We start from the raw sequence: 72,089 nt of genomic DNA on the forward strand, positions 1-72,089 counted from the left end.
TGCGCCGTAAAACATAAGGTCATTGTCAAAATTGCTGTGCTTTGTCATCTGGTAAATGCTAACTTTAAGTTGACCTTGATTTTATTATACTGTACTGTACATAGAGAGGCAGTTTCTTCAGTTTAGTCTATCTCTTGTTTGGTATGTGCAGGCTTATGAGCACAGCTTGTACAGACATCTCTTTCTCTTTCTCCATTTGTCTCTCTCTGTCACACCTACACACAAATGATGGCAGTAAAATTCTATCTACTTTCTGCCAGCTAACCTGTTGCCCTCTGTTTTGCACTTCTGAAGGGCAAAAATAATGATTTCTGATTTGGTATGCATTTTCCCCTCTCTCCCATGCGCAATCTCTACTTGTGGAGAGAGAGAAGAGGATTTGAGGCTTATTAGAAATCTTCGCTGTGCTCTACTGGTACTGTAGATTTTATGAAAAGAACAGAGAGAAGGTGAAATAGACGGGACACTGGAAAAACAAGTTGATATGTTCAAACAAACACCATGGTAATACATATCTGGTGAATAATTACATCTGCACCACTAAAGTGTTTCTCCTTTGTTGTGTACAAAGAATGGGGTTTTCAGGAAACAATTGCTATCGAATTTCAATTGTCGTTAAGTTTGCATGCCTTCCTTGACAACACTGAAAGAATGCCATTATATGAGACATTTGATATTTACGTTCATGCATTTGGTCAGTGAATGCAATGTATTCACGCTGTATTCAAGGTGAACATTTATATCAGTTTACATTTATTCCTAATATAGGCCCTGAATAAAATTGTGAAATAAAATGTCCATATGTGACCCTGGACAACAAAACCAGTCTTAAGTGTCAATTTTTCGAAATTAAGATTCTGAAAGATGAATAATAAGCTTTCCATTAATGTATGGTTTGTTAGGATAGGACAATATTTGGCCGAGATACAACTATTTGAATATCTGGAATCTGAGGGTGCAATAAAATCAAAATATTGAGAAAATCGTCTTTAAAATTGCCCAAATGAAGTTCTTAGCAATGCATATTACTAATCAAAAATTAAGTGTTAATATATTTACGGTAGGGAATTTACTAAATATGTTCATGGAACATGATCATTATTTAACATCCTAATGACTTTTGGCATAAAAAAAATCTATTATTTTGACACATACAATGTATTTTTGCCTATTGTTACAAATATACCTGTGCAACTTAAGACTGGTTTTGTGGTCCAGGGTCACATACTGTATATGAGTTGGTAACCATGATTTTACCAAGATGTTTTCTTTATTAAATTGTTTCCCTTGCTCCCAAGCTTTGTTTTACTCTGTCTCTGGGTACTAGTTTCCATTCTGATAACAAACAAACTTGTGTTACAGCTCATCTTACCAAATTGAAAATCTCAATTACGGACATATGAACAAAATCCCACAGTGGCAATCTGTTACTGTTCAGCCTGAACAAGTTTATCACTGCTATTTGTGTACTTGATGGCAATATGGCAATGAAATATTGAGTTGCCTTGTCTTGTCATCTTGATGGCTTTTGTGTTTAGTTTTTTTCTGCACAGAGATTAATTGATTAATTGTCGCTGGCTGACAACAGCGTTTATGAGAGGGAAGGCCGGAGAAGTGGGATGTCAGAATTTCAGGTACACAATCTCTCACTTTACCTTCTTCCTCATTGCTTTTTTTTCTCTTCTGCTTGCAGGTTCTTCTTAAAAAGACTTATAGCAGAGGTTCTTGAGACTGACACAATGATCAGCCACAACATTAAAACCACTGAATAACATTAATTATTTTGTTACAATGGCACCTGTCAATAGGTGGGATATATTAGGCAGAAAGTGAACAGTCAGTTTGTGAATTTTTTATGTTGGAAGCAAGATTAATGGGCAACCGAAAATATCTGAGTGACTTTAACTAGGGCCAAGTAGTGTAAGTCTTGTAGGTTGTTCCCGGTAAGCAGTGGTTAGTACCTACCAAAAATGGTTCAAGGAAGGACAACTGGTGAATTGGCGTCAAGGTCTTGGGCGCGTAAGGCTAACTGATGCACTTGGGGAGTGAAGGCTAGCCCGACTGGTCCAGTAACACAGAAGATCTACTGTAGCTTAAACTGAATCAGTGCATCGCAGTTTGCTGCATATGGGACAACATAGCCCACATTGCACGTTGTCTACTCCCAAAAGTGCCAACAATGGGCACGTGAGCATCAGAACTGGACCATGGCGCAAAAGAAGAAGGTTGCCTGGTCTGATTAATCACATTTTCTTTTAGATCAGGTAGACTGCTGTGTGCTTGTGCATTGTTTACCTGGGGAAGAGATGGCAGCAGATGCACAATGGGAAGAAGACAGGTCTGCAGAGGTAGTGTTATGATCTGGCCAATATTCTGCTGGAAAACCTAGGGGTCTGGCATTCATGTGAATGTTACTTTTACACGTACCAACTACCTAACGATTATTACAGACCACTACACCCCTTCATGGCAATGGTGTTTCCTGATAGCAGTGGCCTCTTTCTGTAGGATAATGCAACCTACCACACTGCAAAAACGGTTTAGGAATGGTTTGATGAGAATGGTTTAACAAGATGATGCTTTGGTCTGCGAATTCCCCATTCCTCTGTGTGATTGAGCATCTATGGGATTTTCTGGAAAAAACCAAGTTTACAACTGTTCAGTCAATCAAAAAAAAAATTTGAACCAAAAAAAAAAACAGAAGGGAAAAACAGAATTAATTGCTAGCACATTAATTAACCTTTCCCTGGTAAGCAGATTCAGGGTTTACCTGAAATACTGTAAACGCTTGGCTGTGGACCCATCTCTCAAAGACACAGCCAGTTTCTAGGGACAGAGGGCTGAACAACAACTTGGTGACCTCCAACATTTGCCTCCATCTCAGTCAAACATGTTGCTTCTGGGGGTTCCATACAGTATTCTCCTTCCACTGACCACGGTGAGGTGAAAGGGTCATACAAACCCGCTGAGAAAATCTAGGATTTCTAATGGCCACATGGATTGACAAATTTCCTCAAAAAAACAAAACAAACCTGCATGTTATACAACAGTTTTATGAAAACAACCACTTGAATAACCATTTGCGCCGTAAAACATAAGGTCATTGTCAAAATTGCTGTGCTTTGTCATCTGGTAAATGCTAACTTTAAGTTGACCTTGATTTTATTATACTGTACTGTACATAGAGAGGCAGTTTCTTCAGTTTAGTCTATCTCTTGTTTGGTATGTGCAGGCTTATGAGCACAGCTTGTACAGACATCTCTTTCTCTTTCTCCATTTGTCTCTCTCTGTCACACCTACACACAAATGATGGCAGTAAAATTCTATCTACTTTCTGCCAGCTAACCTGTTGCCCTCTGTTTTGCACTTCTGAAGGGCAAAAATAATGATTTCTGATTTGGTATGCATTTTCCCCTCTCTCCCATGCGCAATCTCTACTTGTGGAGAGAGAGAAGAGGATTTGAGGCTTATTAGAAATCTTCGCTGTGCTCTACTGGTACTGTAGATTTTATGAAAAGAACAGAGAGAAGGTGAAATAGACGGGGCACTGGAAAAACAAGTTGATATGTTCAAACAAACACCATGGTAATACATATCTGGTGAATAATTACATCTGCACCACTAAAGTGTTTCTCCTTTGTTGTGTACAAAGAATGGGGTTTTCAGGAAACAATTGCTATCGAATTTCAATTGTCGTTAAGTTTGCATGCCTTCCTTGACAACACTGAAAGAATGCCATTATATGAGACATTTGATATTTACGTTCATGCATTTGGTCAGTGAATGCAATGTATTCACGCTGTATTCAAGGTGAACATTTATATCAGTTTACATTTATTCCTAATATAGGCCCTGAATAAAATTGTGAAATAAAATGTCCATATGTGACCCTGGACAACAAAACCAGTCTTAAGTGTCAATTTTTCGAAATTAAGATTCTGAAAGATGAATAATAAGCTTTCCATTAATGTATGGTTTGTTAGGATAGGACAATATTTGGCCGAGATACAACTATTTGAATATCTGGAATCTGAGGGTGCAATAAAATCAAAATATTGAGAAAATCGTCTTTAAAATTGCCCAAATGAAGTTCTTAGCAATGCATATTACTAATCAAAAATTAAGTGTTAATATATTTACGGTAGGGAATTTACTAAATATGTTCATGGAACATGATCATTATTTAACATCCTAATGACTTTTGGCATAAAAAAAATCTATTATTTTGACACATACAATGTATTTTTGCCTATTGTTACAAATATACCTGTGCAACTTAAGACTGGTTTTGTGGTCCAGGGTCACATACTGTATATGAGTTGGTAACCATGATTTTACCAAGATGTTTTCTTTATTAAATTGTTTCCCTTGCTCCCAAGCTTTGTTTTACTCTGTCTCTGGGTACTAGTTTCCATTCTGATAACAAACAAACTTGTGTTACAGCTCATCTTACCAAATTGAAAATCTCAATTACGGACATATGAACAAAATCCCACAGTGGCAATCTGTTACTGTTCAGCCTGAACAAGTTTATCACTGCTATTTGTGTACTTGATGGCAATGAAAGTCTGGAATATTGAGTTGCCTTGTCTTGTCATCTTGATGGCTTTTGTGTTTAGTTTTTTTCTGCACAGAGATTAATTGTCCCTGTGTCGCTGGCTGACAACAGCGTTTATGAGAGGGAAGGCTGGAGAAGTGGGATGTCAGAATTTCAGGTACACAATCTCTCACTTTACCTTCTTCCTCATTGCTTTTTTTTCTCTTCTGCTTGCAGGTTCTTCTTAAAAAGACTTATAGCAGAGGTTCTTGAGACTGACACAATGATCAGCCACAACATTAAAACCACTGAATAACATTAATTATTTTGTTACAATGGCACCTGTCAATAGGTGGGATATATTAGGCAGAAAGTGAACAGTCAGTTTGTGAATTTTTTATGTTGGAAGCAAGATTAATGGGCAACCGAAAATATCTGAGTGACTTTAACTAGGGCCAAGTAGTGTAAGTCTTGTAGGTTGTTCCCGGTAAGCAGTGGTTAGTACCTACCAAAAATGGTTCAAGGAAGGACAACTGGTGAATTGGCGTCAAGGTCTTGGGTGCGTAAGGCTAACTGATGCACTTGGGGAGTGAAGGCTAGCCCGACTGGTCCAGTAACACAGAAGATCTACTGTAGCTTAAACTGAATCAGTGCATCGCAGTTTGCTGCATATGGGACAACATAGCCCACATTGCACGTTGTCTACTCCCAAAAGTGCCAACAATGGGCACGTGAGCATCAGAACTGGACCATGGCGCAAAAGAAGAAGGTTGCCTGGTCTGATTAATCACATTTTCTTTTAGATCAGGTAGACTGCTGTGTGCTTGTGCATTGTTTACCTGGGGAAGAGATGGCAGCAGATGCACAATGGGAAGAAGACAGGTCTGCAGAGGTAGTGTTATGATCTGGCCAATATTCTGCTGGAAAACCTAGGGGTCTGGCATTCATGTGAATGTTACTTTTACACGTACCAACTACCTAACGATTATTACAGACCACTACACCCCTTCATGGCAATGGTGTTTCCTGATAGCAGTGGCCTCTTTCTGTAGGATAATGCAACCTACCACACTGCAAAAACGGTTTAGGAATGGTTTGATGAGAATGGTTTAACAAGATGATGCTTTGGTCTGCGAATTCCCCATTCCTCTGTGTGATTGAGCATCTATGGGATTTTCTGGAAAAAAAAATTTGCAGGACTTAATAGATCTGCTGCTAATGTCTTGGTGCCACATGCCACAAGACATGTTCAGATAGGGTTGGGCCGATAGATGTTGCCATCGTCCATCGCCGATGGCTGACAGACATCACGATGTTAAGCTGACATCGTGATTTTTTTGCAGGACTTAATAGATCTGCTGCTAATGTCTTGGTGCCACATGCCACAAGACATGTTCAGATAGGGTTGGGCCGATAGCTGACAGACATCACGATGTTAAGCTGACATCGTGATCCCCACCCCCACCACCTCTACCGCAATCCGCTGCATCCCAGTTCCGTGTTCGGAAAGGAAATGAAGTGTAAGACGGAAACCCTAAAGGGAATACATTGCCTACGAGATAAATAGCCGCTATTGAAACCGCTTTGGATTGCGCTCTCATTTCACTTTCACTTTCACAATTCGCTATCACAAGGACTCTATACTATGGAGCGGCAGTACTTACCACACATTTGACAAGATTAGATGTTTGTCATTGGTGCTCAGGATCTGCAAATCATTCACCATCATCCTATCAGACATTTATCCTTACTCTGTGTAAAGTTATGTGGTAAGTGAACTTTCATGGACAGTACTTTAATGCAACATGCTACCGCTAGCAAGCGGCTAACCTTTTAGTGGCTCAGTAGAACGCGTTACTTGTTTCACGCTTCGGGCCCCACCACCCCCCACCACTCTCCCTCTTTTAACCGTTGCCGTCTGGCCCTAGAGAGCGGAGATTCACCAGATGGATGCTCGGCAGCACCGTTCTGAAGCCGCGCTGTTGATCTTGACAAGTGTGCCGGCTCGCTTCCCAGGCTTGCGCTTCTTAAAGCGCTTGAACAGTGCCGCTGCTCCGCCAACTACAATGTCCAGCAAAACATCAGAATAGTCGAAAACCAGTAGAAGATTGCATGGTGTGTTCTGCCGAATGTTCAGCAGTTCATCCTTGGTGAAAACTAACAAAAACAGTAAAACAACTGGAGAGCTAAGCACCGTGGCGGCCATCTGTGGCGCCATCTTGATACTACCCAATCGCCAATTGCCAAATCCACTAATTATTTGATCCTCAACAGCACTTGTATCATTGATGGAATGATTAAACACAATTGTGTGACCGATGTTGTGTACAGCCAGCCAATCAGATCGAATCTCCATAGAGGACGTGATTTCCAGTTTGCAGGTACATCCACACATACTCGTACACTTCCCTAATCACTTCCCATCAGGGGAATCCCCGTCATTTTGAAGGGTGTTCCACTTCATGATGTGTACAAGGGAAGTTTATATGTACAGACCCTCGACCCCTCGATTTTAACTGAGGGAGAGAGTCTATGTTCACTTCAGGTAGCTCCATACAGTACCACAATGCAACACAATTATGACATCACAGCAAATCGTGCATAATTCACGTGTACCCCACACAACTCTAGTGTTGAGACTTAACCACATATACAGTATATATATATATATATATATATATATATATATATTTAACAGTTATAGTTTATTGTATTTATATTTGTGTATATGTATATATTTTATTTTTAAATTTTGTGAATACACCATGAAATAAGCAATTGCCAGGACTTGTTTCTGTTTTAAGCTCAAATGCATGCCTTTTTCTTTTTCTTTCACAGTCGCTGTTTATTGTGTGAAAGTCCCTCTTTCTTGCTACCTAGCAACCTTGTAGAATCACCCATCTGCAGTACTTTTCATGTGGAGGTCAAAGTGGTGCATGACTTCTCTGTTGATAAGTGCACTGAAACCCTAACTCGACACATGAAACGTTCTAGGCTAATGAACTATATTACTTTTCAAAATGATTATTATTTTTACTGTTAACATAATAATATTGAAAATTGGTGTTTTTAGCATATTACAGTTGTTGTATTTTTTTCTAAAACAAATAAGCAAGTTGATGTTGTTATTCTTTAACGCATGGCCTTGCCTGTTGCTTTCCTTTATTATATAACAGTATCTCTTCCTACCCATATAGAAATCATCTGTTATGTGGGCAGTTTTGTGGACTGCTTTGGAAAGTAACACATATATCAGGGTCCTTAGAGAGGTTATTATGGTAAAATCCCATAGCTGTCACATTTACCTGACACACTCACACACAAAAAAAGGGACCAGATGCATTAGGTGCTGTGTGCATCTTTGTGCTGTCTCTCTGGACTGTAATGTGAAAAGATTAGTGAGTTCTCTGATGATTTCCTAATCATCTTCCACATTTTTGGCTGTCTGGCTGGACACCTCAGGCCCTGGACAACTTGCCTCCACAGAGTTAACCTTGAAAGAATCCTTGACGTTCCATTAGACCAGGACGAGCCTCATGGTAGAAGTCAACCATGGTCATCAATCTTGTGTCCCTGGTCAAAAACAAAGTCAGGTTATTTTTCACACACACGTTCCGTTAATCAAATGCGCCTACTCATGATTTTTCTAATCTGACAATGTGAAAGCCTCATTTTGCATGTTGACAAGGCTTTTTTTTCTGCCTTTTTCACAATGTTCAATTCAATTTGTCCAGTAGTTTATTCAATTTTAGTTTGGGTTGTAGGTTAGTTTAATTTTAATAAGCTTGCAGACTGGAATTTTGTTTTTTGTGACCAATTATAAAGGGTCCTATAATCCCCTTTTAAGAAGTCTTGATTTGGTTTTGTGGTGTACCAGAATAGGCTTTCATGTCTGATTGTTAAAAAAAATCTTTATTTTTCAGATATTTGAAATGATTGCAGCATCTCGAATGCCAGAATACTGATCCAAGTAATTAGTAATTCCTTCTGAAGAATTTGGTAATACTTGAGTCATTACTAGTGGGTTACCATGACCGTCACTTTGGAAATGAATTATTCATTAAGAATTTAGAATGAATTATTAATTATCATACATTATTCATATTAATTATGAACCTGTTTACAGTAGTTATTAGTGATTCTTGGGGAGGTATGGAAAAAATAGTAGTTCCTGATTAACTAATAGTGAACTACCACATTAGATTAAGCACTATTGCTTACTAATTCATTAATCAGAGTTTCTTGTTTATTACTAGAGTGCTAATATTGTGTTACACATGTGTTCTTGTGTAGTTATTCATTAATGACGGAACAGTATTCTAAAGTGTTACCCTTCCCTGTTAATGTATTATCTACCAGAGGAAACCAAGGGAGCAACTCAAAATTTATGAAAGTCATCAGGAAAACTAGCTCGAAAATCTCAAATTTATTGGAAAGCGATCATGTTCTTGTGCCAAATGTATCCCTCCTTCAGGCTAATAAAAGAACTAGAACAGGGGATAAGAATAAGAATACAATTCCTTAAACCATTACATTTTGACCAAGTTTACCTGGCATAAGCATCACAGCTACACTGTATTAACAATAAAAAGTGTGCATACTTTTATATATATTTTTTTTTTTGGAGTGCTTGTGTGCAGAACCTACTGGTACAAATGTTAGGGTGCTGTGGGTGGTTATTTTGGTATCTAAGGTGTTCAGAATAGTTTTTAGCACATTTGTGTGGGTGTTGGCGGTTGCTATAGGGCAGCGGTGGCGAACTCCGGTCCTGGAGAGTTCAGCTCCAACCCTAATTAAAACTCACCTGCCATATTTTTTTGGAGTGCTTGTGTGCAGAACCTACTGGTACAAATGTTAGGGTGCTGTGGGTGGTTATTTTGGTATCTAAGGTGTTCAGAATAGTTTTTAGCACATTTGTGTGGGTGTTGGCGGTTGCTATAGGGCAGCGGTGGCGAACTCCGGTCCTGGAGAGCCGCAGCCCTGCAGAGTTCAGCTCCAACCCTAATTAAAACTCACCTGCCTGTAGCTTTCTAGTAACCTTTCAGACCTTGATTAGCTTTTACAGGTGTGTTTGATTAGGGTTGAAGCAAAACTCTGCAGGGCTGCGGCTCTCCAGGACTGACGTTCGCCACCCCTGCTATAGGGCATTGTTATATGGTTACGACTGTTCTTTCAAACTTGTAACCCCAAGTGTGAGTCATAGTATTAGTTAAGGTTGCCTTAGCAAACGTGACTAATAATGTTTATGTGAGGTAGGGGACAAGTTAGAAAAGTTTTCATTCAAAGCTCTTTGCTTCCTCCTTGTGGTGCAAAAATCCTTTGTTCATAAAACAAATGGCAGTGTTTGACACTTTAAGTCATAGTTTATTTGTTTATATTTTATTATTTTGTAATGCAAGGATGATTTTAGAATAATGTGGTACATGGTCTTAATTCTGATATGCTGGTCCTGTTTCTGTCACTTATCCTCAAGGGGGCAGAATGAGGATGGGGATGTGAAATGTGTGCGTCTAGTTGTTTGTGTTTTACGCTGTATATACAGTGACATCTTGTGGAGGCCTGCTTAAGTCTGAAGGATTAAGGCAGGGTGGTTCAGAGTTTTATTGTAGCCTTTCCAAATGTATTTGTGCACTGCCCTATGTGGACAACTGCTCCACAACTCTTACCACGCTGATTTGTTGGTCAGGCTGGTCTGCTGGTTTTAGAAGCGGTTTCTGTGCTTGTCAGCTGGTTAGGCTGGTAAACCAGCTTAAACCAACTAAAAACCACCTTTGACCATAAATGCTCAATTTAGTTGTGTAATTTCATATTTAGGAAACATTTTTTTACACAATTTGTATGCTTTGGGCTTTTGCCCATTTTTTATTATTTTTTTTGGGTAGAACTTCTGCAGATAGGATGCATCTAATTTGATATTCATTGTAAATGGCTATATTACTTGCTTGAAATGATTTTTACTAGGCTGTTAAATGAGCAGTTGAGATTTCCTGGACATAATTCAAGCAAAAAAAATAAAATAATAATAATAAAACAAAATAAGTAAGTAAATAAATAAATAAATTAATTAATTAATACAAATAAAATAAATAAATAACAAATTTATAATAAGAAAAAATCACAATAATAGATTGATAACATATTTTATAAGAATTGAACTTATCAAACACTCTCATTGAACTAAATTAGTAATTTAATGTGATTTTTATTTTTATTTTATTTTTTCTTAATACAGTAGATTTCATCTGTCTCAATCTCCTGGTAAAATTGTTTTGTTTTATTTTATTTTATTTTTTATCTATCTATCTATCTATCTATCTATCTGTCTATCTATCTATCTATCTATCTATCTATCTATCTATCTATCTATCTATCGGTTATTGTTATTTTTTATTATTATTGATTATTTGTATTGTATTTATTTTATTTTAATTATTATTATTTTATTTTTTTTCTTGAATTATGTCCAGTTAAGACAATGCACAGACTTTCACAAGCCTTGACCTGGACTTCCTAATGTGCATCTCCAAATCACAAACTCCAGAACATAAATCTAAATGTAAATGTTGAGAATTAATGTGATGTGCAGAAAATCGTTGAAACTCCTCTTCAGAAAATGCTAAAATACCTTGGAATACCATGCCATTTAGTGTAAGAACATGTAAGACCTTTATAAATACATTCTTTGAATCAGTTAATCAATGCATACAATTGTACATAGTGTGCTCTAAAAGTACAGTGTGCTCTAAACAGAGCTATTTTATCATTATCTGTGCTCATATGAAAGGCAAGCATATTTGCTTGTGCATACAACTATAACACTGACGATGCACGTCAATCATTTAAATAAATCCCACTGATGTGACCCAGGTATTTTACTCTATTTGCCACATTTAATAGTTGCTCTCCCAACTATTAAATGTGGAAATTTCTGCTTAAGGTCTTTAGTTTTATCCAACATGACCACACTCTTTTTAGGGTTAAATGTAATATCCTACTGCATACCATACTGTAGTTTGAACAAACTCAAATCAGTTGTTGTAAACCCGCACTATAAGGATACATACATCAGATGGTATATCCCACCATGCATCCAGTCTTACATTCTTTTAACTTTATTTGAGTGATCATCCATATATTCAAATGAACACAATACTCCACCTTGCTGAACCCCACTGGTCATATGGAACGGTACAGATTTGTATAATATAGGGAGCTAAAAAGTCAAAATTCCAGCATTCCACCATCTAAACTGCCACATAATATCAGACAAGTTATTATAACCTCAAGTTCTGCTGTGTATGTTACAGTAAATTATTTTTGCACATGTTAACACTGTGTCTGGAGATATTGTTAGAGGGAACTAATAAGATATTTTAATGGCATGGTAATACAAGGATAGAAAATAGAGGGAAAATGGATATTATACTATTACAATTATTTTGTTACTGGTACATAATGGCCAAAGCTCATGCGCTCAAAATGTTCAGAAATGTCAAAAAAAGATGTTACGCTCAGTCTGAAATTAGAGCTATGATGTAAGCTCATTCATTCAAATGGGTTTAACAGCCGCTCCTTCTTTACATTAACAGAATCCGTTCCACTTGGTCAGCACTGTCGTGTGAAACTGAACACCAGTCATGAAATGCATTACTCACATAATCTCTTGGCTTTCATTCAGTCTTTCTGAATAGACCACAGTTTGCTGTTCTCAGAGCAGACACACTTGGCTCCCACAGGCTGGCAGTGGGTGGAATCAAGCCTGCTGCAGACAGACTGCAACAGGGTTAATATGTTGTCTGTTTCTCACACTTTTGTCTATTTCATGTATTTAGACCTACCTAGCAGTGTTGTTTTGGATATAGAAAGATGTGTAAATTCTACTTGCTCGTTCACAGTTCACCCTGAGAAAACCAAAGCTCTTATTACACTTGTAAGAAGCAATGCCTTCTTACTTTCCACCATCCAATGTGGTTTTACAATATGCAGCGTTGTTCAGTTCAGAAGTATGAAAAGCTTCAGAAAGAAAATTAAATCTGCAAACCAACTCCTTAACAAAGGTTCATTATCATTAGTGGTGTTTGCTAAGGCAAACTTCATTATTACGATTGCTCATATTTAGTGTTAGAGACTTGCTGTTAACTCTTAGTACAAAACTTCTACTGCACACTTTGTGCTGTAGACATGAATGATGCATCAAATTGTGTGGAATATTGTGGAGAGTTGTTATATTAATTGTCTAAGCATTCTGATAAATGGTTGATGAGAAAACAAATAAATCCATTTGACAGAGCAGCTATATAGAACATCATAGACTTCCAGGAGGGCTCTTTTGACTTGGGACAGGAAGCAATTACCTAGCAATGCATTTGCAATCCCTTATCAACCACCCATAACTCCATAGCAATTACCTAGAAACCAGACTGGACACATAAGCAACGGGCTTTGCAAATGCCGGGAAACGTATTTCCGCATTATGATTTAAATGTTCTCAGTATGCCAAAATAAACCTTCACTGCACCTTCATTCAGCTCCATATGATCGTGTTCTTCTCCTACTGATATTAGCTCATTTGTAAAGCTAAATTTAAGTTTGGCCTATCAGTGGAAATTCTATCGAAATAGTTTTCTCAAATAATTATATTCATCTGAATTTCTGTATCTAATTTCATATACCTCCTTAGACTGAAGTTTGTTAGGCCTTGGACTCAAATTCGTAAATATGACCCATATAGCACAACCATATCTAGGAAATTAATGTTTAAGTTAAATTGATTCAATCATTCTATGCATCCTAGTTGGCCTGATCTGCTCAGGTCCTCTTTGGCTAATTTAAAACACTGGTATAAATTGAAAAGAAGTGCTTCTTCGACATCAACCTCTACCTGTACCTGTACTGAACACTACCTGTCAGTCATTTGGAAGGTCAGCTTCATTACCCAGCAGTAATGACAATCATTTCTCATAAAACATCCAGCAATTTCCAGGAACCTTCTATCCAACTCGATGTGGTAAATATGTAAAGAAATGCTTTTAAGTAATAATTCCAGAGCTGAGGGTAGAGAACAGCTTGATCCATTAAACATCACTTAGTGTGCTTAGTGCTGAGTTTGGTGGAGGAAATGCCACTTGCACAAGGTAATGACATCATGGAATGTGAACAGGGCTGGTCTGATAGAGTAGAAGAAATTAGAGAGCTGCCAAGAATTTGCTCCGGAAGAGTCAGAGTCCACTGCTTATATGTTCACTAGGAAAAACAGCCCGCCCATCATCAGAAGCAGCCATTAGTCCCAATAGCACAGTGTTTGGCAGGAGCAATAGAACTGGGAAAGGAATAAATGAAGGAGAGCGAGCTGTTTAAAACCCTGGGTAAGAAACAACAAATCCAGTGCTTAAGAATATCTCTGTGAAGTTTGAAGTTGTTGGGTTTTTTTTATTGGTTTTCAGGGAAAAGGAGGTTTTAAGAAGCAACTTCAGAAAGAGACGGTGCTTCAGAACAGCCAAACGGATTCAGTTGCTTTGTCTCCATTCTCTTTGTCTGTTCTGAAGTGGCAACCTATTGTTGTTTAGTCTGACTGCTTTTCTCCAGCTCATTTTCCTCCCCATGTGGCTGCTTTCCTGGAATACCTTGCCGGTTGCCATTAGCTATCGTGTTCTTCAAAATCCAAAAAGAGCAGAGGACCAGCCCAGTGCATCTGTTCTTACTGTAATGATGGGGCTAAAATAAGATGCTTACAACTAGACTGACAGAGAGTTGGAGGGGACAAAGAGTAAGAATACAGGATGGCATGGCTATTGTGGTAAAGGCCTTTGTTGTTAAATCGGGCATAATGCAATATGGTTCACGCTATGCATTAATCACAAGACTGCACATTTATACAAAGAGATAGTGAGAACAGAAAGTGAAAGGCACAGAGACCAAAAGTAAATGAGATTTGCCACAAGACATAACCTCAGTCTTCTGTTCAGGATCCAGTTGCAGCGGTTTCTAGAGGCACGCAAGCAAGTCTTGAAAGAGACACCGGTGGAAAAGGTGTCATCTAGGACCAGTGTATTTTAATGTTTAGTGAGGCTCTTTGGAGATTCTGGTGTCAAAGTCACTGGGATACAGCTTAGCCAGATTTCATCCCCAGGTCTTTGTGGTCACAGAGTCGAGCTGTACTACTCCATTTCCGTAGGGGGAAAAGGAAGGGTGATGGGTTCAGGGAGACAGCTCCAAATGTACTCTTCTTTCCTAAACTCTGCTTCTTCATGCAGCTGGGAACTTGACGAAGTGCTAAAAGCAAATGAAATAAGCACTGGGTCAAAAGAAGCATGCAATTACCGTATTCAACCAGAGATGCACGACATTTGCAGAACTGGGCTAAGTATTGGCACATGGTTGGCTTTAATTTAATGGGTTATTCGCTGTCATGGATAGTCAGCTTTGATTTAAACCACAGCAGCAGAAAAACTCAATATGTCTGTGTCTGTGGATACTCTCTCTCTCTCTCTAACTGAGACAATTCATCTCCCTTTCTAATCATGGAGACCCATGATTAGCATCCCAAATTTAGGGTCGACTCAATGTTAGGTTTGTACAAAATCTGATATGCCTGGAGGTTGTAATGTAATTGCACTTCCACGAGGTTTTCTTGGCTAGATCTAACCATTTGATGATATACTCTATCATTTGAGTCTGTATGTTGCTTTTTAATTACTGATGCCGAATATTTGATTAATTCCAACAATTATTCCAACAGTTCCTTAACTTTCCTTTGAAGTATTTTCTATTTCTTCTTGCCAGAGAAGTCAACAGCATTTACTGAATTTGGAGGGAGCTGATTCATGTAAGACATTTATCTTAAGCCAAGCAAACATTACAAGACTGAAGCTTTTCGCCCATTCATGTCTTTAGTCTGCAACAAAAAGCCCCGGGTTGTACCCAACTCTCAGCACGTGCCCATCCCAGACGGTCTTCTAGTCTAGTGTAAGCACTTCTTGTGACTAGTCACAGATGCTACAACAGATTTCAGACTGTTTTGAAATTTGCCTGACTATTCTGGTGTGAGCACTGTCCCAAATACAGAGGACAAGCATTGAGCAACAACCAGTGAAACTGCGAGACAAATCTGAGAGGAAGGTGAGACAGGAACAGGAGCCAAAAAAGACCTCATCATACAGCTGCCCATATCTCCTTATACCCCCCCCCCCCCCCTTTATTCTTCTCAAATAAGTGCAAACATAATCACAAGCCCTTGTCATGTGTATTTGTGTGAGAACCAATTTCAGAATAATATCTACAGCTGGGGAGGACAGTGGTTCCAAAAAAGGCTCTTTTCCCATGACATCAAGTGACTTCCGTTTTGACTCAGGAAGTGTACTATCTGTTTGTTTTCGCCAGTATAGTGGAATGCTAGCACCACTAGCACGGAGTTCACCCAGTTTCTTGGACATCTGCCTCAAATCTGACTAGAGAATGACTACAGCCACCTACTCTGTAAGTTACAACTTAAGTTCAAACAAGATGAAGTTCAGCATAAGCCTACTATTTAAATACCAATAAAGTGAGGTCTATAGAGGGGGGGGGGGGGGGGTGGAGTCCCAGATCGAGGGAGATTATCAGTGGTCTTGTGTGTCTTCCATTTTCTAATAATTGCTCCCACAGTTGATTTCTTCACACCAAGCTGCTTACCTATTGCAGATTCAGTCTTCCCAGCCTGGTGCAGGTCTACAATTTTGTTTCTGGTGTCCTTTGACAGCTCTTTGGTCTTGGCCATGGTGGAGTTTGGAGTGTGACTGTTTGAGGTTGTGGACAGGTGTCTTTTATACTGATAACAAGTTCAAACAGATGCCATTAATACAGGTAACGAGTGGAGGACAGAGGAGCCTCTTAAAGAAGAAGTTACAGGTCTGTGAGAGCCAGAAATCTTGCTTGTTTGTAGGTGACCAAATACTTATTTTACCGAGGAATTTACCAATTAATTCTTTAAAAATCCTACAATGTGATTTTCTGGATTTTTTTTTTCTCATTTTGTCTCTCATAGTTGAGGTATACCTATGATGAAAATTACAGGCCTCTCTCATCTTTTTAAGAGGGAGAACTTGCACAATTGGTGGCTGACTAAATACTTTTTTGCCCCACTGTATTTGTATCAGTTTTATTTTCATAAAGATTGCAGCACGTCATCATTATTTTACAACTCTGACAACAATTCAATGATGTCAAAAAGTATTAAGTTGCTTCAGTTGCTGCTAGCTATACTTTCCCAACTATCAGGCAGTTACAGAATGTTGAATTGTAAATATTATTATTCTAAACTTTACCTTTCATATTTCAATTTGTTGCTGAGTATTCCTTTATTTCTTCATACACTGCTTTGCAGAAGGCATGAAGTTAACTGGTATGATTGTGAAAATTCAGGGCCTATTTATTGTTCACAACCCTGCTCCTGCAGGTACACCAATAATACACATTGTGGATGCCTTCCTTGCCTAAACCAACTATTTTAAGTCTTGGAATCTCTACTAATAAGCTAGTGAATTTAAGCATGTGTGTTTTGATTAGGAAGAGTTTGAAAATGTGTACTGTTGGTGTGCCTCCAGGAACAGGGTTGGGAATCACTGCTGTACTTGATGCCCTTAATTCATGTGAAGTGCACATCAACAAAACACTAAACAAGAAACTGTCTTTAAATGCGCACAGGACAACGTCTTTCAGTCTTATAATGTGTGCCTTGGTTTTATACCACAAAAGAGGGTCAGTTTATGCAATGTTTGGGAATTTTGAGAAGATAGATATAAAGATATAAAGAAGTGTAATTGTCTGATGTATAGTTTGTGAGAATGTGTGTGTTGTATGCTTGATGTGTATGTGTGAAGAGTACTCATTTCCGACGTCTCGAGAGAGACAGCTTCCGGGTGGGCAGCAATAATCAGCAATAAACACTGAGCAGACAGCCGTGACACAAGACATCAACACAAACACAAGATGACAGCACTGCAAACAAACATGACAGGGATGTGCCCCACACATGCAGATTTTTCCCACTGTTATGCGCAATCTATAATGATTTATAAGAACGAGCATAAGTTGAACAGATTTACTGCCTTTGAATATATTTCTCAGACTCACAAGTTTGACATACCTCAAAGAACCTTCATACACCTGTTTGAACACAGCTGTCTTGATTTAAAAATCTGTTTTGCTTCTCCCACGGGCTGTTTGTTCAATTACAGAGGACTAGATTTTTGTTTTGTCTGGTCATTTGTAGTTGCTTGCACACATGTCGTCCAATTGATAGACAAAGTCCAAATCGGGCAGTAAGGAGCGCCAAGGTTCACTTTGTGGAGTTACAGCCCTATTGACTCAGGCAGTCAGATTTGATGGAGGAGTGTTTCGGTTCGCTGCTCAAGCTTGAAAAACACATTAAATCCACCCTGAAGTCTTCCTCTTCCTCATCATCTGACAGCGCAGAAAGAGAAACACTATTGTGAAAAACAGATTTCATTGGGTCCATTCATCCTGTAAAACCACATGAAGTATGTGTCTATGTCAGAACAGACTGTTTGACACACAAACTTGACTGATTTTCTATGTACTCAGTGTCTGGCCATGGTTGGCACAGCATGCTGACAGATTGGACCTGTAGGCATCGTACTTTTATGATTGCGCACACAAAAAGGCATGTGATCTCTTCCAATTTCCAGAAACACCCCAGTGTCAACATCATAAACCCTTAGCTCTCAAATAAGAACTCTTGCCAACGACCCTTTTACCCTCAACTAGACTCATAAATTCACTCGAGACAGAGGGTAGGTATTAAAATAAATAAATAACTAAGACAGCCTTGGAGACAGTGCCATGCACCCTTGCTCATGAAACGATTTGTGGGTAAAGATCTCCTTTTGTGTCTTTCCATAAGTTGAAGGATAAATGTCTGGGAGTGTTCTAGTTTTTAGATTGTTTTTCCAGAGTGTTGCGGTGTAATTTGTCTAAATGGGCTTTGCCCTGCATTTAAAACAATCCGGTTGAGGATCTCATGGCTGGAAAGTAAATAAGCTGATGCACTCACAAGCATACAATCAGCCCTAATTACTGTTTAGGAGAAAGGATATACCACTCACCTGAAAAAGTAGTAATGGTTCTGGGCGTTAGCGCCAAATGACTAGTCTTAACTATGAGGGCAGTAGGCATTTTTAACACAAATTTTGCACACTGTGGTGTCTGTGTTTAGCTCTATGGCTGTGAGTGGTCTGAAATGGACCTACAGGGCCCTAGTGGCAGCTGCCTACATTCACTGCCCACTAAATAAAATAAAAAAAAAAATACAAAAATGAGCTGACTTGTATGGGGTGTTGGTTGTGTTGCCCAGAGGCTGAACGTCCTTTAAACCATCTGGAAGTCAGTGTGATGTCACACCCTGGGTCTCAGAGAAATATGATAATGCCACATAAGCAAAATATCACAACAAAAGGACAGAGAGAGAAAAAATAAAAAATAAATACAAAGCATACAAAACACAATACAGAAAACATTCTAAAAGATCATTAACTTTAGATATACAGGTCTTTCACATAGACAGAATTACAAGTTTAGTTTGATTAGTTTGTGCAGATTATAGTTTCAAATACAAAATCCCAAGTTCAAAATGTAGTCAGTGTTTGGTAATGAGGTCATGAGGTCCACAGGCACTTATTTTGAAAAAAAATAAAAATACAAAGCATACAAAACACAATACAGAAAACATTCTAAAAGATCATTAACTTTAGATATACAGGTCTTTCACATAGACAGAATTACAAGTTTAGTTTGATTAGTTTGTGCAGATTATAGTTTCAAATACAAAATCCCAAGTTCAAAATGTAGTCAGTGTTTGGTAATGAGGTCATGAGGTCCACAGGCACTTATTTTAAGACTGCTTTGTTGACAAAATGCTTTTAGCTGTGAAAGTATGAAGTTATGTTTCAAAAATGAGCAGCCCACCTACATAGTTTGTTTTAGCACTGTAGGCTGTCTCAAATTGTACGCAGTAAAACTGTTACCTTCTAAGACAACTCAATATTGCCAAAATTTGTGGCTACATTGGATGCATACGTAATGGAAAAAAACAGTCCCATGAAATCCCGGGATATGCTCTGCGACTGTCAACATTTTTCAGCCAGTTTTATATATATATATATATATATATATATATATATATATAAACAAACTGTCTCTCCAGCCTCTGTTGAGTCACTGTCGCCGGTGTGTGTACTGGTGTATATTATTATTATTATTATTATTATTGAGCAGCTAGCGGAAGTTAGCAATTTTCTCTGAATGTGCCAGACTTCAGTTTAATTAGCTGCTATAAGTAAATAACTAGAAGAATAATAAAGTGCAGTAAACGCTAAACTATTTATGCTTAAAACTAGTGTGATTATGATTGCTAAATTGAAGTAACGATTACAAAAATCAGGTTGTAATATAAAGAAGCTCAACTGTAGGGTGGCCATACGTCCTCTTTTTTAGTTTTTGTACAACTAAAATAATTGGAAGCGATTGCCATCAGAAAATCGCAGATTGCTTCTGACATTATTCTTAACTTGACACGACCCCAATTAAAAATATCTGGGCTCAAAGGAAATTGTGAGGTTCCCCCACTGGTAAATAACACTCTCACTTCAAAGAGAAAGGCTTTTTTGAGAGAAACTTGGGTTGTCTCTTAAAATCGTAGAGAACTGACTCGCTGTCTATTGCCTACATGGACAGCAGACTACAAAAAACAGCATCCTAATAGAACCTTGCAGAACCTTATCCACTTTATTTTTATCCACTATATTTTTTAATGTACAGTGAGAATGGTCATAGCCATTTGTAACTTGAATGTGTAAGGTTTTTAATTAACTGGTAAGTTTTAAGTGCGAAAGTTGACAATGCAATTAGTTTGTACACATTCTGTGTACTGTTAAAAAATAGTGGTAAGACTTGCCAGCTAATGCTACTCATTATACGGTGACCCAACTAATTCTCCCATCCAGTTCTGAAGTAGCATGAGAATGCTAAAATACTTATATAAAGCCTAAATGATTCACCTAAAATGCTATTTTTTCAAATAAAATCACTTGAGCACACATCACATGGAAACTACTACTTACAAACTCATAAGTAAGACTCAAGACAGCATAAACCTAAATGCTTAGCATGGCTAGAACCTAAGAGTTTGTTTTTGTCTTGAAGTTTACCTTACACAACATATTTATTGAACAACCAAAAGCACCATCTATCCCACATTCGCAACTGCACACACACGATCATGTGTACAGGCACATTAACATTCACTGTTACTTTAATAGGACAGCACCTCCTTGAGATATTGTCCTGACCTTCTGTTACTCATCATTTTCCCCATTAGTACTTTTCCATGTGTCAAAATAGAGACTGACTCACTTATTCATCTATTCCCCCTGAGCTTTCCTTGCCTGTCCAGCTGTGGTGAAACATCTCTTTCACTGAAGATACACCAAAGGCCTTCCATTCACACTTAGCATCCCAAATTACATTAGAGGGGAGCTGAGTGAATTCAGGTCTCATTTAGATGGTGAGCTGTTCTTCAAACATCTGAAATGTCTACATTGCTCCTCTCACACGCCTGATGTCATGTCTGAGTTTCAGACCTCTGATCATTCTCTCCAAACCAGGAAGATCTGAATGTCCTCATCTACTTTTACAAAATTAACTAAGACCAAACCCAATCATGGTCACCAAATTAATTTTATTTCTGAATATAATACTTGAAAAATAAGGTTTTATTTTGTTTCTATATTGGATATTGTTTTCAAGGACAGTTCTTAACAAGACCAGTCAGTTTAGACCAGTACAGATCCCATGGTGATCTTAACTAACTAACTAACTAGCTAGCCTTTTTAGTAGAAAATAAAGAGTGGTATGAATAGCTGTGCTGTAAATCGCAGAATATTTTCAATATCTAAACTCCAGCCTCTAGGCCCACACTGTTTGGTTAGTCTGCTGTGTTGGATGTTTGGCACTGGTTTGTGGGCACCGGCTTTCATTCTGCCAACTGTTAAACAAAAGATTCTGATGCCTCAGAATACAGGGTGGTTCCACTCAGGGATGACTCTAGAGACCCGGATTTACCTCTGCTCCGCCCCATAATAAATGTGTGAGAGTGTAATTAGAGAAATGGAAAGGGTATTTGTGTGTCTGGATTTCTTCTTAGACATAAACAGATGCGTGGCCAAGTTCCTTATGTGGTCAGGTCTGCGCTGTGTAATCATTACCTGTCAGTGGCCACTGCAGTTAGAGGGATTTTTAGGAAACTGTGACTTTTTTTTGCAGGCATGCTATCTAATTTATCAGAGATGACCCTAGGGTGACCATACGTGCTTTTTTCCCCGGAAATGTCCTTAAAAAAGGTTCTTTAAATTGCCTAAATTGTCCAGGTTATAGGTGTGTTTGGCTTGAAGCTGCACTGCACAGATCAAGAGCGGTGACAACAAAGTACCGCGAGAGCGTTTCGACAGCATGCAGAGCGTCTGCTCTCTATAGCTTTCGTGGTACTTTGATGTCAACACTGTCAAAACAATCCCTTTTCACATGAAATGTGACTAAATGACTAAAAACGCTGTATTATGCATGCCAGGCCAGTAGTTGGCAATGTCACTTTATAAAGAAACACTACGTGCCTGCGCACATGTATTCCTATAGACTGAACATGTAATACGCATGCGCATGATGTATACACATGTGCATTTTCGTAATTCACACAGAGACACTAACAGTATAGTTTTCAAAAACTTGCACTTTGAAACCAATTTTCGAAAGCTTGCGTCTTCAGGCTCTAAAACACCATTGTTGTGTAAATTAATGGGCTTTTACATTTTTACATTTTATAACGGAGTCATCTAAACACCACCTTCAGTCAATTTAATTACGTTACATTAAGTTGCATATGTATTCCCAACATTTTATTATGTAAGCTCTATATTATGCTCAAATGAATTATAGTCATTTTAATATTCATTAGCCAGACTACATAGTCTCTAAAATGGATTGGGCATGCAGAGAATACATAAATAAATCTAGCCAAGTGGCCTGATCTGACTTCACACTTCCTGTCCGCTTTCACCTTTCATACTGATCGTCTTGACTACAGCTTTCCCTCTCAGCTCTGTTTGATAAGTTATCCTCAGCAAACCTGTAAGTTTATTAGCCTTGTGCGTTTCCTGTGCCACTGCCCTGCATCAATGTCAACTTTCAGAGCCGTACGTGAGCAGGGGGGAGAGCGGCCACAAAGGGATCTTTCTGTAGCCTGCTGCTGCGCTCCTGTCTCTGACCTACATGCCTCCCTCTTTCACTGCATTTCTCAGCAGCTTCTCAAACCCGCAGACCCAGACGGAAACATTGAACAAGTCAGGGAGTTCTTCCCAGCAAACCCCAACCAAGAGACGAAAGATGAAGGAAAGGAAAAAGATCTCACACTTCAGCATCAGAGGGCATATCCGCCACCTTCCTTTGCTATGGCAATTTTCAAACTTTATTCATGCGGTCTGCACTGAAGGTGCGTTCACATTTACAGTGATCTGCTTCTTGTTTACATGTTCACTCTTTCAAGACTTTAAGTTCTAAGCTGTGCTGATTGATTCTAAGGAGACTTGCATGGTTTGAAAGGACAAGTGTCATGTGATGGGCATGTTAGTGTTCTGTTCACACGTTCTATATTACATTAGTATGACAATCGGAATGTGAATGTTAAAGTTTAAAAGTGTAAAAAGGAAATGTTTATTTTTTTTCAAGCTGCAATGTGTTTAGAAGTTGAACAGTTTATTTAATAAATTATTGGACTGTTCCCAATTTTGATCTGTCTCGATCATATTTTTTTGCACATTTTTTTTTTACACACAGAACAACACATTTAAACTGAATATAAAAAAGCATTTATCTCTTTAAAACATATTTTATTATTTCAACAAATTTCCAAATAAGTTAAGAGACTGACCTGGCTGAGACATTTGTAAGGAACAAGAGAAAGTATAACATTTGACATCTCTGAGACATTTTCAGTTCAGAAAATAAGGCATATTTACCTCATATTTTACAGTAAAAACACCCCCCCCCCAAAAAAAAAAAAAAAAAAAACCCAATCAACTAGCATTAATTTAAATCCTGACATTTATCGTTGTGCAAACATACAACATTATACGTATTTTGTTTGTTTTTGTATATATAATTACCTTCATGTCTTTTAAAAACATGGTCAGCTGCTATATGGAAGAACCATTGTCATATGGTCATAAGTCATATGTTATTTCATTGCCACTAACAGCTCTCAGATTTGTAGAAATCTAGATTTTTTTACAGTACAGCTCACCTTCCATTTTACCAACTTCCTTTGGTATTTATGAGTTTAGAGCACCTGAGTGCACACTGGGATGAGGGTTTGTCAGTTGGAGAATCCCAAAGAATGCAAATTGATATTGGTCATAAAAAGGTGTAACTCTACATATTGATAGTACAGTTGAGTTTTTAGACATTTTATGTGCTGTTGAAGAAGAATAGCCCTAAAGTTTGCCAGAAAGTAATACTTCATAGGGTTTATAAGGGTAACAGGCTTGCACAAAGTTTGCATCATTCTTTGCGGTAACACGGGAATGATTAAAATGTTACGATAAAGCACAATTACACAAATAATGTGCATCATTTGCTCTTAATTTTGTTGCACTGGCACTAAAAAGCAATCTGTATTTTGTCGGAATGTTAAAAAAATAAGAAAAATGTGGTGTCCATTTTATTTCAATGAGAATGACTTAAATGCACATCATTTCAAAATTAAAATTTCCAAACTAGTAAATAGGATTTTTTTTTCTAGTGGGTCTATGATGAACGAGTGCTATTGCAAAACGCCCTGAACCAAAGTTGTTTAAAGGAGTCATATGATGTTGCTAAAAATAACATTATTTTGTGTATTTGGTGTAATGAAATGTGTTTATGCGGTTTAAGGTTAAAAAAAACATTATTTTCCACATACTGTACATTATTGTTTCTCCTCTATGCCCCGCCTTTCTGAAATGTGTCGATTTTTACAAAGCTCATCGGTCTGAAAAGCGAGGTGTGCTCTGATTGGCCAGCTATCCAGTGCGTTGTGATTGGCCGAATACCTCAAGCGTGTGACGGAAATGTTACCATATTGTGATGCCCTGTCCGGCCGGAGCGACGAGACAAAAACATTAAAAGTCATTATAAACGAGGCATTTGTTGCATCCAGTGGGGACATAATTACAGATTATAATGACTTATACTGTCTTTGTATGCGTTGCGTTGCATCGCGCTACGTAAACATAAAACCATGTCTGCATTTGTGATCGGAGAAATGACAAACAACAAGTGCTACTCTACACTGCTCAAAACTCGCATTTGAATCGTCAGTGGCAAATTCTTTAAATATAAAAAACGTACTTACAGACTGTGAGTCAGAACAGCCGGCATTGTAGTCTACTCTACCAGGATCAGGAAACAGTCCTCCATAAAATGCACTGGACACATCTGAATATTTGGGTTGAACTGTTCTGGAACAGTGTTGTAAATACAACTTAACCACTGATTTCTAGTCGTGTCCTCTTTTGGAAGGCCAAACAAAGTAGTTTCGCTTTCACAACGAAACACACGGCGGGCTAGAGTGAGCTGAGGCGGAGGCCTAGCGTGAGCGGAGGGCGGCGGCTTAGATTGAGCGGAGGCTGGCTTGAGTGAGCGTCGGCTGGCGGGCTTGAGTGAGCGGAGGCGGGCGGGCTTGAGAACGGCGCGGCTGGCAGATTCGACGAAGGAGCATCTGGCGGGCTTGCGGCAACCACATGTGACGACCCCGGGTACCATTGGCTGACAAAAAAAGAAAGTTGAAGCTGTGCAAATTATAGAAAATGCCATACTTATAATAAGCAGCAGCTCAGTGATTGCATTTGAGTGTGTGAAGCCATGAGTTGAATCAATGGATGACTTAATGGATTAACTTCAGGAAGCCTATCAAGACAATGTCTGGATCATATTTCACTCCACAAAGAGAAAATAAAAGGAGTTTTAAAACAATTTTTCCAATGAACAGAAAGTTACCTTACATTTACTATGATTCATGGTAGTGTCTGATGATTATGTATTTTTCAAACTGGATCAAAACGCACTAATAATGCAAACACTGAAATGCAAAATCTGAAATGAAATCTTCAATAATTAAACAATAATAAAAAACAATATCCTCACACTCAAACTATTTTACATGTGTAGGGATGCACCTGGCCTTAAGTTATCTGCAGGAGTTTGCTTGAACTGATTCGCTGAAATCAAAACAGGGACGACACTAGGTGAGCACCAGCCAATGAGATTGACGTTTGCGCATTAGTTCCGCCTACTACAGGAAAACCCGGCAGTTCTTAAAAGCTGAAGAATTCCAAAGGAACTTTGTTATTTTTACAGGAAAATACAACAAAGTATATCGTTTACATGTAGCGCATCAATTCTGCATGTTATGTAAGACTCTCGCTCTTTGCTCACAGTGAGAGAAAGCGACGGTGAGTCGTGCGCCTTCACACTAGAAACACATTACGCCAAATACACAAACACAGGTGCGCTGCGCATCCATTCAGATGAACTCTCTGACCGATACCCAATCCGAGAAAAATGGCACTATCGGAGCCGATACCCGATATGTATATCGGATCGGCGCATCCCTAATACAAACATCGATGGGAGTGTCATGCAAAGAACAAATGCTTTTCTTTTCAAAGGTGACGTCATGGAAAACTGTACTTCCCATTACTTTTACATATTTCTCTTGCAATCATAACATAAGTAATTACATATAGAAGTCTAAAGGCTACAGCAAAAACAGCTAATGAAGGGATCAGAGAGAAGATGAAGAATGGTCCAAATTACAATATAAAACTAAGTTACAGTTATTTTTGGTGCATGTAACTTGATTAACATTATAAATGGACTTATATTTAATGATGGATAATGATGTCCTAATTCTGTTGGACTGTAAATCCACAGATCCTCCAATCATCCTTCTCAACACCTCAACATCTTGGAAACAGTTGGTTTGAATCCTACCTCCCGTGTAGATTCTTTAGGGCAGAGATCTCCAACCCTGCTCCTGGAGATCTACTGTCCTGGTTGACTGGAGAATCTGTATATTTATAGTATCAAAAGATGCAAACAAGACCAACAGAATAGAATCTCCTACCCTGCTCCTGGAGAGCTACCTTCCTACAGATTTCAGTTCCAACCTTGCTTCAACACACCTGTCTGTAATTATCAAGTAACCCAGAACACCTTGACTAGCTGGTTCCGGTGTGTTTGAGGAGCTTAAATCTGCAGGATGGTAGCTCTCTAGGAGCAGGGTTGGAGACCCCTGCTTATGGTATCATGGAAGGGAACTGTATCCAAGTTACATCAAGTAACCGCAGTGGTGACTCAAGGATCAGCACATTGCCTCCTCTTTTTCTCAATGTGCACAACATTGCTTGGACCCATCATGGACCCATGGATTTTCCTACCACATCTATGCCAACAACACATAGTTCTACTTCTCTTTCTTGCCTTGGGCTTCCCAAATCAAGGCTTGCCTAGTAGACTTCTTGGCCTGGTTAAAAGTAAAACAACTCTTAACTCAACTTCTCAACTCAAACTAGCAAAAGCAGAACTCCTTGTCTTCTAGCAAGCCCACAATTCAGCAACATCATTCAGCAAGGCCTGTCAGAGAACACCACATCCAGATCAAACAAGAAGTTGCAGGTAGTGCACAGACCAGCTTCACAGACCATTGCAAAGGCTGCCCGGTCATGTAGATTTGCACTGTACTTTATCGAGAAGATCAGGTTCCATCTGGGCAATCTGCATATTTCCTTGTTCAGTGAACTCTAGATTCTGGAATAATGCAATGCTCATCAAACATCTGCCAATTTTTTCAAATATATGGTTGTTCACTTGGTCTTCAATCAGACCAAGAGTATAGAACAACCACTGGTTATACATCTGTACCCTCCTACCTACATTCACTTTCACAAATGTATCCTTATCCCACAAGTCTGGTCGGTATAAGTGAGTGAAGCTTTCTAGAATATTAACTTTCTTATCCTGAATATTAACTTTACTAAACCTCCATGCGGGAATGATCTTTCCTACTCTACCCAAACAGCATCTGCTAAATGAATAAATGTAAATGTTTGCTCACTTGCTCCAAGACGTTGTCAGTGAAAATTCGGGTATAGTTGGGATGGATGTATTTCTCTCTCCAGTCCTGTGAAAAAGAAAGAGGATTAGAACTTTAGCCCACTGAGTGACCTGCATTGCAAACAGTGATTAGATCTGCATTAATCCGGCAGGCGGACTAAAACCTAGATGGAGGTCAACACAGACGTATGTTTACCCTGTCAGCACTCCACTTCATTATTGATGACAAATGTAGCACTAAATGAACACTTCTGGACCCTGATGTTTTTTAATTGTACCAGACACTTTGTATACAGAAAACATTCACAAATCACAAATCATCTAGTCACTCACCAGTGGGTTTTCAAATATTTGCCAAAGGTCATTGTTATAATGAGATGTGTTATAGTTGGCAGTCGAAATAAGCCTTCCAAACTCATGACGATTTGTAACATACATGAAAACTCCCTGTGGTGGACAAAGAAAAGGTAGTTAGATACTTCAAATTCTGTCTATAATCGAAAAAGTCCAAAGTTAACAAAAAATAAACATTGTAAAATGAGCAATAAAGAAAACACATCATGCAAATAATTTCAAGTCGATGATAAAAACAGATCACAAATAAGCAGCATAATCTGTGATAGTGTGTAATCAATAACAATGGAGGACAGATGTTGGGAAGGGCTGTGAGAGGGAATTGCTGGGAACACAGGGAAGTGCTGGGAAAAGTGCAATTCCAGGAATCAACATTCCTGTTTACTTTACTAGAAGCAGGGACAAGGTTTCTTGCATCTAAGTCTGGGAAGGTCAAGACTTGCTCTCAGTCTAGGCTTCACTAAAACAAGTCTAGCATCAATATCAAACATATTAGCGTAATTGTTCAAAGCAATGCAAACATACAAAGGTAACAAGTGTTACATAAATACCTAGACTGAGATAAGTCATGGAGGTAGTGAGGGTAAGTTTTATGTTACTGGTACTAGTGTGCTTGGAAGGGGGTTGCTCTTGGATATAGATGTTACTGCAGGGAAAACTATAATGCAGGAAATCTATTAGATCCTTCATTGGCCTTTCCACCACTGTGTAGAATAGTGTGTAGAATGTCATGGTTCAGTGTATATATATAATATCTGGTGCTTTGTCCAGGTTAACCCCATCAGAAAAAAGCAGATGTAGCTTATCAAACGTAGCATCACTTTTCCAAAGGGTTCCGCTTGTTAGCTGAACACATCTGTCAGTGCAAGATGTATTCTAAAATGGATTTAATTTTAAATCAAATGTTTGAATGCCTACCAGCACATGCACATACATTTATGGAATAGAAAAACCATGAAACAACCACATTGAGCTTGAAATGGAGATTTATGGTTTTTCCACATGCATAGTAATTCATCTCAAAATTGGTTCACCATGTCTTCTGGGATTATATGTTCTGACAACACTGTTTGTGATCTTGAGATTACACATATTGTAATGAACCCCAAGCAAGCAAATATTAAATGTTAATAGACCATTCCCTTCACAAATGAGCATTAATATCTGGTGCTTTGTCCAGGTTAACCCCATCAGAAAAAAGCAGATGTAGCTAATCAAACGTAGCATCACTTTTCCAAAGGGTTCCGCTTGTTAGCTGAACACATCTGTCAGTGCAAGATGTATTCTAAAATGGATTTAATTTTAAATCAAATGTTTGAATGCCTACCAGCACATGCACATACATTTATGGAATAGAAAAACCATGAAACAACCACATTGAGCTTGAAATGGAGATTTATGGTTTTTCCACATGCATAGTAATTCATCTCAAAATTGGTTCACCATGTCTTCTGGGATTATATGTTCTGACAACACTGTTTGTGATCTTGAGATTACACATATTGTAATGAACCCCAAGCAAGCAAATATTAAATGTTAATAGACCATTCCCTTCACAAATGAGCATGTATTACTACATTTATTAATGTGTGGTTGGAATATCACTTTCTAACCATTTGGAAAAGTGATGGCGTGCTTTAAAACATTTGAATCTTAAATTATGCATGATAGAATAATCAAAACAAGAGGAACCTGTGGGGGTCTGAGCATTTGGAATGATTCCGGAGAAGGAGATTCTCTTTCTCTCTGTACTGTCTAAAATGAAGGAAAAGCACCATGTAAATTATATAATGAGACATAAACAGAGTATGATACAAAGAGAGAGAGACAGAGATTAAGAAATTAGAATATTATAGAAGATATGGGCACAACACATATACGATATTAAACTCTACCAGAGCAGTAGAGATGCCTGCAAACTCTTGTATCGAGGTTTTTTAGTTGATTTTCAGCTCAGAAAAGGCTATGCGCTGCCTTTAGGTGTCCTAAGCAGTTAGCTGTAGACAGTTAGAAGAACATCATAGTTAGTTATTAGTGGTGTATTTTGTTCAAGGAGGAGTAAAAAGCGCACAGCCAGACATTCCCATTGGATCAAGGTCCCATGATGGATGTGAAAGAGGGAAAGGATGATGGGCAGAGAACATTTTGAATGCATGACAGAGGCTGTCATAAATGAATGGAGGTGCCATGCCTTCACAATAGCACATTGATACTTTGAATAATTGCCAGTTACATCTTGGTCACAGAGCTGCAGCAGATGTTTCAAAGCATTGAGAAATCAGGCTAAATTGTCATATGCAAACTAATACAGAACAGTTTCTGTTTTTAGAGTTGAATTGCTTGATGATCTACTTATGGAAGCCCATTTCCTCAACTGAATAAAAAAAAGTTATTGTGACTTTATATCATAATTCTGTTTTTTGTTAGTTTTTTTTGCAATTCTGAATTGCGTGATATAATTACAAGTTACAAACTCACAATACTAAGGAAAAAAGTCGGTTTCCCTTTCCCTTTCTCTCATTGGCTGTGAGTGGCTTGATCTCCTTTGGCGGGTCTGAGGAGGAAGTTGTTGCTGATGACTCCATGTCGCTGACAGCTTCAGATGCTGAAGAGAGGGCATGCTCTGGCGAGGACCCAGACACTCTCCCTACGAAGCAACCAACATGGCCCCGCTTAGACAGCGAGCTGATCTGTGTTCTCTTTAAGGCTGTGGAGGACCTCGGCTTTGACTGGTCCCACCCACGGCCACTTAGAGGAGCGGTACCTGCAACGGTCTGCCCCATTCTTCCCAGGGGTTCACGGCGAACTAACCAGGATGTGGCGTAGCCCCTACTCAGCACATGTTCATTCCTTCACTTCTGCCACTCTCACCACTGTTGAGGGCACTGAAGAAAAAGGTCGTTCCACATCTCTGCCCTCCATCAGCCCTGGGATTGAAGACCCATGCAGCTCGCTCATCTAAGCCCTGCAGGACTGCCTCCACTCTGGCAGGCAGGGCTTATACAGCAGCTGGCCAGGCTGGCTCAGCATTTCACATAAAGTCGGTGCTCCAAGTTTTTCAGGCCAATCTTCTCTGCACCGTCCAGCCAGAGTTCCAATGCCTTCAAGGAGCTGCGCACAGTGACTGACCTGGCTCTACACGCTACAAAGGCCACTGCACAGGCAATTGGAAAGGCCATGGCCAACCTGGTGGTGGTGGAGTGCCACATTTGGCTAAACTTAACGGAGATCAAGGACACTGACAAGATCACCTTCCTCGACTCCCCAGTCTCTCCCAAGGGACTGTTCAGCCCTGCCATGGATGGATTTGCTGAGCGGTTTATGGCAGCACAGAAGTCATCACAGGCGATGCGTCACTTCCTGCCGAAACGCTCCAGTCTGGTGGTTGGTACAGATCGCCAGAAGGCTACGCAATTGTAAGAAAAAAGCCAGATTTGTGATATAAAACGTCACAATTATCTTTTTTTATTTCAGTGGCGGAAACAGGCTTCCATATCTACTCTCCTACATTCCTCCCTTATTACAAATCCAGCTCTATCAACAGAAACCATGACATTTTGAGACAATACTTTTGAAACATTAAGTATATATTGCAACAGTTTTCTGGTGTCTTCCATTGTAATGCTTTACTGTAAATGTGATCTTTTCCCCCCTGTGATTAATAAACAGCATGCCATAAAAAAAAATAAATAAATAAATAATATATTTTTACATTAATTACACAGCAACAAATTACATTGCACACCTAACTAATTAAAACTCTAGACTATTATAAAATAAATGCTATGATTGTTGCTGATCTAGATTAAATATATAATTACTATAATTGTACAGCTTTGTGTTTCAGCGGTCATACCAAGTCTCTGGCATTCCTGCACATGGCCATGTCGGGGTCCAATCTCTCCAAGACAAAGACATTCCTATTTTTGAGCTCATTCCGCAGAGTCTGGCCCTTTATGAGGTAGATGTGGGCCATGAAGGGGATGTTCCACACACCACTATTTACACAAGGAAAGACAAAAGAATATATAAAAAATAGTAACAATGCTTGGTATTATAGAGTCATATTTTAATACAATGTTAAAATAGACTTTGTTAGAGACATGTCCTGGTGAGCAATCGACATGCTAAAAAGTAATCTGAGTTTGAATAGTGTACTCTTTTTGATTCAGAGAAGGATAGATGCAATTTCTTAATGTTCCAATAAGATTATATACAGTGAAATATCAGATCTTAGTCATTTATGGATCACATCCTCCAAAATACTCACACACGCTTTCCTTGCACAATGTCAATGTAGTCCTCAGATCTTGCATAATAACCATCCAGGCTCAGGGCTCCCCAAAAGTTGGACCACAATTTTCCATGCCGGGTGACAAGAGGGCCAATTATTTTTCTGAGGTCGAAAAAACAAAACAAAAATCAGCACATAAATCAGCAACAGTCCATAAATGTACTATGATAGGCCTATTATGCAAGATACAATGCTGCTTTTTTGCCACCACAAGAAGACCCTAAAATTATAGAAACACTGAATGCAATGTCGACATTTGCTGACAACAAAACAGGTTCAGATTTGCTGTAGTGCTCAATTAATTTTCCAGGATGACACTATCGGGCAGCATTGTGGCAGGAAGGTCCCCGGTTTGAGCCAGAAGGCCTTTCTGTGTGAGTTTCCATGATCTCCTGTGTTGGCATGGGTTTCCTATGGGTGCTCAGGTTCAGTGGTTTTCCAACATTTTTAAAAGCGACCCTTTTTTTCCTTTTTTTAAATTGAAGTGACACTTATATACATACATTATCACAAAAAAGCTGTCACTCAATTTTAGTTTATCGCGATCAAACAACATTCCGTTATGCTCAATAAAGCTCTCTACATTGCACAATGAATCTCTTATTTATATTGTGTCTAAACTTTGTTTGTTATAAAGACAGGATTCACGAGTTTGCGTAAAAAAAAAATTGGTTTTGCGTTTTGAACATTTTGTTCGGTGAGTGGATTTTAACTTAAACACCTCTGATTGGCTATTGTGTTCAAGAAATCAACAGACATGTCTCTGATTGGCCACACGGCTCAACGCTGCAAAAACACATAAATAAAAAAACCTTTGAAGCCGCTTTCCACAGAGCAAACACAAATACGCATTGGAATCTGCCGTGTCACAGCTGCCGCTTACTTTCGTTTTATTTTTTTATGATTATTTTGTTATTAAAGTTACATTTGCCGGTTTCTGCCTCCTTCTTTCATGTGTCTTGAACTTTGTTACATGCATATACATACATATATATATATATATATATATATACTGTATATATATATATACACATTTTCCTTAAATTATCCTGGCGACCCAACCGAGGGATGTGATCCTGGGTTTGAAAACCACTGCTCTGATTTCCCGCACAATCCAAAAGACATGCAGTATAGGTGATTTGGACAAAATAAATTGCCTGTAGGTGAGAATGTATGTGTGTGTGTCCGTGTGTTAGCCCTATGACACATCCATGATGTCCCCTGACTGCAGCCCGAGATGCTGAGAAAGGCTCCAGCATCTCTGCGACCCTACAGAGGATAAGTGGTTTGGAAAATTGGTGGGATGGATTGGTTTAATTAAAGTTAGCACATAAGTGGTTACCATGATCCATATGAAAACATATACTTGTGAGGTTGTGAAGAAGGCATCCTTTTATTCGGGCACATGAGAGCAGTCTTATATGGTATTGTTCCTATAATCATGAGAGTGACCCTGGAGTAACACAGTCAAGTCCTTCACCTCTATTGTGACCTTAAACTCAACAAGCCTACAAAATATCACTTTACTGAGGTAAACATGTCATTCAAAACACATAAGTGGAAATTATAGTGTTGGTCAACAATGTGAAAGCAAGTAAGTAAAATTCCACATTTATACGGTTACTGGTTACGATTTCACTCCACAAGCCAGAGGCCAGCAGAGAGAGTTCCCAAGCCTTCTTAAAATATCTGAAAAGGGCTTCCTCCATAGTCATGCGAAAGAGTGCTTAAGGTTGTCACGTTAAATGTGACTGAGTTCAGCCTTGTTTCTTATTTAAAGTCAAGTGGCATTGCAAGAGTACATGTGATGTAGAGCAGACTGTTTCTATGCACCATGGGAAAACAGGAAGTCACCAGTGCTTATTTTTAAACCTTGAGGGATTTGCATTCAGTCGGCTGTAATGTTCCTGTGGTTTTAGCACATGAGAGATTCAAGTCCGTTCCCTCAGACAAAACGGTTACTGTGGAAGATTCCATATATTTTTTTAAATGCTCGGCATTGATTAAAGGGAAACTACCTGTTTTGTTCGATGAGGAGTTTTATGGTCTGTCGGTTGGTGAGCATCACATCCGCATCGATGCTGAAGTAATAATCACAAGAAAGATCCTTCCGGCACAAATCCCTGTTAGAAAATAGTAAGGCTGTCATTATTAATTCTAGCAAAATTCAGGGCAATGTTGTTTCTATGGAACAGCAAAAAAACTGAATTGAGAGAATTTTGCTAAACTTTTTATTTCCTGAAATGTGACAAACTGCACACATTTGCCAAGCTACCAAAGTATGCAATCAAATGTCAGAGATCTGATTATTAACACAAACATTTCTTAGCAGATTTACCCAAGACCAAATTGCATGAGCCTGCCTGAAGAACATATGAGATCAAGTTGATACTTAAATGAAACATAACTGTGTCCTTGGCTATGAAAGAAAAATATCTGAGCAATATAATGTTCCTCTGAATATCATTCTGTGATCATGCGATTCTGAGTATCATTCTCCTAATATTTAATAAATATTCTTAGAATGCTCTGTTCTGAAGCACAATGGAAGGTGTCTGAAACCAACATCTTCTAATGTCTGCTCTGACGTCTTATGCAAACCAGCATTTATTGGACCTAGTAATTAAGACAAACAACTTGAGTGATATCACCATGTCAACAGCTACTGATGCCAAACACAGACATGCAGTAGGAAAACAGCACCAGGACCAGAGAATCAACTTGTCTACTGCGCATCCTGTAGAGTAGGCCTAAAAAAATATGTGATAGTATAACTTCATACATCCACTAAAAGCTTCTCAGTTATTTATGACTGTCTGTGCAAAAGTTATCACCAATCCAACAAGTCACACACTGAAGTTTAATATGTGGGATTAAGGGTTTATTCAAATTACTAACCCTATTTATGAACAACAGTAATAGTGACACTTAAACAAGCAGCAATAATTACCATCTGAACCAGCTAGTTAAAAGTAATTGTAAAAATAGCTCAGAGAAATCAAGTGAGCATGTCTAGCAGCATTTGTTTGCAGATGCCACTTGTTTTATAGTGTGATAGCTTTTGTGGTAACTGTTTGAAAGCAGACATGTACAAGCAGAATAGTTTTGGAGCTGGGATGGGAATCTTGGAGACAGCAGTGTTTTGGAGAATGCTAAACTAAGAGCAAATAGAAGGGTTCACAGGAGCTTCTTCTGTATTTCTTTGGCACATTGCTATATGATGGGCAGATTTACTGCTTTGTGGTGAGTCGGATGTTGTTTCTGTGTTTTTTATTTGTAAGGAGTTGAAAGGTTTGCTGACATGTGGCAAATCTTTGATCAAGTGTTAGAGCTTGCTCAGATTTGCATTGTAATTTACTTCATTATTTGCATATTTTCAAGAGTGACTCTGAAATTAAAGGGATGTTTACATTCCCATGTTCCTTGCTTCTCCTTGAGTTAAGTTCTCCTCGGGGCCAACAACTTTAAAACTGCGGAATACATCCTTGTTCTCTTCCCAAAACTTCTGTATGTGCTTCTCATGGTAAACCTCCTGAAGAACAAGACATGGAACAAGCACGGTCAAAGACAGACGCTAAAATCCAAAAGGTCAAATGGTTCTCATTGCTTTGCCAGCCAGACACTCACACTGTTATGAACAAAGACATTCAGTTTATCATTGGGATAATCTAGACTCAGGAACCTCTCCAGGAACTCTGGCAGGAATGGAGTCGGCTGCTCAATGTATATACCAACAGTCACTTGTGGAAATTCCTGTTTAGATAAAGAGAAAAGTCTGGTCAAACATTAATACTTTTTCATGCAGTTGAATTATTCACAATGTCTTCACCTAGGGTAGGTGATATAACCCCCCCATATATATATTACAGTAGGAGTCTTTTTATCGCACAGTAACTGTGCATCGCAATATGAATATTTTGCTGGAAACTCAACAAAATATTATTTAGATTGTATTAACCAGGTTCATCCATCCATTCTCAAAAGAGTTTGTTCTCTGTAGGGTCGTGGGAATGCCGGATCCTATCCCAGTGTTTGGCTTGTTTGTATTTTCACTCAGTATTTTCACATTACTTGTTTCTTACTCACATGTGAATAATGTGAATATAGAATAACGAAAATACCTACCATGTTTAAAAATAGTATAGCAAAATAACATATACCATCCAGTCTTATTTTTCACATAGCAAGAAGTGCTGCTGGAGGTCTGAGAGAAAGTAGAAGCTTCTTTCCCATGACATTGAGCTTAAGGTTACATAGATCTGTCACCGCTACTTTTGTGGTTCTTGACCAGTCTACACAGCTCACTAGATCAAATGGGACCTGAGTGGCACCATGTAATTTCCCAGTTCCGACCTTGGCTCGGGGTACCTGAAGGGAGTGTCCTAGAATCGAGCCAGAGCTTTTTTTAAATTGTTACCGACAGAAGAGCAGGGACTAAACAGGAGACACAGGTGATTCTGGGGAGTCTAAACTGGGACAGTTTCCTTTTCAACCTCAGCATAAGCAGTGTGAGAATTTAAACCCTTGTCCCTTTTTCAAGAACCAACCCAAAACCACTGAGCAGATGAGAGTGGTACGACCCAGCCTCTCCCTCATCCTGACAAACAACAGACTCTGGGCTTTGTCTCATCATCCTTTCCAATGCTTCCTAGAAATGAATCAAATGTGTCTGATGGGTTAAAAAATAGGCTTTTTTGTTTCACTTGACCAGTCCTCTGAGGTTCTACCAGTGACCAAAATGAAAAGGTTCTTCCATTTGCGCTTTAATGTAAGATATAGCCCAAGTATACTTTTTTTTTCCAGACCAGACAAAGACAAATAAAGTTCTACTCTACTCTCTCAATTGCATTGTTTCAATTCAAAGTCTTATTCATACTGATCTCTGGTTTTTAATTTTCTTACTGTCCTGGGCTGCGCTTCCCAAAAGCGTTGTAAGCCTAAGTTGATCGTAGCTCCATTGGTGGCAATGGTTCTACGATCAATTTAGGCTTACGATGCTTTTGGGAAACGCAGCCCTGCACTGTTTGTTCTACGGACATATCATATCTTATAATGCGGAGTAATGAGGAAAGTTGTGCTCTTCTAAGTGATAAGTGATTGGACGTCTGCCTGGACAACAATAAAACAAAAAATTCAACAGATTTGTGATGGACGGTTCAAGACATAAGAGTCTAGATTACCATTGAGGATCTTTTGACTTGGGCCAGTAAGCACCTACACAGCTCCACCTACAAACCAACTAGCAATGCCACCAAGCAACCAACGTGAACCAACCAGTTAATTTATTCTTGATATGAAAGAAATGTCGCTACTTCCATTTCATCGCAACTTTAATAACATTCTAGAAACCACTCAGAAAACATTAGCAGTGATAAACATGTCGATGCTCATAAAAGAAAAATTATCAAGTCAGCTCAACATTGTGGTCAATTTTGTGCTGACAAATACTACAAGCAAAAATGTGTTATTTCCGCATCAGTAACTCAAGCTTATTGGAAAGATCTCAAAGCCCTTTTTGCCAACCTTAGTTGAACCCTACGACAAATTTTCAGGACAACCACTGTAAGTTACCCTGTGGATAAAACCCCACACTGAGCAGCCCGCTAAAGAGAGGTCTGGTTGACAGCAACACCCCAGTAAGTGAAACCGTCCTAAAACCAAAAGCCATTTCCTGCACCACAGCAGTGCACAACTTCCACTTCCTCAAGTGGCTCCTCATGGGCATTTATAATTTAAGGAATGTGTAAAGAGACATAGGGCGCATAAGAACCTTGTTGTTGTTGGATACGACACATAACTTCCAAGCTCCACTTCTCTTGGCTTATCTTTGAGTGAAAACTCAAAAGGAACAGCTAGTTATTCACTCAAAATATACAGACATGTATTAATAGAGCTGGAAATGTTTCATTGTCTTAAATGGTGATTTTAGCATATAACTTTCTAGTGCTTAGAGGAAAAGGAACAACATCAGCTACTGTGGCTTTCATTGGATGACTCACTTTAAGCTGAGACAAATCCACCATGTCTTGGTCACAGATGGTACAGCCTTGCTCATAGTTCCACACATTGGGGATGTAGTTGGCCAAGTAATTGAAGTATATCTGTGGGAGAAAATAAAATGACATTTTAGGTACATAGTTATTTATTTTTATAATATTTATAAATAAATAAATAACCTTTAAAACATTTATTCTACATGGTGTAGATGATTTATGCTCCAGAATATGAAATGTACACCCATATTCCATCCCAGCTTGTAGTAGTTAAATCCAATTTTGGTCAAGACAGCAAACCAAAAATGAATCCCTCTGTCAAATTTTCATGACCTACAGTAACTAGAACTGCAATTTGTGCTGGCCTGTTACTTTAGATGTATAACACAACTTACATCAAAGAATGAGTTTTGTATCTCATTTGGAAATTTATAGGACAACGTCGCAGGGAGGGACATTTTGCATCTGATGTTAATTTTGTACTTAAACAGTGTGCCAGATCAAGCAGATGAACTGTTCCGAAGGGAATGATGTTCTTGTTCTTGAAAAAGCACATTAGCTTATAAGAAACAACTGTTTTTATCTTAGATCAGAACACTGAAACAAAATTACTTGTTACCATAAACAGGTTGCCTCAAATTTTGCCAAAAAAGTAAACCTTAACTATTTATCTTTGATTGATGTGATAAAGGTGTAAATTTTGCAGGGACCCACCCTCTGTGAAGCCCATGGGACACCACACCAAATATTATTTACACAAACAGACATTTGCTATATTTACCCCTACAGTACATTTATCACACACAAACAAAATACTACTGTCATGAACATTAGAAATAGGATAATCTGGCAAGATACAATGACAACATTTAATAATTTAGCAGATACTTCTATACAAAATGGCTTGCCTTTATATATGTTTATATATTTATTTAATTAATTCATTCATTGAGAACTGTCCATTGCCTATACTTGGAAACCGGCTTTGAGTTTTTGTTTCCTGGAAGACAAATCTGTGTTCCCTGTTATTTTGTTTACTGGCTATTAGATACAGATTTTGGAAGGACAGCTGTGCACACTCTCATGCTGCTTTCGATTACAGGAAGTTTGAATGTAATAGAAAGGAGGAGATCTTCAATTCAATCACAACCACATTACAGATGGTATCCAGATGCTGTCTTTCTAATTCATCCCATGTTCAGCCATGTTAGTTTTAGAAAATTTAACATTTATAGTTGGCTGCTAAGACTGACAACCCCTTGGAGACGCAGGACGTGCCCTCAAGTGCTGTGAGGTCAATTGGTTAAACATTACTGACAGAAAATAGGAGTTGCTCACTGATTCCCAATGAAGAGAAGCCATAAACCAAGCAACTGGCTTCACATTCTGGTCATAAGCTACTACTGTGTATCCTCAAGCCTTGTTACTTTTATTGGATCTTGTTTGAGTATTTACGAGAACATCTGTATTCTCCAGGGCACATTAAAAACCCTGGAGATCAGAGAGATCCTGCGGGATGGACACGGGGCAGCTTGAATGAATCATAGAGCATAAGGCTAAGCTCTGGATGGATGATTATTCATTAGAAACAGCACAGATGGTTGAGTATTAGGAGAAGTTGACTCCACACAGGGCTATGTTTGTTTAATCCATCACTGAAGTGCAGAAGGAAAAGCTCTACGGGTCTGAGATTACATTATCATCCAGACATCCTGCTAAAATATCAAACTACAGCTAGGCAAAGACAACTGGGCAATGACTGCAGCATTTTCGGCCAAAGGACTGTCTAGTATTTAATCGCCAACTGTACAATTACAGTCAGGGGTGTAATATTGATAGTAATTCTGTTGTTTTCTATTGGAATTGTGTTCTAGCGAAAGAGTTTTGATCAACAAGGGGGAAGGTAGAGGACAGAATTTTCGTTTTAAATTAAACTGAATAAGCCACGGAAGGTGCGATTGAATGGATACACAATTTTAGACAAGCAAATATGTGAGTTTTGCCACTGACAAACACTTGTTTTACCGACAATATTAGTGACAATTATTGATCAGACATACAATTAAAAAATCTGAGTGCCACCATTTAAATGACACTTCTACCGACTATTTGAAACCCCATTGAACCTACATTTAGAAGACTTCCAGGACCTCAGTATCAGTTACTGTATATGGTGTCCTAATAGATAAATCCTATAAATCTGTGCTCGTCCTTGCCCAAGTCATAACATTAAGCACACAGATATTGGAAGTTAGTTTGAGTCAAGTTTAAATTTTAAATCTGCTTCCATTATTCATTGATGAAAAGAAAAAAAAAACATTTACCTTGGTGTTCACATTTCCATGGATAATGGATGGCAGACAGTTGTAGACAGTGTTTCTCACTCGCACTCGCTCCGTCCCAAACTTCAGGAGAACTTCATCTAAATTCAAAATAAGATTTGTACATTTTGACATTCAGTACTTCGGCTAAATAATTCTGTTGAGTGTTTTATTGTCCAGCAAGCAAAAAATTGTAAGCCTGAGCCCTGAGACTAGACTTCTCCTTGACTAGGCCAAATGATTTGAGGTGTCACTCATGTCTGCAGTAAAAAAGGTGTGTGATGGGTTATGCTTATGGATTTGTTCAAATCCCTATATGCCTGCCTACCAAGAAGAGCTAAAACTAAGACCAAAATTGTTATGATGAAAAATCGAATTGTTACTTTTATTGGATCTTGTTTGAGTATTTACGAGAACATCTGTATTCTCCAGGGCACATTAAAAACCCTGGAGATCAGAGAGATCCTGCGGGATGGACACGGGGCAGCTTGAATGAATCATAGAGCATAAGGCTAAGCTCTGGATGGATGATTATTCATTAGAAACAGCACAGCTGGTTGAGTATTAGGAGAAGTTGACTCCACACAGGGCTATGTTTGTTTAATCCATCACTGAAGTGCAGAAGGAAAAGCTCTACGGGTCTGAGATTACATTATCATCCAGACATCCTGCTAAAATATCAAACTCTACAGCTAGGCAAAGACAACTGGGCAATGACTGCAGCATTTTCGGCCAAAGGACTGTCTAGTATTTAATCGCCAACTGTACAATTACAGTCAGGGGTGTAATATTGATAGTAATTCTGTTGTTTTCTATTGGAATTGTGTTCTAGCGAAAGAGTTTTGATCAACAAGGGGGAAGGTAGAGGACAGAATTTTCGTTTTAAATTAAACTGAATAAGCCACGGAAGGTGCGATTGAATGGATACACAATTTTAGACAAGCAAATATGTGAGTTTTGCCACTGACAAACACTTGTTTTACCGACAATATTAGTGACAATTATTGATCAGACATACAATTAAAAAATCTGAGTGCCACCATTTAAATGACACTTCTACCGACTATTTGAAACCCCATTGAACCTACATTTAGAAGACTTCCAGGACCTCAGTATCAGTTACTGTATATGGTGTCCTAATAGATAAATCCTATAAATCTGTGCTCGTCCTTGCCCAAGTCATAACATTAAGCACACAGATATTGGAAGTTAGTTTGAGTCAAGTTTAAATTTTAAATCTGCTTCCATTATTCATTGATGAAAAGAAAAAAAAAACATTTACCTTGGTGTTCACATTTCCATGGATAATGGATGGCAGACAGTTGTAGACAGTGTTTCTCACTCGCACTCGCTCCGTCCCAAACTTCAGGAGAACTTCATCTAAATTCAAAATAAGATTTGTACATTTTGACATTCAGTACTTCGGCTAAATAATTCTGTTGAGTGTTTTATTGTCCAGCAAGCAAAAAATTGTAAGCCTGAGCCCTGAGACTAGACTTCTCCTTGACTAGGCCAAATGATTTGAGGTGTCACTCATGTCTGCAGTAAAAAAGGTGTGTGATGGGTTATGCTTATGGATTTGTTCAAATCCCTATATGCCTGCCTACCAAGAAGAGCTAAAACTAAGACCAAAATTGTTATGATGAAAAATCGAAATAACTTTGGCATCCCTTTATTCATCAGCTATGATGCAATATATGAAAACAAAATGAATGATTGTTTACTAGCAAGTTTCATACACCATATTGGATTGACTCACCCACGGCTCCGTTCAAATTCTGGAAAATCTCACACTTGTGGTCCAAGGTCATATTAAGTTTTTCCTAAAATAAAGAACAGAACACGCTCGAGTTTGTGTAAAAGTGACCGTGTGACCTTTGTCCTCGTGTAGACTGTTTATAGTTGTGTATTTTTAACCAGTCTGTTTGCTTTTGAGTGGTATGATACATTTGCAGGCGTTAAAAAATCTGAGTGCCACCATTTAAATGACACTTCTACCGACTATTTGAAACCCCATTGAACCTACATTTAGAAGACTTCCAGGACCTCAGTATCAGTTACTGTATATGGTGTCCTAATAGATAAATCCTATAAATCTGTGCTCGTCCTTGCCCAAGTCATAACATTAAGCACACAGATATTGGAAGTTAGTTTGAGTCAAGTTTAAATTTTAAATCTGCTTCCATTATTCATTGATGAAAAGAAAAAAAAACATTTACCTTGGTGTTCACATTTCCATGGATAATGGATGGCAGACAGTTGTAGACAGTGTTTCTCACTCGCACTCGCTCTGTCCCAAACTTCAGGAGAACTTCATCTAAATTCAAAATAAGATTTGTACATTTTGACATTCAGTACTTCGGCTAAATAATTCTGTTGAGTGTTTTATTGTCCAGCAAGCAAAAAATTGTAAGCCTGAGCCCTGAGACTAGACTTCTCCTTGACTAGGCCAAATGATTTGAGGTGTCACTCATGTCTGCAGTAAAAAAGGTGTGTGATGGGTTATGCTTATGGATTTGTTCAAATCCCTATATGCCTGCCTACCAAGAAGAGCTAAAACTAAGACCAAAATTGTTATGATGAAAAATCGAAATAACTTTGGCATCCCTTTATTCATCAGCTATGATGCAATATATGAAAAAAAAAATGAATGATTGTTTACTAGCAAGTTTCATACACCATCTTGGATTGACTCACCCACGGCTCCGTTCAAATTCTGGAAAATCTCACACTTGTGGTCCAAGGTCATATTAAGTTTTTCCTAAAATAAAGAACAGAACACGCTCGAGTTTGTGTAAAAGTGACCGTGTGACCTTTGTCCTCGTGTAGACTGTTTATAGTTGTGTATTTTTAACCAGTCTGTTTGCTTTTGAGTGGTATGATACATTTGCAGGCGTTTTATAAGTGCATGTGGTCAAGTTACAAGCACATTTATGTTCTCACAGAGTGCAAAGACTTTCTCCACTCACCCTCTGAAGTGGATCCACGTAGACCTTTGTGTAGAATAGCTGATCATCATCATTATCATGAAGGTCCCACTGGTTCACAATCTTCTGAATGTATTGAGCATAGCCAATAAAGCCTGTGAAGGACATCACAATGAATCGAAATAACTTTGGCATCCCTTTATTCATCAGCTATGATGCAATATATGAAAACAAAATGAATGATTGTTTACTAGCAAGTTTCATACACCATATTGGATTGACTCACCCACGGCTCCGTTCAAATTCTGGAAAATCTCACACTTGTGGTCCAAGGTCATATTAAGTTTTTCCTAAAATAAAGAACAGAACACGCTCGAGTTTGTGTAAAAGTGACCGTGTGACCTTTGTCCTCGTGTAGACTGTTTATAGTTGTGTATTTTTAACCAGTCTGTTTGCTTTTGAGTGGTATGATACATTTGCAGGCGTTTTATAAGTGCATGTGGTCAAGTTACAAGCACATTTATGTTCTCACAGAGTGCAAAGACTTTCTCCACTCACCCTCTGAAGTGGATCCACGTAGACCTTTGTGTAGAATAGCTGATCATCATCATTATCATGAAGGTCCCACTGGTTCACAATCTTCTGAATGTATTGAGCATAGCCAATAAAGCCTGTGAAGGACATCACAATGTTTTTACGGACTGCGTGTTGTAAAAAAAAGTATAGGATGTAATGGAATGTGAGAAGCATTGGCATTATGGGATGCCTGGACACATCAGTTCCAATTTCAATTACATCTCCTTTGAGAGGCTTAAATCTCACTTCCAATTTTGCTGTGGTTCCTCAAACCCTCAGAACAGTTGGATGTCTGGCAGAAGCATCTGACCAACCAGCAACAAGTGTTGTGTGTGGCCACGTCTGGCCACGTCTAACCTCAGATGGCATAGACTTTCTACATTTACTCAAGACGGAGGACTGTAATCAGTATAGGACCTCAGCTATGTGCTGTCTCTCTGTGTTTCTGTAGCAACCTGCTTACGGATTTCTCATCATTTTCCTGAAGCTCTGACCACAGATGAAAATTGTAGGGCTTGGAGCCTTCAAACCATCATTTGGCAGGAAACAGGAACTATGTTAGGTTGCCGCCCTAGACTATTACATTTTCAACTCCTAATAACCTTATTCTATAGCATACATTCATAGGCTGATCTAAAAACCATATTCAACACTGTTTCCAATTACTTTAGTAGGAATTCTTGACAGTACAAATCTGTTCAGAAGCACCATCACATCTCAAATGATTTTACTGGAAATCTAGCGCTTGAGATCTTTCAGTCCACCAAAAGCCAAAAGAAGATAAACAAGGCAATTTTTCAGGCGAGTATGATTTAAATGTTAGTTCATTCGCTAAATTAGCGGATCGTCTTTTTCTGAAGGCGGTCACCTCAGATGTGGTGACATGAATCTTGTTTTATTACAGTGCAATAAAGTAAAACCCTTGACATAATGCCCAGGTTAGAAACCAATAGTTGAAGCCAGATGTAAGGCATTATGACATGTGGTTTTAATCTAGAATCCAGAATGTTTTTTTGTTTTTTTTTTCCCACCGATTGAAACAGTGCTACTATCAACAAACTTGAATTTGGGCAAAGTAAGGGATGATTGGAAAGAGACTGGCCGTGCCGTGCAGTCTTTCTTATTTCCACAAACACACTGGTCCACATGACATCTCTAGTTCAACCGAAACAAAACAGTAGCCACCGCAATCTACGGAGCAGCCGAAGGTATAAAACCAACCTTCAATTTTGTATGCACAGACCATCGAACAGGAAGTCCAACACAAACAAACTTGTCCTGTTAATGACACAGACTCAACTCCCTTACAGGACACGACACAAGTCAAAGTGACCACCACAGTCAAAGCAGTAATTGACCAGATGAAAATAGACGAGATCAGGACTACAGAGTTTAAGACGAGCAATGACCACAGGGTTTTTGAGTAAAGAGGGGCTGACATTAGTGTTCTTCAATGGAGAGACTGAGTAAGATGGATGCACACGTACACACTCTCAAATGAAAGCACCATTCATGAAGACCCCTGAATGAATAGTGCACTATGCCTGGTGGCCCTCAGGAAATTCCACAGGGTGAGTGACCGCCGCTTGCCAGTTTACACAGAAAACATTTTCTCTATCATTTTGTACCGATAATGGAATTCCGCTGTTTGTCCTTTGCTCTCTCCTAAATCACCCTGCTTGCATTGTTCTAATTCCTACCAGACAAAACAAACCCACACAGAAGTGTCTGGTGCAAATTGTGCTATGATGATATGGCTAATATGGCAGCTGGCCATGACCTATCCCAGTGATATGCTGCCTGAGCCGAATTTGTAAAGACTGACCTCCCAAATGCATGAAGAAACATGTGAATGTGTATACATAACATGGAATGCTAAAAGAGTATAAACCATTAGGTGTTATAAGCTGTGAAGAACCAAACAAATGCACAAATTAAGTGTGCACATTCTTAACATACCAGTGCCTTTAAACCAGATTCAGCCAGCCTGTTATATACACGCTAGCCATTTAACTAACTTGCTCAGCAAAATTGTCTTTAACTGTTGCTCCAATGTGGCAAGCTAGACACATTTGTGTTCATATACATGAATGGTTTGTTTCAGACTTTTAGTTAACTTACAAAATGCAAAATGCATTTACAATTGAAAAACAAGCCTATGGTAAAAAAAAAGTCTAATAACAGGGACTAGTTTTACAGTCAAAGTGTAACCAGATGTCTGCACAATGAATAAGCTACCAGACTGGCAGTAAGGATGTTTACATGTAAAATGAAAGTTGTCAACCTGTTATATGCAAATATCAAATCTGGTGAAAAACCTGACAATTTCAAAATACTGTATCACAAAAATGCAGCTGATTTTTCATACTCGTCAGCATTTTTTTGTAGCCTTCTATGCATGTAGACACATTCATGACAGACTTATGCCTTAAACACTTTATTCAAATGAACATAGGCCTTAATGTTTCTAGCTTTCATGTATGGTGTCAAAGGCATTTACTGTACATGACTTTGCATGACCATTTTTGGGTTTTTAAGCATGATCAGTGTACAATTGTGCATGTAAATGTTTTGAGACAATATGAGAGCTGTGGAAATCCAACTGAACTGAACTGAATGAATTGAAATCTCAATAACACAATGGTTTTGGGCCTGCAAAACCTTGATGTGTAACAAGTATGAAGTAACTTTCACATCAAAACAGAACATGCTATAGAGTTGGTATTTTTAATTTTTACACACCTCCAGAGTTAAGAAAGCGTTTCCCATTGCGAACAGAAGGATACTTCTCTGCCAGTCGAGAATCTGGCCAGATGATTCCTTCAGCAGCGAACACCAGCTTATGATTGGTCTGCTGGAACTTTCTGAAAATCTCCTCAGGTCCACCAGCAAAGATGAGGTCATAACTGAAGAGAGAAAAGGAGGAGTATATTAGTTATCCTGTTCACTGCACTTTCCAGCTGATCAGCCATTTTCACATTCAAGACAATGTTTGCTAATCCACATCCAGTTTATTTAACCAGCTATGTATATTTTAACTGAACTCCTAAGAGGGAAGGGAGGGTATTCCATAGGCATTTAGGTATTCTATTTCAGACACTATTAATATGCCTGGTAACATTAGTAACTATAGATGTCATCAGAGGAAGTAAACTGAGGGATGCACCATGATTTCCATCTCACACAAGTCATTTCCCTTTTTCTAGCATGAAATACAGAGTTCTGGCATGAAACTCTAGATGGCGCAGTCCGATAGGTCTAACTCAATCTGACCTAATGACATCATCACATGGCACAGCTGATTGGTTCTCTCCTGTATTGGTAGCTAATTAGCTCGCTGCTCAACATTCAAATATATGATTAGTGCTTGCAGTAGCAGTGCAGCTTGCTTCAGAAACCCTCCGCCTTCCCCAGCTCCACCTGTATAGATCTGCTATGAGGTGATTCATGTATGCTATATGGGGCTATTTCATGTATGTTATATTTGCAGCAGCAATATTTCTTACATGCTCACAGCAGCATGTTGTGGATGTATTGGCAGTAGCAAGTCGTGGTACTTGCTCTGCTGCAGCAGCAGCAACAGCAGCAGCATAGCAGATCTATTCTGCCAAGACCAAATACATTAACATTGTCATGTACATTACCATGCCAATCCCTCCGAGAGTTGTCATGACAGAATTAAAATTAATCTCTGGAATATGTGACATAGCTTCAACGTGGCAAAATGGTCTGAACTACAGCTAACTTCACATGTACGTGTGAAGTTAACTTGAAGTAAACACTAAACTTTTTCTACTTTGTGATCATAATAATCGCTCATTTCTGCAGAACACACCTAGACCTGCACCACAAGAACTACAAAAAAAATGTACCTCTCGCCACAATTTCATTATAAATTGACATGCCGTAATTTCCCTTGAATTATCAAGTTAAATAACAGGCCATTTATTATGGTTGATTATCATAAATTGAGTTAAAAGCCACCATTTCGGCAAGAACATTGGTTATTAAGGTAGGTCTACAAAATTGTTGAACGAATGCCCAATCGTTTTGCCTTTACACAGAGTTTTGTTGTTTCCCATTGAGTTGGCAGTGATTTATCCCACTGAGGCTGTTGAAAACGTATAGTATAAGCATGATACATTTGTTATAGTTGATGAAAAGATACCTTTTACATTGTACAAAGCTATGCATTTAACCAGTCATTTTGTCTATATCTAGACAAGGTATTTTCCTGGCATAATTTACTTTCAATTACAGGTAATTACTAAAAAGTATTTTGTGGCAAATTAGAGTCTATTCCCAGCTAGTCTCCACATAGAGAAATGAATACTGGATCTTTGTCTGTCTCTGGTATATAGACCAGTATTTTTACTGTCCAGTAAATCTGATGCCATTTAAATTGGGGGCTTGTCACAAATGAGATTGTTAAGAAAGGTTTTGAATCCTGGGCTATCCTGGCAATCATGATCCTGCATATTTCAGACTGTTCATACTTTACCCACTATTAGTAGTTGCCATGCAGTGCAGTTTAGAGTTATCACAGGTTTGATAACATAGAGCCCAAAGTGGTGCTAACCCAAAAGTGAGAGATTTAGGTTAAATGTTTAATGTCGCTTAAAACACAAATCAATGTTAACCCAAGATTTAGTGTGGTGAGAAGTCTGTTAAAAGTACACCAGCTGTACATCTTGGCTGAGCACCCTGAAAAAGAAATGTGTTTCATGTCAGAATATCTAGCTAATTAATTTTACTAAGCGTTAAATCAGGTAGAAAAGTCAAGTCAAGTCACCTTTATTTATATAGCGCTTTTAACAATACAGATTGTGTCAAAGCAACTGAACAGCGTTAATTAGGAAAATAGTGTGTCAATAATGCAAAATGACAATAGTAAACACACATTTTTCAGTTAAAGACCGTTCATCATCCAGCTCAGTTCAGTTTAAATAGTATCTTTGCAATAGGCCATATTTGTGTATCACACTTTTTAAAATGTGATCTTAGCTGGTTTAAATTGTACACATTTGGTTTAGCTGACCATCTGAAAAGTTCTCAAATCCTCTATAAGCCCATAAATCTATTAAAAGAAACCAGCTTCTTGGCCATTTAATATCATCCAACCATTTTTTTTCAACCCTTCAAATGACAAGCACATTACCTGTCCACAAATAAGACCACCAAGTCCTCTTGGTCAGCCAGAGACTCCATGGCTTCCTTTAGCAGTCTAACCTTCTGGCCGCCACCGATGGATCGACCCACATCACCTCCCTTCCACTCCTCTCCCATCCCCAGCACCTGCGTTCAGAATGTACCAGTTCAAACAGAATCTCAATCAACATACTAGGGTTGTGACAGTGAGGACATTTTCCCACCGGTTAATCGACGTGTGACAACACCAGTAATACCGGTATCACCGTGGGGGCGGGGGCGTTCCCTCTTTTCCTCGCTTTCCTTCGCTTTTAAATAGCTTGTAAAAGCTGCGTGCGCATTTTACTTTCACTTTCAAATAGCGGCAATTCGGCTTAAAGCAATTGTTTGTTTTTAGTTTGTTTGAATTTCCCCTCTTTTCCACGCTTTCCTTCACTTTTAAATAGCTTAAAAGCGCAGTGCACATTTTACTTTCAAATTAGTGGCAGTTCGGCATCAATTGCTTGAATGCAACAACAAAATACAATGTCAAACTCACTTTAGCCTATATATAAAACATATAACTTTTATTAACAAAACAAATAAAAATACACCATGCTATAGGGCAGGCTATGCCTAATATAAAATAATCAATAACTTACATAAAGTTTAAATAGGTATACAAAACTGGAAATAGGCTAAGTAAACATTTATAATATATAACCAAATAAATAAGAAACATAGAATGTTTATTAGCAAAACGAGTAAGAAAGCTTGGAGGCACAGCATACACCTTGATGTAAAAAACAAATAAATGACACAAAGTTTAAATAAAGTAAAAATCAGCAAACAATGTGGAACCAATTAAATAAGAAATGAATGTTTAAAAAAACTTCCAAAGTCACCTTAGATAAACGACAAAAGTCAACAGGCTTTTCAAAATCCAAAATATTGCCAAACAAGCACTTTTGCATATCGTTTCTAAACTAAATCATCTGTCATCGTCTTTTCTGTCTCACCTCACCTCACTCTTCTTGTCAGTCGCTCTCCTCACTGGATAAATTAAATCTGATCTGTGATGCGACTGTCGTTCGGCATGCTGCATTGAGCATTAATGCAGCATGCATTAATTATAGTGTCTGTTCTTTTACTGAACTAAATAATTTTTATTACTATCAAAAATCAAAACGACGGTGGGGGTCGGTGCCACGGTGGGCAAGTGACATAACCAGTGTTGCGGCTTAACACCGGTATCACCGTCAACACCGTCTATCGCGGCAAGCCTACAACATACTCCTATCAGCTTGAAGAAATGAAGCATCCATCAGGTGAGAAGCAGTGGTCTTGCACAATGGGATGAAAGCGTGGTCGAACCTTGCATTGTGCGATTGGTAAAACGGAGAAATAAACCTTACCTTCACATTGAATTTGAAGTAGTTTGCTGACTGCATGAAGCGGTGGAAGCCATCCGTCTCCTGCGTTGCAACAGCAAGTACAAGTAGCTTTTCTGGTGACAAGAAAATTGAGGAATAAAAAGTGTATGTTAGAAAAAACGAGGAAATGTCTGGCAAAGTAAAACAGTATGACCTTTTTTTGAGCGTATAGTGTTGAAGTGTAGAAACACTACTATTCCTGGATTCTATTCCTCAAAAACCTTAATATATTTAGGATTCTTTAAGTTAAAGTTATCCAAAACCCCGCCATTCCCTAAAGAGCCTCTTTACCAAAATATATATGTTGCTTTTTGCCTACAGTATGAAATAGAGGGTATCTTGTTACTCCAAACCAAACCTCAAACCTATGTCAACACTCGCAAAACTGATTCCCAAAGTTCATCCCTTCCTCTTGTGAAAATAAATGCACAGTAAAGTTAAAATCACCATGATTTGAAATGGTTTGGGCAGGATATGTTATATAATGAGTAGTAGTGTTACATATGATGGCGGTAACAGTGGTGCTGATGGTTAGTTAGTAGAAGAGGGTCTTAGTTTCGCAAACACCCGCTACATTTCCGCTGGACGTGCCAGTGAACAGGTACAGACTCTCTAGTAGAGCAGTGTGGGAAAATAAATTCCAGACTGGGGTGTGAAGGGCCGGGTAACTTCAATCGTCCGTCATCTCTCAGGTTTGGAAAACAGCCCCAGAGAAATCTTAAGCAAACTTGAGAGAAAGAAACAGGATGTGTGTTCGTCATCTGTAACACTGTAACACAGTGCAGGTTTTACAACAGTACAGATGATAAGAATGTAGATTGAAACCTCAATTGCTCTTGCATGTGATGGTGTGGAATTCAGTAACAATGCTGCAGTGCTTTGATTTACATTTAAAAGTCATTTGGCTCAGGTGATTGGCTTAAATAAACTGGTATAGAGACTGAAGAGCCCAAGTGCAAAGGTGTCACAATACAAGCAGTCATTGCACACTAAACTGGGTTAGAAGAAACTATTTTACCACTGAAATAATAAACACTGCACCTTGAAGTGTTTTCTCAATGGTAGGGACAACATGGGTAGTTTTCTAAATATCTCTGGTGGAAATTGGGTTGAATGGGAAGTCACAACAGGTCAGCGTCTTTTCCTCATTCATGTCAGAGTGGAAAACATTATTAAACATTCAGCAATAAAATGGGGATTTATGGCAGGAGCTACAAGATTTTTCACCTCATAAAATGGCTCAACTGAACCATTTAAGAATAGAGTGTGAATACTCTGTATGTGCTGAGCCAAGCATGGGAATGTAATGCTTTTTTTACAATTCAATTTCTTGGACAGAACATCCTTAAACTTTGCATCCAACTGTCAGCAGTGTAGAGATGGCAAAGAAGTGCGCAAAAATCTAGCCCCACCCTCTTTTCTCATTCAATATTTTGTTTTACATCAGAATACTGAAGTGAGGTCTTAGGGATTTTTTTCCCTAGTCCCTGTTGCCTTTAGCTTGCATTCTGTGACTCTAGGCTCTCATCAGCATGAAATAGACATACGTTTACATACTTTAAAACAATTATTCAGGGGACCTGTTACTGCAAGTTAAAAATTTGAATTTAATCATTTAATTAAACCTCTTAAGTTGCAATTATTATTTTGTTGAGTTGGAAACTTTTTCAGGCTTCTGATTGGCCAACATGGCTTTATGGTTGAGATTATATCACCACCTGTTGGCTTGGCATGCTCTTGACAGTGCTTCATAGCATGCTTTTGCATTTTCATGTGGACGGAGATTTTATTAAATTTTTTTAACGAAATAAGGAAAAACTCTGTTCATAAAAATACCCGTGTACGTGTGGAGATGGTCTTACTTTCAGGGGGTCTTGCACCATTCTACTAAATAATTGCTTTTAAAATGTAGAAAAAGTGCACAGCTTCCATGAAAGCATACATAAATATGAGTAAAGGTATAGGAAAAGAGCAAACATATTCTGAAGAACTCATAACAATGGACGAACACTTCTCAAGAAAAGCCTGAAAACCTTGGAGACTGTCACAATGCAGGCTCCATATTTTTTTATTTTTGGGTTTTTTTTGGTTTTTGAACTGGAGCATGCTCCATCTGATTCCCGTCTACGCTCCAGACAGAAAGTCCTGGTTTCTTTCACATACCTAAGCTATATACTCTTCTATAACATGATGCAAGTGTTTAATCTGCTCATCTGGATGCTTAGACGGTAATGTTATATCCAACGGAAGGCTGCTAGAGAGTCATGCTGGTCACGCCATGTGTACACGGCATCCTATAAATGTCCAGGTCTCATTGAGCCTTGTTGTCTGAGAAAGCCCCTTTCTGTGAGCTGGCTGGGTTTAAAATAACAGCTGGGGAAATCCATATAGTGAAATTGTCTGGACTGCTACTCTTGATGAAATGTGATATCTGCCAACCTTCCTCTAGTTCTTGTTCGGTGGTTACGTCAGCCTTAAACATGGGTCATGTTAAAGAAAATTTTAAGTCTTTAATCATTGTAAAATCCCATGGGCAAGAAAAAATATCTTTGTTTATTTTACACTGAGATTAAATAGTAACCACATAGTGACTTGCTCAAGACCCCAGTAAACTCAAACGCATCTTCTCTAGGAGTTTCAGAAAGATGTGCTCAGATTTGCCAAATTCCAAGTGTTTTATCAAAAGATCTCAATATGAACTCAGACATTTCTTATAAAATTATTGCTAGTCCAAATAATCTTGGCTATGATAGTCATCAACTTTTAGCTCAATTTTCTTACTGTATCCCAGAAAGTGTCCAATTTGTATATATTTTATTTCTCTTATGAGATTTTAGGATAATTATTTCATGCAATATTGATACTTCAATGAAACATAACTAAGGTCTCAATGAAATATTTAAAGCTTTGAGAAGCAAGCATTTTAATTTTCCTCTGGGATTTGTATATCACAGACAAATCAATGAATGAATGTTTAAACAAGATGTACTGAACTATGTTTCTTGGTCAGAATCAACATCCAAATGTCATTATTTTCTGAACACGCCAATGTTTCTTTCATTCGCATATACACCGTTCTTTGCCAATCTAGAATTTATTACACCTTTGGGACTGGTGTTTCTGCAGACGCGCATGCATCTTTCAATAGTTTCTCCTTGTACTTGTAATAAAGTTTCACACTAATCCATTTCAGTGTATAATCAATCACAACACAATATCCATCTGACTATTCCATTGTGGCTATAGAGATCTAAAAAGCCACACCAAAAATGAACCTGATTTATTTTGTTCTTTTGCAGAATTTTGGAGGCTATTTCCCAGCATGTCTTGAAACATTTGCATAATGTATGAATGTGGGCGATCGGGGGTTGATAGTTACATTCTCTCTTTGTAGTCTTCCCCTAAGGCCAATAAATAAACACCAATTGCTTTGACCTGCAATTGACCTAACCTTTGCTCGATCCCTTAAGACAGGGGTAGGCAAGTTCGGTCCTAGAGAAATGCAGTCCTGCAGAGTTCAGCTCCAACCCTAATCAAACACACCTGAACAAGCTAATCAATGTCTTCAGGACATTGGCTCTCTAGGACCGAACTTGCCTACCCCTGCCTTAAGACAACAGCAAAAAAAACTAACCGCAGGAGCCAGCAAAGTGTACCCTTTAGCCACTGTCTTCCTTTGTGCTCGAGGGATTGAGGGCTGGATCCAGTTTACCAAACTTAGAGAGAATCAGTTGCTATGGCCACAAATATACACACACAAGTATGTGATGACACACAACTCCTGCAGTGATGGTCGAACGGCACCGTCTGCATTCATGTGAAGATAAGCAGGTGACTTAGACATTCCACTCAGCTCAATTTTCCAAGAAGATTTGTCTTATGTGTTGTGCCATTTCTCATACTGTTGCAGAGTAGTTGTTGCATTGATGTGCGACTGCAAAGGTGTTCTGGTTGCTGTTGTTGTTGTTTTTTGGGTGGGTTGGCAGATGATTGCTAGGGTCTTCTAGTTGCTGTGTTTTAGGTGGATGCTTGTTTCTGGGTGGAATATAGGGCGTTTCTCAGTGGTTCTGGATGGTTGTTAACTTAAGCCCTATTCGCACAAGATTAGTATTATCTGGGGACCTTGTGTGATTTTGAAATTACCCCCCCCCCCACACACACACACACACAGACATCTGAATTGCATGTGGTGCATTCTCACGGGATAAGCGAAGCCTGTGATTTTACTCGAATTTACTGACTTATCTCCCGGATACCCGGAAGTCAACGCTTTGAGAGTCCTGTTCTATGGTCTGGTTAGATGGATTAAAAAAAAAAAGAAACTAATAGTTTTGTGCCCTGTGTCATTTACATTTCATCAGATTAAAATAATATCTCAAGCTTTATGCTTGATTTATTTGTAACACATTATCCTCAAAACCTTTTCAGCTTTCTCTTTCTGCAAATTGCATGGTGTAGCGATATGATGACAGCACCCAAAATACTATCAAACACTCCAACGTAGCTCCATTCGCCGCGAAAGATGGATAAAAAAGCATACAGAAAACAAAAACCTCGAAAAATGATATACGACCCGCCAAATGCTGGCCAAATCACAGAGATGCCGATTCGCACGGGACTAATATTATCACAGAACCTCAGTGTTCGGTGAAATATGGTAGGTCATTTGCGGGGGAATTTTTACTTTACAAATTGCAGACCTGGCCGATTCGCATGGGATTAAGATCACAGACAACCTCCGCAATTATTACAAATGACTGGAGGTCACCAGACTAATCCCGTGCGAATAGGTCTTTAGTTAGGTAAAAATAGAAAGTTTCATCACTCTAGAAAATCATCATTAATTGAATTATTTTAGGTATTGGTTGGGGCATTTTGGATATAATACTTCAAGTATGGTGACATTTACCGTTATTTGGCAAATTTTCACAGTCAAAATTTAGTAATTTGAACGTTTTTTTTGCCCCTTTCTGAATTTTTTTGTAATGTGACCACACCTTCAGAGTCAAGGGTATGAGCAATAGTCATAGTGATGCTTGATCAAATAAATCTAACTTATGAGTTATTAACCTATTTCTTTCTCAAAAACTACTTTTCAAATGGTAAATAATGAATATTGCCTCTTGATGTGTCTTTAATCTTGAAATGTCTGCCATATGGAGAAAGTCAGCTTCACAGAAACAAAGCGGAAACTTTCAGCAGCTGTGATTAAAAATAAATAAAATAATGCACTCTCTCAAGATGCATTTTCTTTGATTCATGTAGCCTATACGTAAAACAGAAAGAATTACAAAACCAGAGGAATCATATTATGGGAGTGTGCACCCTGTAGGGCAATAATGTTTGTTGATGGAGTCTACAGATAGTGATTAATGTAGTGCAAGCAGACATTCAGTGCAGACAGAGAGGTCACTGTCCAACACTCTGAAGAATTTCATTTTCCGCCCCTTGATGTAGGAACACTGTTTTTAGAGCTGAAGCAAAAAATTGTGGAAAAAGCAGTTTGGACTTTTAAAAGATGGCTATTTTGAATGTAGTACATAGTCTGGGCCGACCTGAGGAGACAGTGTTTGACAGATCAGTGTGATCAACTGCTGAGGTCCACAAGAATGCTGCTTCAGACAGGCAAGCTGTTTCTTTCTCAGAGAGGAGCTTTAAAAGTGTTCCTGGGCACACAGTCAGGGCTGTCTATGTAAACTCTCACACTGCCCTGGAAGGCCATCGTAGTGCACTCAGAACTTCTACCACACAGAACACTCAAGTCTCAGTGTAGGAGTCAAAGAAAAAGTGAAAGACTCCCCTTTAAAGAAACTATTTTCTCAAACTATATGACTGGGAAACTAGAAAACACACTTTGTTTTCTCTGTGGCCCTCTCAGCTTATCTTCCAAGTAATGCTTGGGGCTCTGGAGACAAAGTATGTTTAAGAAAGCTCTCAGCCTACAATAACATGGTCTTTCACACTTTTTTGGTCAGCTCTGGTGGGTCAACATACATCAGGTGGGTATATCATACTGGGGGAATGAACTAAGGATAAATTGTGCTTGCTAATAGCATCCTATAAAACATACTGTCTGCATGGTGTCATTTTCCATTTGGTAAGCCGATTCTGATTGCTTAAATGTGGAGGATATTGCAGGCTGCTCATTTATCTGGGAATATGCAGCATCACTCCACCACTACAATCCAGGCACTTAAATCTGCTTTTTAAAATGCAGAAAGTTCTTGACTACCTAGCACATCTGCGTATATGTCTGTTAATGATGCCCTTATCCATTATTTCTTCATTATATGATAAATTACTGATACTATAAAGAATATAAAATGCACAAAAATGTATATTTCGCAGGTGGTACTGTACAACGGCAAAACAGAGCTCACTTTTGTGGATGTAAGCGCAATTTACAATAGGCCTAATTTGCATAGAAGGGAGGCATGTTTGCACTAATAAAGAATGGCATTGATTTAATTGGCATGATATGCATGGTGCAGTGTTTTTACTGGACTTTTAAAGCTTGGGTTAAAATATACACCTTATTGCTGGAGATGTAAGGTTGAAGATGGTGATTTAGATCATGTTCTGTGGTTTTGTACAAAAACTTCTGGAAAAGAGTTCATGAACACATTTTCTTGGTTTTAGATTTTCATATTTTGCGATGTCCTTGACTGTATATATTAGGTAGGTGGACAGACAATGACATAAGAGACAAACACATAAAATCCTGGTTCCAAACCAGTTTGATAATTGGCAGACAGTTTAATTTATTTTATTTTTTTCAGGAATGGGTAGCAAGCTAGAGTGGCTGCATCAAAAAATAAAATGCCTCATAAGCAGACGCACAAGCTAAACCAATGCTATAAAAAAATGGTCAAAGTACTTAACCTATCTGGAAATGGAACAGTAATAACTGTGTGGGAGAAACATGCTGATTGTGAAAGTGTAAATCTGATGTGTTATAAGATTGAATTTCATTTATTAATTTTATTTCAGTGTATTTTATTTATCTAGTTTTCTCATCATTATATATTGAAGGATGTTTTAATTGTATTTAATTATAACCAAGTTGTGAACCTTAAAGCCTTAGTTGGGGAATAGTTTACGATGAGTTCCCTTTCAGTCGGTCACTCTCGACGTCACATCGGATGACCGACGAATTGGAACGTGACGTCTCCGTTACCATACGTAACCGAGACGTTTCTTAACAGGGTAAAATGTTGATTCTGAGTTACTGTATTATTGTCACGAATCGGGCCTCTGTGGCTCTCTCCGACGGCCTCCGGAGGGCACCCTCTCCCGAGTACTAACGTTCATGGACTACATTTCCCAGACACCCCGTACCTGGGGCTGATTACAGCTTTCCTATTTAAGCAGCTCCCAGACTCTCTATGGTTGCGAAGTCTTGTATTGCCCCGGCTACATTTCTGAGCGTTTATCCCCTATCTTGTCATCTCTTGTGTATTACCTCGGACTGTTCTTACTAGTGTGATTATCTGCCACCTGCCCCGACCCTCGCTTTGCCACTGTTTATTCCCTTGGATTACCCCTGCTGTACGTGACGCTGTTGACTGAATACTGCCTGTTTTACTCTGCCTGTTATTCTAATAAAAGCTGCAAATGGATCCGCACGCCTCTGACTCAGCGTTACAATTATATTCTGCAATTTGCCTGAGAATCAATAAAACTGTTAATCACTAACGCAGATAGCAAAATATGCAGTTTTTTGCACTTATTTACGGCATTGAAAAACCTTTTTGGTGAATTTGCTCATTATGTTATACTTGTGCCAGCTAAGGCCTTATTCTAAGAGCAATGAATAGAATGATACAAATGGTGGTGAAAATGTATTTAATTTAAATAACCCTTATTTCAGTTTTTAATCACAGTGCAAATTTCCCAGAAAGGTTTTTTTATGTTTTATAAATTAATAATTATTGCATAACAAAGTTAACATTATTCTCCTCAAGACAGTGCTATAATGGTGGGCTCATAAGTTGAGGATTTGTCATTCTAAGTAAGACACTGTAGGACTGGAGAATTACTAAGATCACAATCTTTGTCCTTGAGTGAAATGCTAAACCCCAGATTGCTACAGGGGTGTTGTCCTTACAGTTGTTGCATTTGCTTTTGTAAAAGTAGATGAACACTGGCTGTTTCGCAAAAAAAAAAAATAATAAAAAAAAATAATATTTTTATCAGCCCAGAAATCCTGCAGCCTAAAAGTCTGTTCACACCAAGACGAACATTTTAATTTGAATGTGTCTATTCAAAGTGATACAAATCTGCATGCCATCAATGTGACAGAATTTTTTACAAAGAGATGTTTATGTTGCAATTACAATTATGGATGCCACAATTACATAATTGTTCAAAGTGGGAATTAATCGTTCAAAGTGCACTTGTTATTCTTCTGAGATAGTGCTTGAGATGTGTTTTTTTTTTCTACAGTTTATCTTAAGGGTTTTTCATTGTTTTAATTTTAGTGTTATTATCACATTATAATACAATGCATATTTTTACTTTTTTATTATTATTTAAAGAAGAAACATGTGAAAATATTGCATATGAAAATATGGCATGCAGTTGCTTCAAACAATGGTATACGCATCATTCAATGTAAATTGTGATAATCATAATTAATAATCGCAGTTACAATTTCAACGGAATAATCGACAATTATGGTTTTTGTCACAAATTTGTACCCAAAAGTGAGCTAAACCTGACAAAATCTCCAAAAAACTTCCTTTGGGGACATCCTCATTAGTAAAACTGGTTAAAAAAAAAGTTTTCTTAAAATTGTAAAAATGCAGAAAGTTTTCTGTGAGGGGTGGGGTTAGGACGTGGGTTAGGATTAGCTTATAAAATCTATAACTATCTGTATGTATAAAAACAATAGAATTCTATAATATCCCCATTTAGATAGCTAAATAAACGTGTTTGGGTGTTGTTGTTGTTGTTGTTTTCTGCCATAACATTAGCTATAACATCAACTAAATAATCCATTTAAAACAGAGCCAATTTCAATATAGTTCACTGAGCACCAGCAGCAAATAAGTCAGATACTAACAGAGGTGATCTCACTTCAGAAACACTACTGAGTCACATAACTGACCTTATTAGGCGGTCTGATCCCTCAACAGCTACACTCTACCACAGCGCCCATTCATTCATACCGTAAGTATGTCACTGTGTTTCTCCAGCAGACCAGCATTTCCGAATTGGTGAAGGGAGTACCCTGTACTACCCGCTTAGCATGAGCTTGTTAACACAATCCCAACCAAAATCACCAGAATCAACTGCCAGAACATATATACACACAAATATCTAGAGCTTACTTACGCCTCATTACACTGCGAAAACAAAGGACAACGTCAGATCGGAAGAATTTGAATGTAACCACAGGTAGCTGTGACTCGACAATGAGGTACTTGTATGAAAACACAGACATGCAGATATTCCATAACACTTTCTAAAAATGTGTTATCACTTAGGGACAAGAAACCAAATTTGAAGGGTGGCTGAAGACCGAACTAGGGGGAAAAGGGTGGTGGGGTTATTGTAGACAGACGTTATTTCAGCTGTCTGCAACTAAAATAGAAAAGCTTTCTCTCTTGGGGCTTGGAAATTTCCTTGATTGTTTAAACATGTCCTTGTGTCTATAACCCGAGAATCTAGTAGTACACTGGCAATGATGGGTGGGACGGTGGGGGTGTTGTGCGTCGATTGGGGCGTCAATTGCAACTCTTCGGTACAGCTGTAAATTCCTCTAGAATGGAACACTGAATGACGTCATCAGCATCTGGTTTAACATGGGCTTGGCCACAATAGTTCAGTATTTAACTTACCAGTAACTCTTATTTATTTTTCCTTGGCTGGAAAAACAATCACAAGTATGAAGAACAGAGAAAAAGAAGGGGGTAATTTGGTTGGCATCACCAAAATTGTGCCTGCCGTCGCCTAATGCTCGCAATTACTGTGGTCACTTCCTGTGCTGAGCCGAGTTGAGCGTTGCCTTGGAGTTGGAATGCTGTACTGGCCAGGGCAATTAAACAAGCCAAACTTAGGAGCAGCTTCTGTTTGATTCTGTAAACCCTCATAACCTTGAGTTTTGAAGACCACACGCAGTTATAGGAGTTGGATAAGGATATGAAATACAAAGGCAAGCTATCACTGTTGGTTATTCTTAAGACTGTGTTTACACTTGGCAGGTTTGGTTTGATTAAAAACAATTATAATGTGATTGCTCTGTTAAAGCAGTTCATTTGAATATGTGTGTGTGAACGCTGTCATCTGAACCTTAGTGCAAACCAATCAAGTGGACCAAGACCCCCCTGATCATGATCAATGGAAATATAAACACAACATGGACCGAAGACATCTACACAAACCAAAAACAGTATGTAATGTCACATGATGCGAGCGTAGAAAGGACAGAATGCACAAGCATACCTGGTTCTTCTCATCATAGGAGCTGTTACCCATTACAGTTCGGTACAGGTGTAGGAACTGCATCTATATGTGCAACGGAGGAATTCCTGGTGCTGGTTTGACTCCTTTACACACTTTATATGCTCTTTCTGAGTTATCAGCTGGTAAAAATACCAGCTGATATGCTCTTTCTGAGTTATCAGCTGGTAAAAATACCGCCATATTATGTACACACATGCAACAAGCACATTTAGCCCGGTGTAAAGCAAGTTCACAAAATATAAGTCATAAAAGATGTCCAATCAGGTTGGGACTGTATCCTTATGCCTATTGTTTTGGTTTAAAAATGACTGTGAATGCTAAGTGAACCAGGACTAAATGTATAATTTACTTGTGGGTCCGGACCAAAAGAATCAAGAGAGCCAAACTACAAGTGGAAACACACCCTTAGAGTTTGGCCTCATGCATCCGCTAACCATTCATGTCAAAACTAATGTATACTTTGGGATTTATGGTGCATGTCAGTTTAGCACTGCTCAAAATTCAATTAATCAATTTAATACACTTTTGTTATCCCAACCAGTCTAGTCACAATGAACTCATCCGAACTACATTTGAAAAATTCATTAAATATAGTAATAAGTATAGTAATAACATGACAGATGTCACTACCTACAACTGTCCAGCTTCTCATTTGCATAAAGTTGAGCTTTTCTCATCTTTGAGATGCTCTCAATCGTTCTCAACACTTTCTCTGTTCCACTATCAATCTCATATTACCCCACATGAGCATGCTGCTCAGCTCTCATAGGAATTAATTGAAAAGTCCCACAAGTGGACACACACCGCTATTGGTTTTCTCAAATTTGGACAAGCAACTCATTACGGACAACATGGTACGGGCATAAATGATACCTCAAACTGCATGGCTAGTTAAGGAGATGCACATGTTATTAATTTTCTGATTTGATGGATAAAACAGGTGTCAAATCCTATAGACTTCCATTTAAGGAACCAACAAGCCTATTCTAGTGATCAGAATATCATAAACCCCACCAAAGAACATCCTGTGATAAATCGGCTCCACGTTTTTAATGCATCAACATACCTTAAAAACTTTAAAATGTTCCCTGACATGCTTCTCTGTCTATGGGAACAGACATGCTGAAGTGTCCCTCAGATCTCATAGTCAATCAAATAAAAGCCACTGACAAATCTGGGCAGCTGCCTGCAAAACCTGATCAGAGAATAAGTAAAACCAGGGACTAGAGAACAAAAGGTTGTGGCACAAAGTTTAGATGTGACTATACAACTGTACTTCTGTTTGGCTCGGAGAGTCATTTAACGGTTTGACAAACACAGCCGACATCCATCTAAACTGCTTATATAAACCAGACTTCTTTAATCAAGTGTGTGGTTGAATGACACCATGTTGCACAAGACCAATTACAGGCTAGTGCTGCCAGGTCCAGCAGTCAACACTATAGACAAGCATATATGTTCTCTTTTACTGGGACTCGGAAGTCGTAAATCTTACACTGCAGTTCAACTCATAGGCCAATGTTTCATTGTGAAGGGTTCACAGAGGTCTAAACGTGGGTGGACATTGACAACTCACAGGAGGTGATAGTTCTCCCACAGGCATTTAAGTAGAGACGACCTCGAGAGTCATGAGGCAGATTGTTCAGAATTAAACGCTTCAGTTTCTAGGTTATTCAGAAAGACTGCAGTGATGTCATGACGTAAACGCCAGAGGTTTCCTGTGCCGTCTACTCCCTTTCTGTCTACAGTACACAAAGCCATGTATTTTTCTGTCTATATCTTCCACTGTGTTCAGGACAGCATGCATCATCTAGATACCAGTAACTGTTAATGACTCTAACTTAATTACTGTGCGCAAAGGTACACAAAACCTAAAATCAGGGGCAATTAAGAGACCCATTTAGATTTGAATCTTCTCTGCACCTTAAATTTTGAAATTTACCGCTGGATTTCTTGAGACCGGTATGTGTCAGTGGTTTAACTGACAGTATATGCTACATGGTACAGTTTAAAGTCAACATGGTTGATGGTCTTATTCTGTGTGATTCATCAGTGGACATTATACCAAATCAAAAAATTAATTTCCATAAATGTGCTGCACTTCTGAAACAACTTACTTTGGCTGATGTCAACAAGCCCTTTAATTTTTTCAGCGCCGCCCCTCCAACTATCTCGCTCCATGTGACTTCTCACAATCCAACTGCTGATTGCAAAACAGGCTCATTGGAAATACGTGCTTGTGGCAACGTTTCTGCAACACCAGCATTACGTACCATACTACACGTTTCACGGCAGTGTCAAAGTAGAATGTCCAGTGAGTGGCACTAAAACGCACATTCAATACGTGACCATTACCACGTTTTTATTACATTGGTACAGGCACGTATCGCTGTGTTTTATTATGTTTCTTCAGGCAGGTATTGTGGTGGTTCAGAATTTAAATGTCTAAGGAGTGTCGCTAAAAGCTCTATCGTGTTGGAAAATAACATCCCCCCTACACCAAACCCAACCTACCCGATAGTGTAAACGAATACAAAAGTGATATAAAAAGACATTCGCTGATGCAACTGTGCTATTTAAACTATTTTAACTTTCTTCTACGCGGGTTTGAGGTGTTGTGTTGATCCGTAGTTTCACAGGATTTGTACCAAAGCACTTCACCTCACAAGAGCTACAGAGCAAACTGCATTAGAAAACCCATACATATGAAGCTTTATATGTGATGATAACAATCAAAAGTATCCGTTTTCAAATCTTACAGCGTGTTGAAAACAATAGCTCATAACATAAAATTGTGCAAGGAATTGTGCGAAAATTAGGCTTTCTTAATGAAAACTTTGGCCCTGTAAATCATAATTTGTGTGAAAAGGAATAAAAGTTGTCTGAGTTTTACTGCCTCTAGTGTGTATAACAAATGGAAACTGCAGCAATTTGTACGTATAGGTAGTTTTTTTTAGTTTTGCAGAAATGTAGGTAGAGGCATACATATTTCCAATGACCCTGGGTAGCCTGATTGATGAAATTAAGTCCCACCCTTTTTCTGGTTTCACTCAAAATTGTTTTTGATTATGGAAGTAAAATGCATCACAAATGGTATTTCATGTTGACCATCTGCCCATGATGAATAATGCAAGCTTCATATTTATAAAATAGTTCATGTGAAATGTCATCCACTATTTGACCAAACAGAGGAGCATACAATGGTACAGATACATTTGGTAAGTCAAGATGTCCCCTCTTTAACCAGCCTAAACTGGTTTGCTGGTCTGGTCTGCTGGCTGTTTTTAAAGGGTTTTGGTCTCTTTTCAAATCTTGAACTACTTCAATAATTGTTTATTTGAGCATAAACAATATCTGCAAATTTACGAAGCTGAAAGTTCAATACAAACGGAGATATCGTCTTTTAAAATTCTGGCAGTTTAATGCCTACAAAAAACGACTGGTAGGGACTACAACGAGTTACTTCCCGGGTTCGTGACATCACAAATCCAGATAAACCCCGCCCTCGGGAAAAGGCAGACTGTTACTATTATACACTTATTTTCACATAGCTATGAGAAGCATTAAACATGGATGCGCGTGCAGTTGCCGTACTCTATTAAAGCTTTAATCAGGATAACACTGTATATTAAAAGCTAACATAAGCAGTAGCATTTACAAATAACACCGTATCTAAAAGTATGAGACAACAACAAACAAAAAGCATAGGCCTACCATTAAAAGCCATGCTTGCACAGGTTCTGCACGATCCTCTTCAATAATATCCTCTGCTTCTCAATCGGCCTCAAACTGATAAGCGATATTAACGATGCTTTTGTTTACAATACAACCGGAGCACATGCCGCTGAGGTGAGGGGCGAGACGTTTAGACGTTTATGTTTCCCTCTTACTAGGCTTATTGAAACTCAACAGAGCATCTTTATATCCCCGTACAGTAACTAAAAAGGCACAAGCAACTGTTCACAAACCATGGAGGCGTTTTATCATTTAAACACGTTTTTATGCTGTAAATGTTTTACCATCGCAAACAATTTACTGTACAGCCTAATGGAATCCAGAAAGTAATTCAACAACTTGTTTACACTCTAAAAAATGCTGGGTTAAATATAACCCAGCGCTGGGTTAAAAAGGCACAAACCCAGCTATTGGGTTGTTTTGAACCCAAACGCTGGGTCAAAACAACCCAATTGCTGGGTTTGTCCCTATTTTACCCAGCACTGGGTTGTATTTAACCCAGCATTTTTTAGAGTGTATCTCATCAGAGTATTAGTAGACTGTCTGCTTAATATCTGCTAACTCTTTATTGTCATGGTCTCCCAACAGAGATTCTTCTGACTTTAAGTAACTTTGCAAGTACATGTCAACTTATTCTAACCCTAACCCTACTAGTCTACTAATACTCTATTAATACACTAATGCGAGTTAGTAGACATGTAGGTGCAACGTTACTTATAGTCAACAGAATGTGTTAAAGGGACCATCAAAATAAAGTGAAACCCATTTTAGTTATTGCACTACACAGCTATACGCTTTGTAGATTGAACAGCATAGTGTTATATCTCACAGGCACACATTGCCTCACAGCATGACTGTGATAAAAAAAAAAATGTCTACCTGACATCCCTCATGTCACGTCCCAAGAAGAAACAAGGTGTACTTTAGAGGTTATTTATGCAAGTAATTTGCTGTATAGATACAAACCTTAAAGGGCTACTGGACTTAAAACTAACCAACTAAATAAATACATAAATAATGAACAATATTTCCAGCATTATTGTCGCACTCTATGAGGTAGCTTGCCATTAAGCAGCATATTATGGTTTTTCAGTTCAATTTAAAACAATTAGTAAATGAGTAAAACAATTATGAAACACAAAATAAACACCTTAGGCTTTGTTTCGGGGTCAATAGAGATTATAATTCAACTGACAACTTTCCCCAAATTAACATGACTCTTCTTTCAGTATAGGCTATGTCAGTTAAGTATGCTCACTTGTAACCTAAAATATTTTACAAAAATAGTATATGAAATCGCAGTATTCAGAATTCACACACAAACAAAAATGTCCTAAAATGCCCCCTTGTGACAACTTCCCCATGTGACTATAGCCCAGGTCACCCGTAAATGATTGAGCAGCAGAAGGAAAGAAAACATTTTACAGTAATTTTCAAACATTAAAGATCATAAATGTTAATTCAAATAAAAATGGCATGGATTTTCCTTTAAAGTTTCAGATTATGGATATTTGAACGCACATCTATTGATCGGTTAGTGACGTAAAAAAAAGATTATTAATAATAATTAAGTGTTATGATCACTTTCAGAACATAACTATGTTATATAGCCTAACGCGAGCGTTCTAGACTAGAAAAAAGTATATGGAGGTAAGTTCTCACTATGACAGACAAACGAAATACAAAACAAATGTGTGTGTTTCAAACATACTAAGCAGAAAGTATTAAAACATGTTTTTTAGGACATAGTGAATTATGTCCAGTTTATAATTAGTTTTTCTTTAAGAGAACACTTTAGATTATGGAACACATATTCACTATTAACTAGTTGCGTATTAGCATGCATATTACAAGGTTCATATTGATAATAAATACTGCATTCTTTATTTCTAAAGTGCATTAAGTGGTTACAGTTATTATTAGATTATTTTAAGAACAAAATAAGTCACTGGGTCTTCAATGGGCCCTTATTCCCATCTGATACCATTGCGGTACCACGGCACAGCCATTAACCATGTAAACCCTGACATATGAAATAATAGTCCGATTTTTTTTTTTTAACAAACAGTTGATTGTTTATACGTTTAGACAAAAGAAAAAAAAAACTGCCTTGTATTGCTCATGATAGTGTGAATATACAGTGTGTATAGAAAAGAATAACCCCCTTTAAAATGATCACATTTTGTTGCTTTGCAGCCTGAAATGAAGACGGACACAGTTTTTGTTTTATCCAGTTGTATTTACTCAGTGCAACTTATAACATCCAAATGAAAGATATAGCACCAACATGTCAGAAAAAAAAATAATAATAAACTGAATCACTGTTGGAAAAAGGATCACCCCCTCCTAAAAACTCAATAATCACCTTCTCAGTGGCACACAAAGCCATTTGACTGATCAGTTGTGGTCATTTTGATTAGCTCAGCATGAAAAGAGCTTTCCCCAAACTGAGCAAAACTATGTAATTTGGTAGTTGTTGGTATTTTCTTGGTCAAAAATAAGATGACATTCTGATAGCTTGTGATGTAAATCAATGAGATCTTTATAACAGTATAGCAGACTACTTAGGCTACATAAAATGCATATACAGTACATAACGATTGTCACGCTATATCTCCCAATAATATGTCTTAGGAAGATGATATTTAAATGCTTCGTTTTATGAGCTCATTCAAAGCTCTGTAGTTTGTATTGTACAGGAGAAAACATATAAATGCAATGCAATGATGATTGAGAGATGAACAAATAAACATTGCTCAAAAGCCTGATGGATCATATCTGATACTCCTTTTAACATGATGTCTGGATAATCAAGTAAACCTACAGTAAGTTGCTTCAGTCCAATAAGTGTTCATCTTGAAGCAGTACTGACAATGTTAAAGCCAGGGTATTCTTATACTTACTTTATGAAGAAGGGAAAAAAACACATTAAAGAAAGTATAAACTATCAATCAGTCGACCAAAATAGTCACGACACTGAATAGTCTTCTCTCTTTTTTATTTTACTTACAAAAATCACCTGCATTGTGGGAACCAGTCAACATCCCCCATAGGGGAATAGCGTAATGCAAGTATTGTAAATATATGCAACTATTGTAATGCAATAGTTAGGTCAGTATTAAAACAACAGATGTAAAAAATCCCCAACTTGGAAAAACAAATGTGTTGAAGCTGCCCACATATATCCACTGACCGCTTGATTACTGCTGTACTTAAAAAAAATGGTATAATTTTCCTTGAAGGCCATTTACTATACCACAATGACACTGCAGTACATTGAAAAGAAAGATCCTCCGTGCCAAACAAAAGCTATATGGCAGAGTTGGATCTTGACCATGCAATTTATGCATGTTATTGTGGTCTCAGGCTTTCAGACATTGGCCTATGGTGTTTTTGCACACAGTGTTATAATGAGGTAATCTGGTCCACGTCCAACACTCTTAATAGCCACTGATTGATGTCACTGAGGCCAATGTATTCCCATTCATTCTTTTTACAAGATTCAGTTTCACTCATGCATGTAGCTATGAGTAGTACAAATGCTCAAAACATAGGTTCACCAGAGGTTCACGGTTCTCTGTGGGCCATTAAAATGTCTTGTCGCAGTCTTTGTCACTGCAGATAGAAGATGTTTCAAAGCACAAGAGTGGAGATAAATAAAGGCATATATAGTCAATGCATCCCTTGACATTTCACAGCTTTGTGAGACAGAGGAGTTTGTTTGGGGGATGGAAGCGGGGGCTACTAACATGAGCAGCTGAAATCACTTCTGTATTATACAGTGAGAAACACACTGGCTTTGCATTCATCTGCCACATCTGGTCTTGGTTATTTACTGAGCGACAATATAGATGTGATTATGTAAGTGCAAATTACATGTTATTTGTGCGCAGTAAAATGTACAGTATGATATTGCTTTTACATTGCTAGAAACTATAAAGTGAAGAGAAGCTAATGGATATGCTGATAAATAGAGGCAGAAGACTGCCAATGATTCAGAAAAGTCTGAAAAAGGACATTATGTTCTCTAAAATCTGTAAAAGAAAAGCTCTGTTTACTATTGTGGTCAAAGGGTGAATCTCACAAAACCATATTTCATATTTCAACCCAACATAACAGACCAATAATCAAACAAAAGTATTATTATTAATTTAAGAATAAAAGAAAACAGCCTATTTACAAGATTGTTCTGCATTGTGACAAGAATATTAATAATTCTGACCAGTATAACGGGTTAAGAAAAGTAAAATAAAAAAAAGTTACACAAAATAAATGATATATTATTTAAAAATGTATAATATTAATTAAAATAAATAAATTATGTATTATTTTATGTCATGGTATTACTGTCTTTATTTTATTTTTTTAGTATATGCATTTTTAAAAGTATATAATGTATTTTACTCTAAGTAAAAAAACAACTATATTATGATGTGCATAATTTTCATGGAGATAAAGTCTGAATGCAAAGCACCTTGATGGTATTTTTGCATGCAATGTAACCTTTAACATGTTTTTGTCAGATACCCAATTTTTTTACAATTACTGACAAAAATTATGCTTTCTATTCCAGGTAGCATCTTTTATATATATATATATATATAAGATTTTATGATGTTCCCCCAAAAGGGGGGAAAAAAAGTGTTTCTTTTCACAATTTCCTTAAAATGCAAAGACATTAGTTTGAAGAGATGTCAAAGTCTGCAGGCAATAAAGGCGATCATGATTCTCCATCTATATTTCCATTCATTGAAAATGTCAAGAACAGTGAATTTTGGTGTGGATGACAGAGTCAGGCAGTAATACAACCAATAAATGAATCAAGACTAAACATTTTTACAGACCTTCGGACCGTTTGTCTTGAATCACACAGTAAGACAATCTAAACGTTTTAGCCCACCTAGTTTTTTTTCCCCATGTGCATGGAATAAACTTAAAATACATATATGTGTCTTTTTGTGGTACTGGCAATGCCTGGCAAATGGTTTCTCGTTTACGATGATGAGTCACCCATCCACGACGACATGATCTCATGGACCTGATGAATCCTTTGTTATAATTGCTTCCAATAATAGCTTTTTTTTGTTTCAAATGCGTGCCTTTGAACCTGCCACTTCGTGTTAATTACAAACTGGCAATGATAGAAGACCAGTGCCTCTTGATAGACCAACCGCTGTCAGTCTGACATTTCCACATCTGTGCACTGGTTTGAGTGAAGTTAAGACGGGAAATCCCACACTTCAGCCAAAATCATGAAGAGAACTTGACCTCCAGGAAAACACATTTGTCTTCTTGCTCTATAAGCATCCTCAAGAACCCATCATTTAAATGGGTGGAAAGGAGGCAATCTATGCATCCACAGTGGCGCCATTTGCAACACTGAAAACAGGCAGATAGCACGTTGGTCATGGACATTTCGGAAAGAAAGAATATAGGGTGCAATATATGGAGTCTATCGGCTACACATGCAGGAAACGTAATTTGCATTAAAAGACTATCCTTGTGAAAAAGAAGTGTGCTTAACTGTACTGAATGTGCACTTGTAGTGTCCTTAAAATCTATCTTTCTTTTTTATAAAAACTGTAATTACAGATAATAGTATATCAGTGAAATAAAAGGCCACTTAGTGTACACGTTCATGACTGTTTCCAAGCACACTCTTAAAATAGTGCACTTATAATGTCAAATGAAAAGTTTTACCTTTAAGTACGCTTTAAACCATTATGTTTTAATTTTGTAATAATTATGTCATTATGTAATGATTTTGTCATGCTTTAAAGAAGTGCACTTACTGTATTTTGATGTGTCGACTAACAGACTAAAGCACATGTAAAGTACTTGATTATAATTTTATAATTAGTGTTTTATGCAATATTAAATTAATAGTTCACATGTTTTTGATATATTTAGTTAAAGGGGTCAAATTATGTTGCTAAAAATAACATTATTTTGTGTAGTTGGTGTAATGAAATGTGTTTAAGCGGTTTAAAGTTAAAAACACATTATTTTCCACATACTGTACATTATTGTTTCTCCTCTATGCCCCGCCTTTCTGAAACGCGTACATTTTTACAAAGCTCATCGGTCTGAAAAGCGAGGTGTGCTGTGATTGGCCAGCTATCCAGTGTGTTGTGATTGGGGACATAAATACTGATTATAATGACTTATACTGTCTTTTTATGCGTTGCGTTGCATCGCGCCTCGTAAACATAAAACCATGTCTGCATTTGTGATCAGAGAAATTACAAACTGCAAGTGCTACTCTACACTGCTCAAAACTCGCATTTGAATCGTCAGTGGCAAATCCTTTAAATATAAAAAACGTACTTACAGACTGTGAATCAGAACAGCAGGCATTGTAGTCTACTCTTCCAGGATCAGGAAACAGTCCTCCATAAAATGCGTTGGACACATCTGAATATTTGGTTTGAACTGTTCTGGAACAGTGTTGTAAATACAACTTAACCACTGATTTATAATCGTGTCCTCTTTTGGAAGACCAAACAAAGTAGTTTCGCTTTCACAACAAAACACACGGTGGGCTAGAGTGAGCAGCGGCCAGGGGCTAGAGTGAGCGGAGGCAGGCGGGTTTGAGGACGGCGCAGCCGGCAGGCTTATGGCAACCACGTGACGACCCCGGGCTGGACTCTGCTTCGTCCACGGTGAAAGCCGGTCCGGCGATCCACAGCGAAGTTGATGTATTTCCTCAGCGACCAGTACGGATCAGCTCTAGGCATGATTAAGCGGATATCGTTCTCTTTTGGAAGACCAAACAAAGTAGTTTCGCTTTCACAACAAAACACACGGTGGGCTAGAGTGAGCAGCGGCCAGGGGCTAGAGTGAGCGGAGGCAGGCGGGTTTGAGGACGGCGCAGCCGGCAGGCTTATGGCAACCACGTGACGACCCCGGGCTGGACTCTGCTTCGTCCACGGTGAAAGCCGGTCCGGCGATCCACAGCGAAGTTGATGTATTTCCTCAGCGACCAGTACGGATCAGCTCTAGGCATGATTAAGCGGATATCGTTCTCTTTTGGAAGACCAAACAAAGTAGTTTCGCTTTCACAACGAAACACACAGTGTCTCGACATGGCGGCAGCAACAATACTACAGCGAGAATAAAAGTTATG

At 38.3% G+C, this 72,089-nt stretch overlaps 1 protein-coding gene across 1 annotated transcript; it reads right to left on the bottom strand.

Annotated features, from left to right (window-relative positions):
- Nucleotides 1-27,343: 27,343 nt before the first annotated feature.
- On the bottom strand, nucleotides 27,344-53,243 carry LOC107557557 (procollagen-lysine,2-oxoglutarate 5-dioxygenase 2-like). The gene is made up of 17 exons (XM_016241026.1): nucleotides 53,201-53,243; nucleotides 50,744-50,892; nucleotides 49,360-49,496; nucleotides 46,944-47,107; nucleotides 44,184-44,296; nucleotides 43,912-43,975; nucleotides 42,918-43,015; nucleotides 38,384-38,485; nucleotides 36,012-36,137; nucleotides 35,795-35,916; nucleotides 34,403-34,507; nucleotides 32,361-32,486; nucleotides 31,947-32,088; nucleotides 29,783-29,845; nucleotides 28,070-28,183; nucleotides 27,738-27,803; nucleotides 27,344-27,430 (listed from the first exon to the last, which is right to left on the bottom strand). Exons 1-17 carry the CDS (start codon nucleotides 53,241-53,243, stop codon nucleotides 27,344-27,346), a joined length of 1,821 nt encoding a protein of 606 aa, XP_016096512.1.
- Between the last annotated feature and the right edge of the window lie 18,846 nt (nucleotides 53,244-72,089).

The sequence above is a fragment of the Sinocyclocheilus grahami genome, unplaced genomic scaffold (assembly GCF_001515645.1).
Source record: "Sinocyclocheilus grahami isolate Dianchi unplaced genomic scaffold, SAMN03320097.WGS_v1.1 scaffold608.1, whole genome shotgun sequence".
Classification (NCBI taxonomy): domain Eukaryota; kingdom Metazoa; phylum Chordata; class Actinopteri; order Cypriniformes; family Cyprinidae; genus Sinocyclocheilus; species Sinocyclocheilus grahami.

Excerpts from the sequence above, each read along its gene's own strand:
- LOC107557557 (XM_016241026.1), bottom strand. The coding sequence starts at position 53,243 with ATGTTTAAGGCTGACGTAACCACCGAACAAGAACTAGAGGAAG. Across the intron at positions 43,016-43,911 it reads GAATTTGAACGGAGCCGTGG|ATGAAGTTCTCCTGAAGTTT; the intron begins GTGAGTCAATCC and ends TTTTGAATTTAG. Across the intron at positions 32,089-32,360 it reads ATTGTGCAAGGAAAGCGTGT|TGGTGTGTGGAACATCCCCT; the intron begins GTGAGTATTTTG and ends TTGTGTAAATAG.